The sequence below is a fragment of the Oryzias latipes genome, chromosome 23 (genome assembly GCF_002234675.1).
Source record: "Oryzias latipes chromosome 23, ASM223467v1".
In the NCBI taxonomy this organism is placed as follows: Eukaryota; Metazoa; Chordata; class Actinopteri; order Beloniformes; family Adrianichthyidae; genus Oryzias; species Oryzias latipes.
In genome coordinates, this window is record NC_019881.2 from 9515963 (window position 1) to 9586387 (window position 70425).

At 40.7% G+C, this 70425-nt stretch overlaps 5 protein-coding genes across 6 annotated transcripts; 3 read left to right on the forward strand and 2 right to left on the reverse strand.

Moving 5' to 3' along the window:
• Positions 1-464: 464 nt before the first annotated feature.
• Positions 465-23761, forward strand: slc26a5 (solute carrier family 26 member 5). 2 transcript variants are annotated; one of them, XM_020700057.2, is made up of 18 exons: positions 465-678; positions 4968-5227; positions 8931-9070; positions 9255-9365; positions 12405-12586; positions 12738-12902; positions 14660-14895; positions 15014-15161; positions 18111-18224; positions 18327-18404; positions 18481-18576; positions 20573-20679; positions 20798-20867; positions 20942-21034; positions 21819-21917; positions 22076-22282; positions 22385-22439; positions 23079-23761. In XM_020700057.2, exons 2-18 carry the CDS (start codon positions 5070-5072, stop codon positions 23222-23224), a joined length of 2205 nt encoding a protein of 734 aa, XP_020555716.1. In that variant the 5' UTR covers positions 465-678; positions 4968-5069; the 3' UTR covers positions 23225-23761. The 2 variants fall into 2 exon arrangements, with proteins under 2 accessions (XP_020555716.1, XP_004084679.1); XM_004084631.4 differs by having other exon boundaries at positions 466-678; positions 4950-5227.
• psmc2 (proteasome 26S subunit, ATPase 2) lies at positions 23729-28646 on the reverse strand. Its single transcript, XM_004084632.4, has 12 exons — positions 28463-28646; positions 28131-28168; positions 27908-27989; positions 26905-27004; positions 26666-26797; positions 26513-26585; positions 25648-25743; positions 25395-25559; positions 25235-25322; positions 24358-24560; positions 24185-24281; positions 23729-23963 (listed from the first exon to the last, which is right to left on the reverse strand). Exons 1-12 carry the CDS (start codon positions 28530-28532, stop codon positions 23806-23808), a joined length of 1302 nt encoding a protein of 433 aa, XP_004084680.1. The 5' UTR covers positions 28533-28646; the 3' UTR covers positions 23729-23805.
• A 189-nt stretch (positions 28647-28835) lies between these two features.
• Positions 28836-45316, forward strand: dnajc2 (DnaJ heat shock protein family (Hsp40) member C2). Its single transcript, XM_023952420.1, has 16 exons — positions 28836-29035; positions 31636-31826; positions 33680-33755; positions 33832-33930; positions 34011-34233; positions 34346-34411; positions 34493-34584; positions 35589-35710; positions 37158-37307; positions 37392-37480; positions 37660-37729; positions 40898-41085; positions 41196-41296; positions 41373-41483; positions 44889-45046; positions 45173-45316. Exons 1-16 carry the CDS (start codon positions 28975-28977, stop codon positions 45239-45241), a joined length of 1866 nt encoding a protein of 621 aa, XP_023808188.1. The 5' UTR covers positions 28836-28974; the 3' UTR covers positions 45242-45316.
• Positions 45256-54928, reverse strand: pmpcb (peptidase, mitochondrial processing beta subunit). Its single transcript, XM_004084633.4, has 13 exons — positions 54797-54928; positions 53409-53546; positions 53191-53277; positions 52976-53105; positions 52245-52443; positions 52089-52168; positions 51905-52017; positions 51655-51798; positions 47265-47425; positions 47110-47195; positions 46951-47039; positions 46794-46869; positions 45256-45414 (listed from the first exon to the last, which is right to left on the reverse strand). Exons 1-13 carry the CDS (start codon positions 54923-54925, stop codon positions 45350-45352), a joined length of 1497 nt encoding a protein of 498 aa, XP_004084681.2. The 5' UTR covers positions 54926-54928; the 3' UTR covers positions 45256-45349.
• Positions 54929-56411: 1483 nt separating this feature from the next.
• On the forward strand, positions 56412-58295 carry phax (phosphorylated adaptor for RNA export). The gene is made up of 2 exons (XM_023952503.1): positions 56412-58053; positions 58087-58295. The coding sequence occupies exon 1, from the start codon at positions 56794-56796 to the stop codon at positions 57985-57987; it is 1194 nt and encodes a 397-aa protein (XP_023808271.1). The 5' UTR covers positions 56412-56793; the 3' UTR covers positions 57988-58053; positions 58087-58295.
• The last annotated feature ends 12130 nt before the right edge of the window (positions 58296-70425 follow it).

Consider the following 70425-nt stretch of genomic DNA (forward strand, 5'->3'; position numbering starts at 1 on the left):
AACTCACTTTTGCTCTTTTGGATGTCTTTTTTTTGCTGCCACAGACAAAAGGAATTTCCCCATTTTGGGATTATTAAAATCAATGTAATGTCATTTAATGTAATGTAATGTAATGTAATGTAATCTAATCTGGCAAGTTGCTAAAATAACAAATGATTCATGTCAAACTTTTAGTATTTGCAATAAAATATATAATTAGAATAATTTATATTTGACTACATTTAAAGAACTTTTAATAGAAACGAAGAATTAGTTAAAAATACCTAAAAACAAAAGAAAAGCTACATTGTAAAGACAGAAAAATATCAAGAATAAAGGAAAGAAATTCAACAAACTGTATATTGAACTGAGCTGCAAACAACATCCAAAACATCAATGAAAAAAATAATCCAAGTCACTGGTTGTAAAAGTTCATTCAAGCATCAAGAGACTCCTTCACCCACGGTGTTAACTGCGCATGTGCGACTATCACGCCCATTGTTGCAGACCGGAAAAACATAATTTGGAATTGTAGTGAGAGCTCTTTCTGAAACACACGATCTGTTTCTTGTCCTAAGTCGCAGCCCGTCTACTGTGTGTGTGAAGGACGTCGTTGGTGTTAACGTTTAACCGGAGAAGTCGGGCTGTAAATCCATCCTCTTCATCCTGAGGCGACAGCATCCTCACCGTTGGACGGGGGTAAGAGGAGCGGCTCCTTCAGCGAACCCACGCACTTTTCCTCTCCGTGAGCACGGTGGCGGCTGGTTTAGCCGCGAAGCCCCCCGCTCTTATTCTATCCGGACTCAGGACGTTTCAAAGCGGCTTTGGACCGCGGTGGAGACGTTCGTCTGCTCCCAAAAACAGGAAGCGGCGCCAGTACTGACCGGGCACGAAAACCAATGAGTCAGATCGGGTTCAGCACTTTTTAGCACGTGAGACCATAGAACCGGATTTGAAGTCTTACTTTAAGCAACCAATGACAGCGCGCGATAAATAGCAACCTCCAGTCTTCTCATTAGATCTTATTCCAGGTGGACAAGCTGCCGATCAATCAACAGTTCAGGAATCCAGCTGACCTCAAACTTCTAGACAAATACAGATCACGAACAGGAACAAAGACATTTCTGTGTCTCGTTGATGCATCACTGCAGTAAATGATGTTTGAGAAAATAATACAATGTGCTGAGTCATCGTTTTTAGAACGGTCATCACAAAAGAAGAAACTGAGGTGTGTAAGCATTTGTGTAGCATAATTAAAAATAAAAGTCAAAACCAGAAATGCTTTCTCATTTTCAAAATGAAGCTGCATTTGTTGACCCAAAATTAAAAACAAAAAAAAGCAATCCTCCAAACCACTTTTTCTTCTTCTTCAACACCGATCATTTTGCCACTTAATTGAAATGATAAAGAAAATGGTATTGAACATTTCATTTTCAAAAGGTTTTCTGGTACATGTGTAGCCAAGTTCAATTAGAAATATCTAATTTGAGCATTAAAATTGAATAATTGAAATGCTTTTACATTTTCAAAATGAAGCTGCATTTTTTCACTCAAAATTAAAAGGAAAAATAAATCTGCCAAACTGCTTGTTGCATCAAAATCACTTAAAAATAAAATTAAAAAATCAATCCTCCAAAATGCTTTTTCATTTTCTTCTTTAACACTGCTTATTCTGTGACATTAAAGCAAACATTTTTTATTCGACAAATGCAGTTAAATTGTGAAAATGAAAAAGCATTTCTGTCATTTCATTTTAACGATCAAATTAGATATTTCTAATTGAATTTTGCTACACATTTATCAGAGAACCTTTTGAAAATGATATGTGAAATACTATTTTCGTTATCATTTTAATTAAATGGTAAATGGCGTATACTCATATAGTGCTTCTCTACCTACAAGGCCTAAAGCACTTTACAGACACAGACCCATTCACCCAGTCACACACACATTCACACACTGGTGGTGGCTCCGCTGCCGAACACTGGCACCAACCTACCACCAGAGGCAAGGTGGGGTTCGGTGTCTTGCCCAAGGACACTTTGACACATTGGCGGGCAAGGTGGGAATCGAACCTGCAATCTTACGATCATGGGTCGGCCGCCCTACCGCTGCTCCACGGCCGGCCCAATTAAGTGACAGAATAAGCAGTGTTGAAGAAGAACAAGAAAAAAGGCAGTTTGGCTGATTGCTTTTTGTTTTATAATTTTGAGTGAACAAATGCAGCTTCATTTTACATATTACTTCCGGTTCCGGGTTAACAAACAGACACGTATTGCCTGCCGGCCGCTCTCTCAAAAGATTTTCTAGCGACTGAAAAGTTGTTTTAACGATTGTCAAGCGACTCAAAAGCTGATTATCTCTTAGAAAGACAGCTGACCATAGTCCCGAAGAAAAACCAAGCCACAAGTAACTGTGATGACATTATAGCTGCACTCGACGAAATCCATGCTAAGCTAGCTCCTCTCATGAAGCTAGTTGAAGAGTTCCGAAGACTCCGAGCTCAAAACGAGCAACGAGATAAGTGGTTCCAGATTCTGGAGAGTGGACGACATGGAACAACAAGCAAGGAGGAATAATGTCATTCTCACTGGATTACAGATCAAACCTCGGGCAAAGCTAAATGCAGCTGGAGCTAGCATTGGTAATGCTAATAATAATAATAATAATAATAATGGATTGGATTTATCTGCGCTTTTCAAGTCACTCAAAGCGCTTACATTGTGTCCATTATTCATTCACTCCTCATTCATACTTGGTGATGATGAGCTACTGTTGTAGCCACAGCTACCCTGGGGCAGACTGACAGAGGCGTGGCTGCCAGTTCGCGCCTACGGCCCCTCTGACCATCACCGGGATCATTCATGCACATTCACACACCAGTGGAGCCACACTGGAGGCAAGGAGGGTGAAGTGTCTTGCCCAAGGACACAGCGACAGTTGGCTGGGGGGAGTGGGGATGGAACCGCCGACCCTTCGATCATTGGACGACCCGCTCAACCGCCTGAGCCACTGTCGCCCTAATAGGAATGCTAGCATTCTTAGCGGTTCTTCTGAAACTGGGAGCGATGGAGTGTCTCTGGAACACCAAGTGGAATCATTTTTCACGTCTAAAGGGATTTACCTGGATCTAAATACAATTGACACCTGCCACCAGCTTCCCAAGAGAAAGGAGACGGATAAACCAGCGATCCTAATCAGGTTTATGAATCAAAAACACAAGCTGATGAATCAAAGGAGGAATCTGAAGGGATCTGCTGCTTATCTATACGACCATCTGACCAGAAGGAATGCTAAAATCGCCAAAAATGCCAGGCTTCCCAGGAAGCGTAAGCAGATTGAAAAAGGTTAAAGGCTGCAGGATTTACGTCAAACCACTTGGTCCACCGTGTAGCATTCCAGCCCAACTTTATTCAGATGATGGACTCAATGATGATAACCGATGGACTATGATGGGGTATTCCAACCCATTTGTGTACTCCACAGTCATAGTCACACCTTAAGAGCTGAAGAAAAGCAAAACAACAAACTCACAATAATTCTTTTTTGATTTACAACCATTCTTTACCTCAGCTAGTAGCATTAGATTGTTGGATAACTTAAAACAGAAACATATTACGTTATTTTACACAAAACAAATAGAAAATAATCACAAAATGTATACAGTAAACATAACCAAAAATCATACCTGTTAGCCTTCCAGCTAGATACTAAAACAAATTACAGCTTTAGACAATTATCTGTCTGTTATTTGTCCGTTTCTCTTGTTGCCGTAGCGTCAGCTGTTAACCATTTTTATTTATTTATTTAATTATTTTTTCTGCTGGACTGACACAGGGATTTCACGGAAAAAACGGAAGTAGGTGGGACCTTCACAATAAAAGTCTTCGAAACCAAATACACATTACAAACATTAACACTGTTTTTTAGAATGTTCTTTCACATCTTAAACATACTTCTTTTGAAATGAAAGGCATCTTCAATCAAAGGAAATGTTAAACAAAAATAAGAAAACAATGAAAATTGGTCATTTACACACCGGACCGGTCCAAGGTTCTGGTTGTTAACTCGGTCCAAGGTTCTGGTTGTTAACACCATGCAGAAGTTCTTGATCACTGACATCTGAGCCAACAAATACAGTAAAAAATTTGAGAATCAAATATGATTTCAAGAAATATTGTGCCTGAATTCATCAATGTCTCTAAAAGTCTGAAGTGACCCTGATTTTCGGCAGAGTTCTGACCTGCAGACAACTTGACCTCAACTTTCAGCGCCGCTGATAACAGCCACAGACGGCTACGGACCTTAATCTAATGTCTGCAGACATAACAGCGAAGAGAACTATAAACTCTGTTTAAACCCAGAAGAACGGCTGTTAATCAGCAGATGAAGGAGTACCAACCTTGGACATTCGTCAGAATATGGACTCTTCTTTAATTCACCTTACCTTGCAGAAAAAAAAACCTTAATCAATTATTGAAGATGGTTAAAATGATTAATTTAAAAATATATTAATTCACTTGATCCAAAAAGTACTGATTTATGTTTATTTTCTGATGGTTTTATTTTTAATCATAAACATGATTTTTCTAATGAAAATAATCTGAATATATTTTAGATAACTGATTTGTATGTGATGTGTTATTATGCGAAATAGTTATATCTACTTTACATGACTATGAAGTAATTCCTCATTGTCATGTGATTTATTGATACTTAATCATACGTAATGACCTGAAATTGTGAAACAGAAATGTCATAATGACGTATGCATTCTTGCACTTATGCCCATTACTTAATGTGTGCATGTGTTAAAAACTTGAATACATTTGCTAATTCTATGACTCAAGTGTGTCGTAACAAACATAGTATGATGTGCAAGTCAAAGACTAAATACTTTCTAGAAGTCTTTCTATCCAGATGTAAATGAAGGAGCTGTTGACACCTTTCTTCTGCTGCTCTGTGGACAGCTCTGCTCTCTGTGTAAGGTTGGAAAAGCTGAAGGAATGTGGAAATACCAGTGAGAGATGAAGAGGAGTAGGAACTGATCACGCAAGAGAGACATCCACCCACTGACTCATTAAGTCTGCATGGAGGAAGAGGAGGCTGGTGCTGGTGAGGATGCCGGCTCACAGCTCATGTGCAGGATCGAGCGTCCGGTCTACGATGAAGCTTTCCTCAGGACACAGCTTCTCCACCGAAGAGAGAACACCACCACCTTTAGACAGAGACTAGCAGAAAAGTTCCAGTAAGTGTTCATTCCAACAAAACGCTGGTTCTGTAAAAGCAAGATTGCGCAAATCAAACAAAAATATTCACTTAAATATTCTAACATATGTAGAAATTTATTTTATTTAAAGGTCTCTTGGTCTGTATTAAAGATGACATTTATCACAATTTCTTTTATTATGTTGATTTTGAAAAAATACAATTTAAAATATTCTCTACATTCAATCTGATCTATTCAAATACCGATAAGTTACTGTAACTGTGACACAGTGGACTAACATGACGCCTCTCATGTTTAATCCTCTGCTTGTGGCAACAGTATTATTTCTGTGGGATTGCTTCAGATTGTTGGATGGAGGTAATCATGTGGAAACAACTCTTGACAAGATTATCATAGCAGTTGGTTCATTTAGGAGAGCGAGCCTGTTTTTTCTAAAATATACATTTAATTTCTACATAATCCTATACTATAGTTTTTTAGAGTAATATGTGCCTAAAGGAAATTCTGTCAACTGTTGACGCTGCAGAGTCTAGTGTGTTGCAACAATCATTTTCGAAGTTCAAAGACCAAATGTTTGCTAAAAAGGCCCATCTGGTCTTTGTTTTTCTTTTAATACGTTAAATTAAAAAGATTTATTATAAAACCTCCTTTAGACCTTTTTGTGCAGGGACTGTGATCTAACAGTAACACGAGAGTCTAGTGAAAAAGCCAAAGCTCTGGAGTACTGTCATTTTTTTTTGTTTTTTTCCAACTCCTGCATCATTAAAATCTTTTCATCTTCCTAATTGATAAAAATATTATTGAAAAATTACAATGAAAAACAACCAAACTAGTCAGGGTTAGCCTTCTGAAAATGTAGAATTCAGTCTATTTACCAAGTTGATTTTGTGATATTAGCCCAGTTTCTGCTTGTGATGTCATTCAGCAGAGGAAGTATGTAGATGTTAAGAAGAAGGGGGCTTGGATGTCCAATTTCAGTGACCCCAAAAGAATGTGTCCATGCCATGGACTGTATATAGAGGTGGACACAGCCGGGTGTGACTTCATCCGCAGAAGGTGCCTTGCCTCCAGCTCCAGTGAAGTAAGGCCAATTCAGTCGCCATGTCTCTGCAATACGGACGCCGGCCTTTGGAGCCAGTCTACAGTGATTGGTTCGAGTCAGTCTGAGTCAATGTTTCTATGGCAAGCACTCTCACCAATCATGAGTAAGCTTGTTTGAAGTTCACACACCTTCCACTGAAAGTGGCTCGGGAGAATCTCTCAATCAAGCATTTGAAGTGGGGGCCAGTGGGGGCCAGTGGGCTTCACGTGCGATGGGACACCACATGAGACATCTGGTTGGTCAGTTTATAACTTTAATAACTTGTAAGAAAGAAACATGATCATGAAGAAAATGTGGATTATCAAGAAAAGGTTAAAAAAAGATATCATGCATTATATGGGTTGCTCTGACCCATATAATGACTGAGTAACAGCTATTTATTTCTCCATAGAAGTCTATGGGATTTTGGCTTATTGGAGCCAGCAGGTACTTCCTGTTTGGAATGCCACAGGGGAGGAATCGGTCTGTCCAGTTCCTATTCAGTCTGGTCCATTTTTGGCTCTAGGTTTATCTCCATAAGATAGGAATTCAACCACATGAGAACAGTAACTGAGAGGCCAATTTAAGAGGATAGAGTGATCAACGGTATGAAAAGAAGATATAGTAGAACTGATACTGAGATGTGACCTGAATCCTAGGCACACCTGACATCATTTACAATCTTTAACAAGACTGTCTTTGTGCTGTGATTAATTCTAAAGCCAGCAGCTCTTTTCTTCAGAGATGTTGTTTCTCAACAAGAACAAGAATGAGTGTTTTCAAAGTTCTGCTTAAAAATAGCAAGTTAGACACTGGTCTTGCAGTTCTTAAAGGCAATTCAAGAGTTGCACAAAGGCCTTCAAGTTCCACTCCGATCATCTATTAATCTTTTTTCAAAGCAGCGGTCCCAGTGGTCTTTTAATTATAATTATGCCATTTGTAACCAAAATAAAAACGGTGTTGTTTTCTAGGTCAAAGTTTCTGCTGAGTAGCAGGAGTTATTAAAGATTCACCTCTGAGCTGTGGGTGGAACAGTTAGTCCGGAGAAAGCCTACCCCCTTCCCCTCCCCGTTGCTGAGAAATTGGAGCATGGAGCTTGTGGCCCATTAATACACACATGTATGTAAACTGCATTTTGCCGTTTGTTTTGGATGTAGAAAAATTTACATAAAGAAATACTTAATTTTCAGTCCATCATCAGAAAAATGTCACAAGAGCATATTAAAAACACTAAAAACAGGATTTTCGTCGGAGTGGGGCTTTAAGAAAAAGCAGCTGAACCTCTGGGATCTTCTTTGAAAGTTTAAACAGATTACCGTATATATATATTTTGATTTATGTTTTTGTTTTTCAGTCATAAAACACCATCTAAAAATCATCAATCCACGTAGCTGATAGCTTGCAGTTTAAAAGGGCTTCAACCATTTTGTAAACAATGTTGCGTGGACCTGGGACTTGGCCACCAAGACTCATGGGAAGTGTTGATTCCCACATCATGAGTTAAGGAGCTGTGAAGAGAAGTGACGATCATGTTACAGTTTTTTGTGTTCACAGCAAATAGGCTTTAATGTTGTAAACAACAGGAAGGAAAGTACTCTGCGCCACCCCCCCTCCCCTCCAAATCCCTGAATCTTTTTGGGGATTAGACATTTGTGTGGCACAGACAATCTTGTACTGTTGCCAATTAAATGACAGTTTCTTTCACACCACTGTTCCAAGAGCTATGCTCCAGCTGGCCAATACTTCTCTCCCCCTTTCTCACCCCGCCCGCTTCTACGCCTCACAACTACATATTAGGCGGACCGCCTCATAGGGCGCCCCCTGCAGTTTGGAGAAAATTTAAGACTATTAAGCGTGCCTTATAGTCATAAAAATACAGTAAGTATTTAAATTATTTGGCTTTCTTATCGTCAGTTTAAAGGATCTGCTTACTATAAAAACAGTGCTTTCTAAATGTCCTGATCTGTGGTGTCACCCTGCAGCAGCAGTTATTCTTATCAAGGGAAAGAAATGTCCTGAACCTCCCTTGTCCTGCATCTGCGCCTCTTCCCATTTGTTTGCTGTTTCTTTCTGAACGTTTGCCAATAGAATAGAATAAAACAGAATGTTATGGATCACACAAAGGGAAATTTACCTCGTTACCACAGCTCTATTAAAAGCAGCAGATAGTACCTTTAATATAAATAATACCAATATTTATTGTCCATTGTCAGTGAAGTGTTTTAGAGCAATAGTCCGCTTCAGACTGATTTTCTGAAAGAAATCGACTTTTACCTTTAGAATTTGAAAGTGTTGTGGTCTGGAAAAACAAGTTTTCGTTTCCTGTTCTGCAGTTTTTTACGCAAGGTCTGAAAATCAGTCAAATCTTCAGTTTTCAGCTTTTTAAAATCCTTTTTGATTATTCACTAGTATGTTGATAGCATGACTGGTAAGACTGCCAGAACAATGTGAGGGCTATGGTAAAGTCAGGCAGTGTGGAACGCGGAAGGCTACCGTCTTCATGTCCTGATGCAGCTATACTTCCATTCCTGACTCTGATCTGAACATCCTGTCAGTGTGTCTGTTTTACTGCAGCATTCTTTGTGTTTTTATGACTGCAGCCTAAAAAGCCAGGATATCCACGTTTGTTTCTTTTTGTAGGTGTACATCCAGCAAGGCCAAGGCAGTTGCTCTGACTTTTCTGCCCTTTCTGACATGGCTTCCTACCTATCCAGTCAAGAAATACTTGTTATCAGATGTGGTTTCAGGCCTGAGCACATCTGTGGTTCAGCTCCCACAAGGTCAGAACCCCACACTTCCAGCACCAGCGCTGAGCCTTTGAGCATTGCAGGTCATGTAGAAGGGTGAATGGGTTACGGCGTGCTGCCTGCTCCTCTGTGTCTGTTTCTGACTGCATGCTGGCTTTGTTTTGGTGACTTTGTAATGACATCTCTTTGCATTTGTGCCTCTGCTTTTGCACTGCAGGACTAGCATACGCTATGCTGGCTGCTGTGCCTCCAGTTTATGGCCTGTATTCCTCGTTCTACCCTGTTGTGCTGTACGCCTTCTTCGGCACGTCCAGACACGTTTCAGTAGGTGAGTCCCTTAAAGACAGTCTTTGTTTATGGGTCATAAATTTCTATTTGGAGCAAAAAATGCCAGCAGCTCCACCACGTTGACCTTGATCTCTTTTCACACCTTTCCTGGACCATCAGTTTTAAATTTTAAAAACCATTCCAACTTGCTGCATATTCAGACATGCATTCATGTGACGATTTCCAACATTCCTGATCGGGGAATAAGAGCAGTGTTGCTCCAAATAATATGGAGAAATGATCAACAAGGCAAATGTCTTGATCTGTAAAAATGTGTTTGCTCTCCTTATTAACCCTGCTCACAGCTGTCAGATTGTAAACTACTTAGAACTCAGTCAGGGCAAAACTCCTGTGGAGTCTGTTGTTATCCAGACACACAGTTGGAGAGCATTCCACACTGTGTGTGTTTGTTGTATCACAGCACGTACAGCCAAGTTAATAATGTACCCCGTGGTTTGGAAGCTCATTTCTGTGGGTATGAAGCTAACAGGAACTAATGGAGCTTCAACAGTTTGTCATTAAATCAGATCTTTAAATGTTTTTCTTGTAACTCTAAGATGATAAATTCTGGATTTGTTTTAGCTTTATCATGTTTTACTTTTGCCTTTTTCTGGTTTAAACTAGGTTATGATTTCTTCTGGTTTGATCCCTGCATTTAATAATGTTAAAGTATTTTGCATTGAGTTTTTGTCCTGACATTTAATGCTGTTCTTGGTCTACAAATGGATTTATGTTACACCTCGGTCAAGAGGGAAATAAGGCGAACAAAGAAAAAAAATTTAAAACCCTCTTTCCAGATTCTTTGCTTGTATAAAATTACACCAATCATCCTCAAATCAATAAAAAAGGTTTATTACAAATCATTTATAACAAAAAATGAAGCAATAAGTTTCAAGGTGAGCAGAGGCCAATGCATCAGAAAACAACCCATCCTATCTCCAAAATGAGTTTTCTTATAAAAAAAAATCATTTTATTGCCAAAGCTGTTTGATTAAGAGGTCAAAGACCTTAAATGACCCCAAACGATGGCACATTTTTTTATCTGTCCACATATAACTTTTGCAGCAGGATTGTAAATGAGAAGCCTTCCCTCCATGTGTTTGCTTTAAACTCTCCTCAAATGTCATCTGATAAATGACTGGAACTGAACAAATGCACAACAGGAACCAAAACTTCCTCTGCATGGTAGCATGGTGTTGGTGACACCACTGCAATGGGAAGAACTTGGCAGCTGTTCAGATGAATGGCCTTTCCACTGAGGAACAGATACCCAGACCAGCACATTCTGTTAAAGAGCTCATAGCTCTTCACAGATGGGGGGGGGGGGGGGGGGGGGGGGGAGGAGAGGGGGGGGGGTAAACCTGTCCTTAGTTGCTCAAGACAACAGCTCCCCGAAAGTTCAGGAGGAGCTATTTAATGCACCCTTGCATTTCTGTGAAGGCCACTAGCATAAAACCTTTTCTAGCCTTTTAGTTTTAGAAACTCTTTGCTTTAGGACAGATAACAGACGCATTTTCATGTTTACCAGTTCAAAGTAAGCCTTGTGTCACATGTCTGTTGTTGAACCAGCTCTGAAATCATGTTTGAATCTGCAAACATAGATTTGCTGTTGCTTGCAAAACCAACTTATCAAGATGTGCAAATATTGAATATTTTACAAAAAGCATGCTCAAGGGTTATGACCTTTCTAGATGTCGGCGTTAAATGTTTTTCAGTGAATTAAATAAGAGACTTTCAGGAGGGACGTAAAGAGTTTTCAGAAAGCCTCTGAACTGTAGACAAACTTTATGAAACTCAACAAAAAAGAAAAATCTTGGATGCATTTATCTACAGGTTTTTGAGATTGAAGCAGAATGTTAACTATTATAACTATGCTGAATGGTGTCCAGGACATGTGACATTGTGATTGTCTGGACTGCTCGGCTCAGACCCAGATCAGTGTGTCTCCTGGTTTTTAGTTGCTTCCTAGATCCCGTTAAAGCTCAGTCCAAATCTGGCTGGTAGTAGTGGGATGGGTGGGTGGGGTATCATTTTTACAGATGCATAGAGAGGGAAAGATGGATTTCACTGTTCAGTTAAAACCTAAAAGTCAGTTGTTAAAACTAAAGCCTTGACATTGCTGAGGTTCTTGGAGTTTAGCAAGTCAGGTTTATGTGTGGATCACTTTTAAAACTTCAAAAATTCACCTCAAAGTTTTAGGTGGGACTATTGGCATGGAGTAGGTCTGCACTCATTTTCCATCATCCCTTTGTTTACACTCTCTCCCGATAGCTTACAGCCCCCACCCCCAGCCTAACATTAGTGGTGCAACAAAAATTTTGAGCCGTACCAGCCGTACAGTTTGGAACCAGATACCAGCTCAGACGAGGAAACCAAAGACGTTCATGGATTTATTTGTCTGCAAGTGTATGGATCAGAATGGAGCGGAGCAGGGAGACTTTAGTCCGTCGATTGTTGCTTCCACGTTAAAACTACAAGCATTTTCCAAGTGCATTTTTTCATCTGCTCCTGATTCATAATAATTTAAATAAAATAATACTCAGAAATGCATTTTTAACATGTTCTTGTGGCATTTTTCTGATGATGGACTATGTCCTCCATAGTTTTAATCAATTCGCCATCCATCCATCCATCCATCCATCCATCCCTTAATGACTGACTACATCACCTTAAAGTAAAGTTTTATGTCTATGTTACTCAAGAACTACAGATCTTCTTTTGTTAGCCACCACGGACCCCACTGCTGTTGATTATATTGATCACCCGCTTCCAGGTTCCCATTGACTGAAAATAAGTCATAAGGGGTTCACCAGCAACTAGAGTAAAGTAGCTGGAAAGCAAGCAGGGCGGTGGCCCATAGTGGCGATGTTTGAAGACCCTCGTGATCAGCTTTTTAAGCGCCTGTAGACTTATATGTACAGCAAAACAGTAATGAGATCCTAAAAAAGAGGCTCAACATTGGAGCCCTGTGGTACCTCATGTAGGTCAAGAGCATTATGTTTACTTGTCTTAATTGTTTTTTTGTCTGTTTGACCTACAGGCACTTTTGCGGTCATAAGTTTGATGATTGGGGGCGTTGCCGTGAGGGAAGCCCCCGACCACATGTTTCCGGTCTTCTCTGGCAACGCCACAAACAATTCCTCTGTGTTTGATAAAGAAGCTTGTGAGAACAGGAGGGTGCAGGTGGCTGTGGTGCTCACCACCCTGGTGGGAATCATCCAGGTCAGTCTGGAATTTCTGTTTTTGTCAGATTCATGCCTGTGCAATGAAACTTGATTGTTTATCCAACACAGCCAGTGTTGAAGGCAGTGTTGACATGAAGCTTCAGTGTGTTTGTTCTTTCAACAAAGTGGACTCTTGCAACTTCTTTCAGTTCGTCTTCGGCCTTCTCAGGTTTGGTTTTGTGGCGATCTATCTCACAGAGCCTCTGGTGCGAGGCTTCACCACAGCGGCAGCTGTGCACGTTGTTGTCTCCCAGCTGAAGTATCTGCTTGGAGTGAAAACAAAGCGCTTCTCTGGACCGTTTTCTGTCCCTTATGTGAGTGTAGCTTTTCATTCCTATGGAGTGATATTTCTGCCACCACGTTGCACACAAAACTTTCTAAGTTGCAATTGAAAATATCAAATATTTGCTTTTCAATATGCTTACAAAAATTTGTTTTTTGGTTCAAAGAACTTTTTTTTGCTTTCAAAAACTTTTTATTGCGTTTGCAAAACACGTTTTTGCATGCGTTGTCAAAACTCGCTTTTGTCATATCTTTGATTTTGCTGACTACTTTGAGCGTGACTTAGCGTGATAAAACTGCCACTATTGCCACCGCCAAAAAGAAATTTGCATGCGTTGTGTGTCATCGCACTTTTTGCCTATCTTTGATTTTTCTGAGTTAAGTTTCAGTTTGACTGACAAAGCTACCATCAAACAGCTGCTGATTGGTCCAGATTCTAACCAATCAGGTGTCTCTGTCTCATATTGACGGTGCTTGGAGACAGACATGAACTTTTGGACTTTGTATTGGTTTTGTTCTAACTGGATTCTGCCGTTTTCAACCATTCTGGTCCGTTTCTCTCAGAGTAAAACCCAGAAGGAGCAGCAAAGCAGCTAAAATCAAACCAAGTTTTGTGTTGATTAATGTCAGTGTAGTGACCGTGTTTAAAATGTCTGCAGCAGAAAAAACGTCTGAGCTCCGACTCCATCCCGCCGGAAGTAACACTTCAAAGATTTGTATCTAAACTATTGTTTTTTTTTAAGCGATAAATGTGGAAATATTAAGAGAAAATAGCATTTTTTCATGAGTATTTTTTTTTTAAGTTTGGACAAACGTTTACAAGTTCTAAAACACAAGACACTTTAAAAACGAACATAAAGTTAAAAATGCTTCTTCTGCTAAATACATTGAGGTTCCTTTGGTGAGCCATCATGATTTTGCTTATTATTGCTGTTAATCAATTCCAAAACACCTGTGCAGCATGAAATATGTGCTTTAAATCTTTTATTGTTTTGTTTTAAAAAAACAGATCTTAAAGAAAGTCCTACTTTTTACCAATAATTTGCTCTGCAGGATTCACAGATCCCACATAGACATGTTGATTTAATGTCAGCAGATAAACTTTACAGTTTCAGGAGATTCTCAGCCATAAATTCACAAAATTACCCAATGCTAAAAAAAGAAAGAAAGAAAGTATGAATTATTGTTAAAATGATAAAAAATGAAAACGTCTTTATCCAAACAGACAAAATCGAGGGTAAAAGGAGATGGTTTGGTTTCTGAGCCTTGGTGGCAGACACCATGTTTAATAAATGTGGCGATTTAATTGGTTAGAATCTGGACCAATCAACAGCTGTTTGATGGCAGCTTTGTCATGTCAAACTGAAACTTAACCCAGCAAAATCAAAGATAAGTAAAAAGTGAGATGACACACAACGCATGCAAATTTCCTTTTGGCCGAGGCAATAGTGGCAGTTTTATCACGGTCAAAGTAGTCAGCAAAATCAAAGATGGGACAAAAGCGAGATTTGACACAACGCATGCAAAAACGTGTTTTGCAAACGCAAAAAAAGTTTTTGAAAGCAAAAAAAAAGTTCTTGAAACCAAAAAAAAAAAATTTGCAAGCAAAAAAAAAAATCAAAGCAGAATAACAATTATTGTAGAGCAAATATTTAATATTTTTACTTGCAACTTAAAAAGTTTTATGTGCAACTTAAATTTTTTTTGTGTGCAACGTGGTGGCAGAAATTTCACTCCATACATTCCCTGTGTGATTTCCGCAAATGCGCTGAATGAATCCTTTCTGCAGAGTGTGGGCGCAGTATTTCAAGAAATCACAGGGACTAACATTCCCAGTCTCCTTCTGGGCCTTGTGTGCATCGTGTTCCTGTACGTGGTCAAAGTTCTTAATGAGCGCTACAAGAAAAAGCTACCTGTTCCCCTTCCTGGAGAGATTATTGTTGTCATTGTCTCAACTGGAGTCTCATATGGCATGTCCTTAAACAAAAACTACCAGGTGGACGTGGTGAATACCATACCTACCGGGTAAGCTGCAGACTTTGATTCTTGTAATCTCAGCCTCTGTTATGAAAGCAGCTCTTATGGCACTTCTGCTGAATAATATTGACAAACGGAGATGTTTTTCTTTCTCCTGGGTTCTCAGGCTTCGCCCCCCTGCCATCCCAGACTTCTCTCTGTTACCTAACATGATTCCAGACGCCTTTGCTGTGGCAATTGTAGGATTTTCCATGGACATCTCACTCGCCAAGACATTTGCCCTGAAGCATGGGTACAGCGTGGATGGAAACCAGGTAAGGAGTCAAACCCTTCGTTTTCACTTTACAAAGGTTTCAATTGATGCTCTATAAGGGCCTCAAAGCTTCTGAAATGATTTTTCTGGTTTGAACAAAGCACACTCACTTCAAAAGTCTGCATTCAGGGTGCTTAAATCTGAGCATTCACTGTTGTTGTTGTAAAGATGTTCATCACTTTCTGACGAGGTTGAGGTTTAAGAACGCAGTGCATTATGTCTGCCATGTCTGGGATGTGCCGTAGGCTCGTGTTTTACAGAATTGAAACAAATCCAAAAGCAGAGTGTGAACAGCAGGACAGTTATTACCTTGACTGTTCCTGGGGGGTATTCCAAAAAGCAGGTTGAGGCTAAGGAGGCGTATAACCTCAGCTTTCGGTTCCAAAAACAGAGGTACGTTTCAGGGTATGCTTAAGTTGCCATAGAAAGTCATGCTCTGAACATAACCTGGTCTGGAGCAGGTTTAGTTGAAGCTTAGTTTGTTTTCAGAGAGGTGAAGCAGCATGGCGTGTCCATTTGAAGATGATTTAGTGGATGAAGAAGCTCAGATAATTTTTTTCCACCATGAGAGGGTGACAAGACCACGTATGGATGTTGGAAAGATTAACTTTTTTACATTAATCTAACTTAATTATTTGCTTCACTTAAGATAAATAATTTTTTTAGTTCAGTCCACTTAATAACACATAGTTATCAGACATTTATTTTACTTTCATTCAAATTAATTCAATTAAGTAGGTGTAACTTTGGTGCTGCTGTTAGATCAGCAGCGCAAGGAATTGTGGGATACCATTCCCTTTGCCTGTCTGGATGGATTTGGGTACCAGTGTAGGTTTTTGTTTAAATATGTTTAGTTGTAGCTGTTTTACTGTTTTGCAGAGTTATTTTACCCTGTATGTTTAATTCTTTCTGCATGGTATATATTGCAAATCCAAACTGTATCATTAGCCATTAGACATTAGATTCAGGTCCATATCCTTCTTCAGCTGATATCAGGGACGGTGAAAGTTGAGGTCAAGTTGTCTGCAGGTCAGAACTCTGCTGTTATTCAGGTTACGTCAGACATACAGAGAAAGTGATGAATCCACGTGTCATATTTCTTGAAATTATTTGGCTCTTTGGTTTATTACTCCATGTTGTTTCAGACGACCGTGACCAAACACTTCTCAAAGTCCTTCATGGTGCTCACAACCAAAACCTTGGACCGGTCCTCTGGACCGAGCGGTTTGACGTAAATCCTGCAGCCTTTAACCCAAGTGTTCTCAATCTGCTTACGCTTCCTGAGAAGCCGTGCATGTTTTGAGATTTCAGCATTCCTTCTGGTCAGATGGTCGTTCAGATAAGCAGCCGAACCTTTCAGGTGTTTCCTTTGGGTCATCAAAGCTAGCTTGTGTTTGCGATTCACAAACCTGATGAGGATCGCTGGTTTATCCGTCTCCTTTCTCCTGGGGAGCAGGTGGCAGGTCTCGATGGTATTGAGATCCAGGGAAATCCCTTTAGATGTGAAAAATGAATGTATTTGCTGCTCCAAAGACACTGCACCGATCTCCGTATTAGCACTGCCAGCTACGCTAGCGCTAGCATTAGCAGTTTTGCTCCTGCTGCATTCAGCTTCGCTTGAGGCTTGATTGGTACTCGAGTGAGAATGACATTATTCATCCTTACTTGCTGATCCACATCGTCCAGTCTTTTCTCCGGAATCTCGACCCGGTTTTCTCGCTGCTCGTTTTGAGCCCGAAATCTTCGGAACTCTTCCATCGTTTCCCAAAGTGGCGTTAGCTTAGCCGACACTTGTTCCATAAAACTTTTCAGCGTTTCTTGAATAATGTCAAGAGTCTTTTTGAGGTCTTCGTATTCCTGGGGTTTCTTCGAGGGCATGGTCAGGTCTCTTTTTTGGGGAAAATCAACCTTTTAAGTAATTTGAAGATAGTTGTATTCGCAGAGAGGCACGCCACGCGTCCTACTGTGTAACCCGGAACCGGAAATGTTGAAAAGTTGAATATATATATACATCACAATGTAATTGGAAATAAGATCAGAAACTGTGCGTTTACTTTGTCCGTTATTTTTCTCCAAGCAGAAACTCTTTCTTTTGCTGATGCAGCCGTATTACTTTTTTGATGGACATATACTCTTCATATGCCATCATTAAATCTCCGACTCAGTCTCACTGAAGTATGGCGCCCTCTTTTGTTAACCATGGTGACTTCTTTCCATGGTGACTTGGGATATCGGAGATCCATTGAGAATGTCTTTATGTACTTGACATGCACGTGCATTAACTCAGGGTTACCAAGTCGAGCGTAATCACGCTAACTCATATCCGGTCTTTTGGAACAAACATACCCAGAGTAAGCAAGTTCAGGCGGATTTCAGCCAGAGTTCAGGGTTAAAGTCAGGGTAGTTTAAACATGCTTCCTGGAATACCCCCCAGGTCACTGTCTTTTTTTAGGACAACATGGCTTTGTTGGAATGATCAGGAATCACATTAGGATCATGATTACAGTTCTAAAAAGCCTGGATTTAAACAACTCACATTCATACAACTTGATTGTTTGAATTTGTGTAGCTCCTTGACGAAGCCTCTGTTGTGAATGATGCTTCATAAAGAAACCAAAGCAACAGAAGGAAAATATACGTCTGCACTATTTATTTGCAGAAAATAAACAGTCCAAATACCATTAAGAAACTGTGTTTTTAGACTTTAGCTAAAGAAAAAAAACATTAATTTTCATAAAACTAAAAAATTTAAGGTTTTGAAGAAAAACCTTGTTCTGTTTTCTCTTTTCAATTTATACTGATGTTTCTTGACCTAATGCCTCCCTTAATGCAAAAATTCTCGCTGTATTTGATGGTTTGTGACACATTCTTGTTGTGACCACCTTTTTTCAGAGAAGTAATTTGTGTTGAGGTATGTTCTCAAACCCATTTTTTGGTGTCTATTATTCAGGAGCTGATCGCCCTCGGCCTCTCCAACGTCTTTGGCTCCTTCTTTCAAACCTTTGCCATAACGTCCTCCATGTCGAGGAGCCTGGTGCAGGAAAGTACAGGAGGGAAAACTCAGGTAAGTGGGAGCAGCACTTCCTTACTCCCTGATTACTAACACAAACCATCACTGTAAGGATGAGAGTGATGCAGCTGACCACCATCTTTTCTGTGAGTTCAGATCGCGGGGCTGGTGGCGTCTCTCATAGTGCTGCTGGTGATTGTGGCCATTGGCTTTGTCTTTGAGCCGCTCCCTCAGGTGGGTGGAGCTTAAACCTGGATTGGCCCTTGTGCTGAGTAATGTCTTCTTACTTGTGCATGCTGCTCTTATCCAGACTGTGCTGGCAGCCATCATCATGGTCAACCTGCTGGGGATGTTCAGGCAGTTCAGAGACATCCCCGTGTTGTGGAGAACCAGTAAGATCGAACTGGTACGTTTTTTTCTATTTTATTCCAACGTGTTTCTATTTTTAAGAAAGATTTGATGATTTTGGCCTTGATGCTTTCTCTTGCTGATTTCTGACTCATTTCTTGGTCAGGTTAAAATCTACATGCGTTCAGTCATAAATGTCTTTCCACTTCTTAAAAATTGTGTTTTAGGGAGCTGAGTCTGTCACACGACTCATTCTTCCCCTTCCCGGGGTGATTTAAAAAAAAAAAACACTTTTGTTTTTGCTGTCATGCTAATTTTAAGCAGGTTTGGGGCTGAAGTGGTTTGGTGTGTTTTTGCACCAGTAGGCATCAATCGTTCTTACAGCTTTGCTTTTTCACGAGCAGCAAGCACATTAAACCCACAAGAGTGGTTTACTTTAATAGTTAGACTACTGGTATTTTAATAATTAAGGCTTTATGTGGAATCACCGATGAATGTCTGTAATGGAGTTTTGATTATTTGTTGTGAATTGTAGATAAAATATGATTGATTATCTGGGATGTTTAGGTGTACTTTGTTGTAGGCGGAGCCTATTAAACTATTAACTCTGGTTTTAATTCAGTTTCTGTATCCCTCCAAACAAACATTAGGTGTTCATCTTGGTCACAGATGTGCACACCCTGCAGGTTTTGGTCCGTCTCCAATTTATTGTCAGTTTGTAGTTTGCTTGTGTTTGTAGATTTAAAATAATATTTCCAGGAAAAAAACATCTTGAAAAACAACAGATTTTTGTATCCCTGTCTGTCACACAGCCACTACATACATTTTACGGATTGTCCGTGGATGAAAATTGGTCATATGTGGAAAAAGGGAAAAAAGTTGTGGTTTTATATTCAATTTTCACAAATGTATTACGAATTAACCACATTAAAACCACAAAAGAAGTACGACTAAACTACGCAAGGAACATGTAAACCAACATAAAACATGAACTGTGCGTGATTATAATTTATATATATATTATTCATTCATTCATTCATTTTCTGTACCGCTTTGTCCCTTTCGGGGCTGCCGGAGCCTATCCCGGCTACTTGGGCGTAGGCAGGGGATGCCCTGGACAGGTCGCCAGTCTGTCGCAGGGTAGAACGTCCAAATCACACACCCATGCACTCTCACACTCAAACCTATGGACAATTTAGAGTTGCCAATTAACCTATGAAGCATGTTTTTGGACAGTGGGAGGAAGCCGGAGATCCCGGAGAGAACCCACGCATACACGGGGAGAACATGCAAACTCCACACAGAAAGGTCCCCAATTGATGTATTTTTCATGTCCCCCAGCCGGGACTTGAACCAGGGGCCTTCTTGCTGTGAGGCAAGAGCGCTAACCACTGCGCCACGGTTATCATTATATATTTAATATTATAATTGTGTGAATGCATCTGGCAAAAATTGCGCACTATTGTGTAAGATTTACGTAATAAATGTGCATAAACTATGTAAAATGTGCATAATCTGCATAAATTTTCTCTGACCAAAAATTTTGAACAGCTCAAAACTGAATTCACGTAAAAACCAGTCGACGGACATCTGCGCACATCAAAAACTGAAGAAGCAATGACGTATATCATACATGTATCATGAAAGACCGAAATTTCACAAGTGGAAAATGTGCAAAATATACGTAGTGGCTTTGTGACACGACCTTAGAAGGCTTCTATAAAAAACATAAACTCCAGAAAACTACTGAAGGCATTCGGGCAGTTTGGGCTCCAGTCTGCTATTCCTTGGGGTGACGGGCATAATGCAGTATTTAAAGTGATAAAGTTTAGATTTTTTGAAAGCTGAATTTAAAATAGTGTTTTTTGTGGTGAAGATTAAACCCCCTACAAAAAAAAGCCTCCAAGCTCTTTGCCTTTAGCTGGCGGTAAATGAAGCCTCAGTAGCAGGACCAGCAGAGACCACTCTCCTTTCACTCCGTTTAGTATTCTGAGGTAGAATTGTTGGTTTTGTTGGGTTGCCGCAGCATTTAATGGTAACATGACTATCCTCAGGTCATTTGGTTGGCGACGTTTGTGGCTTCTGTGCTGTTGGGTCTGGATAACGGTCTGCTGGCAGCCATTGCCTTGGCTCTGCTCACAGTCATCTACAGGACGCAGAGGTACTGTTTCACGACAGTTCTGTCACCAGACTTTAGGGGGAAGATGGACTTCAGTGCTGCAAAACCTTCAGTTTGTGAGATGGAGAAAATATTTCAACGCTGACTTTTTTCCTTTCAGCCCCAAAACTTCCATTCTGGGCCATGTTCCCAACACTGGCCTGTATTATGACGTGGATGAATATGAAGAAGTGAGTCTGTGAGAAAAACACAGACATGCAAACCATAATTTGCCCCATAATGATTATTTGTGTGTTCTTGTCAGGCATCTGAATATGAGGGGATCAAGATTTTCTCTTCCAACTTCTCCATCTACTTTGCAAACAGTGACCTATATGTGAACACCCTGAAGGAGAAGGTAATCCCTAGTAAATACGCACAGCCGGAGTGAACATTTATTTATTCATACATGTTTACCAACAGGAAAGGATTTTCATCTAAAATATACTAAATAAATATACTAAAACAGTAAATATAATAAAATAAGATAAAATACAATGAAAGATTTCACATCAGTGCACAATGTTACCAGAGTTCAAATATCTGAAGTTTGGTGAAGGATTTGCGTCAACCAATCAGTAGCTCAGCTTTGGCCCATGACATGTTGGATGGTGTGAACAGATGGTGAAGCTCACCGTACTGGGAAAGTCTCTAATGATGTCATGAACCCAAACATGGAGACGAGTTAGTAGAATAAACTCAAACTACTGCCTGAAGATTAATCGATGGTGTGAATATAGAAGAGGCATCATCCTCAAAAATGTTTAATGGTATGACAGTTGTAATTCTTTTTTTTATCAGGGTTAGTGGTGAAATAACAATTCTCACCGTAAAAAAAACTAAAATACCCGCCCACACAAACAAAGGCTTTGATGGCTTTTGAGAGTCGTTGTTCATACTCATCTGTGTACAAAAGCCCGTTTTTACTTCGCTTCTTGAAATGACTCAACAGCTGAACTTGATAAAGCAATATAATGTTTAAATGTTTAAAAATATTTAAACATTGAAGAATGAAAAGTGTTTGCAACAAATGTTCCAGGATGAATTTCTGTATATGTTCCTCCGCATGTGGTTACCTGTAGAGCCTTTGAAGAAGAAGGTCCTGCGGATGGTAAACCCACCTTTTGACCATGTCTTCACAGACCGGGGTCAACCCTGAGAAGTTAAAGGCAGCCCAGAAGGCCAGAGAAAAGCAAAAGAAGAAGAGTAAAGAGAGCTCTCCACTCACAGTTGCTGCTACGGTGGGTCCTTCAGGCTCAGCGTGTCATCTATGTCTGAGGAAATATCCGCTGTTTCTCAAAATAAAAGAATGAACTCTTTCAATGACACATCGGGAAGCATTTGACTCCATGTTTGTAGCGGAAGCTCCTCTCCATGTCATGTCTGTGGTTGGTTCCAGTACAAGGATGAGGCTGTGATCCATGAGGTTCTGCCTCAGAGCAGCCAGGTGGAGGAGGGTGTCAATGGCCATCTGGAAGACGAGCACAGCGAGACAACTTCGGAGGTGGTGGTCTTCCTGGAGCCGCTCAGCGCCGTCCACTCCATCATCCTGGACTGGACCACCAACAGCTTCATAGACTCTGTGGGGGCTAAAGCCATCAAACAGGTTCTTCTCTTTTCTTTGAAAGGGGGCGGGGTATCATGATGACTTGCACTTTGGTACTTCATGTTTGGTCGATTTCACTCCAAAGACTCGCCCTGTCTGCAGGTCATTAGGGAGTATGCAGCTGTGGACGTTCGGGTGGTCATTGCCAGCTGTAACAGTAAGTGGTCATGAAGACTCGTTTTTTTAAGACGTAGAACTTGTTGAAAGTCGTACACGTTAAAATTAGCGGCTCTGGGCTACAAACTCGGTTCTTAGAGCAGATGTGTGTTATAAAAATAATCATAAAGATCTCAAGCTGTGGTTTCAGTGCAGTTCAGGAAATGTTGAAAACCACTTTCTTGATAACAGAAAAGTGAAGTCTGTGGTGACCAAATTTACCAGATAATAACGTTTTATCAATTTAAGTGTGAGGAGGCGGGTTTAACCCTCTGGTGCATAGTGGTCACTACACTGCACAGATCTTTAACCCTTGTGCTATCTTAAGATGACCCCACCCTTACATTGACGTGTTCTCCCTACCATGACAAAGGTGGAAAGATTTCATGTAATTCATGGACACCAGTGACGATCACAAATCATTGAAGAAAAAAGGTTCAGAGCACTGTCTAGTGGGTCTAGATGACCCAACTCCCAATGGTAAAGTGCCTAGGATAGCACAAGAGTTACTGCAAAGGTTCCTGTGGATGAAGCCTGTACCAATCACTAGAGTGCTCTCTGCTGCCTTAGTCCCATGAGTTTATTGCAGTGGTCAGTCAGTGTAACTGCAAGTAAATGTACTGGTTTTCTGTTCCTGAAGGGAGCACGCTGGCTGACCTGGACATGCTGCAGTTCTTCTCAGAGGATCTGACCCCTCACCTGTTCTTCCCCACCATCCATGATGCTGTTCTGCACTGCCAGCACTCAAGGTCCAGCACAGATGGTGCTGCAAAGAAACTCACTTAAGAGCAGACTCCCCCATCACCACCTCAGTCACCTCAACCAGGACAGTGATTGGGCTCGCTGACAGCAGAAAAACTCAACTGTGTTCATATTGAACAGCGAGCATCAGTAGCCCATTAAAGATTATGCTTCTTCCAAAGTCAGCAGCCTTATCAGACTGGAAATATGGGGACCAGCATGCTGAAAGAGGAATCTGAAGACTTGGAAATGCATCTGAAGCTCCAGGTTCTCACTGCCCTGCAGAAACTTCAAGCTGCTTTTGAAAGAGCCATTCCTGGAAGAAATGTATCTGCTCATTGCTATGGTCAATTATGTCTTCATCTAGGTTCTATGCAGTGGTGTTCTGAGGCTGGACAATTAAAACAGCTCTGTTTGTAATCTTGGTTACATGAAGTGAAACTTTATTTTTGTCAAAACATTTGTCTGAAAAACTAATTTTAGTTTTGTTAAAAATGCTGCTGGAGAACACAAGATGCCTTTTGAGAAAATGTTATTCAGGAACTCAGATCTAAATGTGGAATAAACTTTATTTTTCGGTGACAACAAAAGCATTGACTGTTTCTTTAGCAGTAGACCAGGAGTCCTCAGTTGTATGTCATGTATCTGGGGGTGGCGCTGAACTTTGCGTAGGATTTGATGACCTTGTTTACAGCCTCCAGGAAGTCCTTCTCTGTAGCGATCTTCCTGCGAGCTCTGATGGCAAACATGCCGGCCTCTGTGCACACACTGCGGATCTCAGCACCTGATTGAAAAGATTGTTTTAAACAGAGAATGTTATTTGCTTTTTAAAGTAGTTTTCCCAACAACACAGGCCTATTGTGTTGAATACACTGTAATCTTGTGACCACAATTCAGCTTTGGTGAACAAAGTAGAAAAAAAAAACTTTTTTATGTTTATAACCTACAACAGAAACAGCCATGAGTAAGTGGGGAACAATGAAGGTAAAGGAGCTTTGGTCTTACCAGTGCTGTTGGGGCACAGACGGGCCAGAAGCTCAAAGCGGATGTCTCTTTCCACACTCATGGAGCGGGCGTGGATCTTGAAAATATGAGTGCGACCCTAAAAGATGCACAAAACAGACCGTGATTACACTTTACCAACAACTTTTCTGAGTATCCCTGTAAGGAAAACTCACTTCCAGGTCAGGAAGGCTGAACTCGATCTTCCTATCCAGGCGCCCAGGTCTCATCAGAGCCGGGTCCAAAGTGTCCGGTCTATTGGTGGCCATGAGCACTTTGATGTTGCCTCGTGGGTCGAAACCATCCAGCTGGTTGATAAGCTCAAGCATGGTCCTCTGGACCTCATTGTCCCCCCCAGCCCCATCATCAAAACGAGCACCTGGGAGAAAGATTTCATATTTTCTTTTTTTGCTAAAAGGCCAGTAAGAAACAAAGCTCTTCTCCTTTCAGGACGACTGATGACAAAAACTTCCTTCACCTCTGACCTGCACAGAAGCAATGTTTCTAAAATAACATCTAGTTTGGTAAACAACACTTTAGGTAATTTGAAAGATTCTGTTCTTCCAGAAAGATTTCTCACTCTGAGGAATGTGGTTGTTTTTGGACATAAATACAGTAAAATTATGGATCTATAAAAAAGTTTTTGATCAATTGAGCAATAAAACATGAAACAAAAAAGAAATTTGGGAAGGACTACTATTTTGATAAAAAAATCTTATTTTCAAACCCTGAATAATGTGGATCCTTTTTAAAATGTTTCCTTTGAATGAAATTTTCTGGACACTGCATTTCTGCACATAACATTTCCTTTTAGCTACAACATTGCATTACATCAGCTGGTTAACACACAGGGTAAACATGTTAAAATATATACATTTTGTTTCATTTCCTTGAAGTTTAAACATGTGCCGTCAAACAAAACATGTCACGTTTCTCCATCTGTGCTCAAGTAAAGGTTTTAACCAATCAGCATCCTTAAGAAGCGTGAACCATCGACCACATGACTACATGGCATGAGGCCTCTCAGTGAGGTCATAAACGCATCAATCTCACCTCCAATGGCATCAATCTCATCAAAAAAGATCAGGCAAGCTTTTTTGGTTCTTGCCATCTCAAACAGCTCCCGAACCATCCTGGCTCCCTGCGGTTACAGACGACACGGCGTGAACGTTGATGGAAGCAAAATATACTCTTTCGTCACAAGCGAGCTCACCTCTCCCACATATTTTTGAACCAACTCAGAACCGATGACTCGAATGAAGCAGGCATCAGTTCTGTTGGCCACGGCTCGGGCACACAGGGTCTTCCCCGTGCCAGGTGGCCCGAACAGAAGCACACCTTTAGGAGGCTCGATGCCCAGGCTGACAAACCTTTCAGGCTGATGAAAAAAAAAAGAGAGAACAAAGGACTGAAGCTGTGTTCATTTTCCCCAAACAGTGCAGGTGATCTGGATGCTGAAAACTCACATGGAGCAGTGGAGTTTCAACCACTTCTCTCAGCTTCTCAATCTGCTCCTTGCAGCCACCAACATCACTGTAGGTTACATCAGGCTTCTCTTCCACCTGCACCACAGAGTTAGCACAAACTAAGAAATGAGTCATTTTGCTTTGATCTTTAAGAAAAACCATGAATCTGTACACTTTTATCTGAAGACTAGCCTTGTTTACCAACAAAACACTTTTAAATCACTTTTTTTTAGGCTTTTGGAATTTCTTTCACACTTTTTATTTTGATTCGTTTTGACAAGGACAAAATCTTTACAAATAAGAAGAGCTTAGAATGTACCTATATATCAAGTCTATCTTATTTATGAAACAAACCACCTTGACAACAAAAATAAATTACATTTTGGATCAAACCATTTTTGTCACTCCGGTGGCTAGATTGAACATCTAGTGATTCATATTTTATTGATATAATTCTCATATGTAAATTTAACTAGTCCAACTGTTAGCTTTACGATAGCTGCAACAAGTGGCAAATGTGTTTAAAAAAAGATAGCTAACTGGCTTCTAATTTGCCATAACAAAAAGGATAGGTCACATGAGGGTGTGTCCAACTCTGGTGTTTATGCACTTTATGGCTTTGACCTAAGAACTTTTTCCTCTACTAAAGAACAGGTCATGAATTTTGAATATGATGTTAATTTTTCCAGAGGAGTGTTGGGAACAAGTTCATCAAAATATTTAGAAAAATATGTATAATATGGCCCAATGTTCTTTGCATTTTGTTCCATGTTTTGCATGCATTTCTGTTCAGCCACTCTGGGAACATGAATAAAACAACAATCAAGCGCACACATGTTTTTATCCAAACTCTGCCACTGCGTACCTGCATCATAGTTACAGTGGGGTCAATCTTGGGAGGTAAAGGAATATGGATCTGATACTTGTTCCTGTCAACCCTGCAACAACAAGTACAAATGTGTGCTAGAGACATATAAATCGGCTTGTGATTGACATGTCATGATCATATGAGACTCACCCAACTCTCATGCCTTCCTCAATGTCAGTTGGAGCCACCTGATCACTCAAATCCACCACAAACTTAGCAAACTGTTTGACATTGATGATATATTTAGGGTCTTCAGAGTCTGCGTTGATGATCTTAGTGCATCTAAAACACATTTATCATAAAGATTTTTAGAAGAGGAAGAAAGACTAAATGAAATTTTAAAAAAAGTGACACAGGGTCTTTAAAACTAAAAAGGCAGGCTGTTTTACCTTGCCACTTGTAAAGGCTGCTCACTCTGCAGAGTCTGTTTGTCAGCAGCCAGATCCCAAAGTGCCGGTGGAGCCAAGCCTGTGTCAGACTCTTTGATGCCTGACAAATTCAAAATCACAAATAAACTGCATGTTATGTTGCAAATATCATACAATGTTTTTATTGAGAGATCGTTCTCTTTCTTATTTTATTCCTCTAAATATTCTATCATTTTTATCTTAACTACTAGTTGAACATTTTGTGCGTCTATTAAACTTGTTTAATGTGTTTTAATATTATTGTTGGTATAAAGTTGACAAAGTCCATTTTTTGTCTAGGACTGGTGGAAACCTGTATCTACTGTTGTTTTTTATTAAATGAGACTTTAAAGTACAATAAACACAACAAATAAATAAACAAAATGATGTTCACAAATAAAGAACGAAATAAATGTTCATTTAAAAATTACAATGATTAATTAAACCATTAACAAATATTAATTATACACAGATAAGGCCCTGTGTAATTAACAGCACATGTTAGATGTTTTGGAGTTTAAGTCAGAGAGGTCAGACTGAGATGATTGGGACATGTCCAGAGGAGAGACAGTGAATTTGTTGGGAGAAGGATCCTGAGTCTAGAGATGACAGGCAAAAGGTTAAGAAGAAGATCAAAGAGAGGGTTTCAGGATGCAGGGAAGGAAGACATGAATGTAGCTGGTGTTAGAGGAGAGGATGCAGAAGACAGGGATGGACAGAGGAAGTTGGTTGGCTGTGGTCGAAAGGAAAAGAAGAAGAGGATATATCTTAACTGGATCATAAAATAAATCAAATGTAATCACTGGGTATATCTAATGAAATCGATGTAGTTTATTTCCTGTCCTAAATACCTTTTTATTTATTATGCCCTTTTTATTCTACTGAAAAATTGCACTGTAATTTTGTTGAACATGTACAATGACAATAAAGATATTTCAATATTTGGTAAAACACCTGGGAATGACCAGGTTCCATGTTCACCCACCTGTAAGCTCGTTGATCTTCTTGAGAAGCTGCTGAATGTCATCCTCTACCTGTTTGATCTGTCTGGAGTAGGTGCTTTGACCCTGGCAAAGCCACGACAAACTTTGGTCAATATTTGACGTTTAGAATAAAACTAAAAATAAATGAATAAAATTAAAATAAAATAATTTAAGAAAGAAAAAAAAAAACAACTCTGAAATTTGACCACTTTGAGAAAAACTTACGTATGTTTTGAGCAGTGCGATGTCGCCTTCATCCAAAGCTACCAGAAAAAAATAAAAAACAGGAATATGACTTCGCTATTTCAGCCGGCAGTTAGCATTGATTGCTACAACACTGGTCATCATGTTAAAAATAAGAAACATTTTTATCTGTTCACTATAAACACATTGTTTTTGATTAAAAATAAAAAATGGGCCATCATTGGAACAACCTAAAACTATTGCGTTGTTTTAAAATAGAGGAAAAAACGAGAGCTAAGAGACAATTAGCTTGTTTGTCGACATGACATCCGACAGTATTGTTGTTGAGATTATAATATTGGTTTTGTATAAACCTCGAATGGGTGCGTCATCTTTTTCTTCTTCCTTGGTTTTCCGTTGATCTTCTCCCAAATAATCAGGCATGTTTAAAGTTGATACAAACGAACGCTTTTGTCACGTATGCTGGGCTATTTCTACTGCCAGACCGAGCGATTACACAGCAACTTTACACTTCCGCCGCTACCCGGAAGTCCAGAAGGGACTCGAATTGATGGGACACTCTCTCTAAAAACAGTTTTCTCAAAAAGTCCTCGGTGTTTCGATCAATGTATATACTGCTAAAAAATAATTCCGCTATATAACGTTATTATTTGTATGTATGTATGAAAAAAGGGGCTACTCAAAGAAGTTGTGGCGGAACCAAAAAGGCGGAACTATAATAGCGACTCAGAAGTCACTGAGCTCCTTCGATTTGCGTGCACACCGGGAGGAGGCCCATGTGGTCCGTCAATGAGCGACCCTTAAACTTTAGCACTTCGGACTACTTTACCAACGCTGGGAAGTGTATGTTTGAGACGGTTATGTTATGAAGATGCTGCTAGAAGCAAAGAATACCGAGGAGACCGCGGTGCTAAAGGCGGTTGCCGGTAAGTAGTGGAGGCCGCCGGGTCGCAGCTAATATCATATCGGTCTTTATGGACCTACTCTTACGCAGTTGTTCAAAAAAGCTTAAGAAATCAAACAAATGTTTAAATTCTTAAACGTTGTGAGTTATAACGTTGGGATTATTATTTAGATGACTTGTTGGTGGCATGATCTGACAGTGCCACACAAATTCACGGGCTCTAAACATTGAAGGGGTAAGGGTAGAATTCCTAATCCAAGTTTCCATTCTCCTCTGAAGTAACACATTTTTAGCTAACCCAAAAATTTAAATGATTTTTAAAAAATTACAAATTCTAAAATGGTAAAGTCCCATATGGTATTAAAATGCTTATTATGTAAAGTACATCCTCTGTAAACCAGACTGCTGTGACCATATTAGCTGTAATAATATTAGCAAACCTTACTGATTCTGGAATAACACTTTTCACTAATGAACCACAGTTGGACTTGATACTGTAATCAGAATAACTTTTTTGACCTTGTTGTCACAATCGAATTGAAATATTTTACAACTAACTTTTTGGGAAAATAATAAGTTTGAAGTTAGAGATTAATCTCCAGTAAAAAGAGGCATTAGTGCACTTTTTTGAAGGACTGATGATGTAGTGTTTGATTACATTCTAATCTTTGTTATGCAGGATCACTAAATTACTATAAAAATTGCATGGTGGTGTAGTGGTTGGGGCTCTTTCCTCACAGCATGAATTTTCATGTCCTGAAACAGAACATCAATGGGGACCTTTCTGTGTTGAGTTTGCATGTTTTCCCCATGCATGCATGGGTTTTCTCCGGAGACCCTGGCTTCCTCCGACCGTCCAAAACATGGTTGATAGGTTAATTGAGGCAAGGGACTCTAAATTGTCCTTAGGTAGGAATGTGCATGGGTGCGTGATTTGTGGCCCTGCGACAGACGGGCAAACTTTCCAGGATGTCCCCTGCCCTCGCCCACGAGTGGCTGGGATAGGTTCCGGCAGCCACGTGACACCGTAAGGGACAAAACGGGTTCAGAAGATGAATGAAAGAATGGTATAGCCAAAATCTTGACCATTTGTCAACATGAAATGTAGAAAAACAGATCTGACATCAATGGGATTCAGGTGAGAACAGAGAAAACTAGGTGGTACCATATCACAAAAAAGTGATGCAATCACATGAACAAGGATTAGGAGAAGCATTTTATGGGAGTACTTCATTAGTTTTATGTCTGTCCATCAAAAAGCTAGGTACAAATCCAGCAGAAATTTTTTTCCGAATACCCCTTGTGTGGGACATATTTTATTTTAACAACAATGGTTATAAATCTTTTGACAAACTAGAGGTATGTCCCCTATTGTGATCTAGGCCAAACCTTATTCATTTCAATCATATTTTAAAAAACATTTTTAATTTGTGTTGGACCGGATGGAAAAGAAAAGGAGGGAGGAAGGGAGAAGGATGTTGGGGGGTGGGGGTGGGGGGGTCATGAAACAGCATAGAGCAACTACTTGCTGGATTGTGATAATCATTATGGTCAGGTTCAAATATAATACAAATCTAGAAGGGCCGGGGCCTGTCCACACCCAATTGTTATAAACATATCTGCTGGCTCCAAAAATGTCCACATGTCAACATGTACACAGTACAAACCACCTAGTGTGAAATATTCATTTAATCACGCAAACTATTTGTGCAAAAATGAGCTAACACCTGTGCTCGAGTGAGTGTTTATGTTCATCTAAAGTGGATAATGCAATGTAAAAAGAAGGGGGAATGCCCAACAATTCCCACACCAAGGCTCCTGCCACAGGGGTCCCCTCCCCAAAGCCCAAGAGCAGGGAGGCATGAGGGGACAGAGAGTGCAAGCTCCAGCCCAACCAGAAGAGACTGCCCCAGACGAGCACCCCACCACCACCCAGGAGTTCCCCCTGCCCCAACCCCAGGGACGAGCCAGGGTCCGCCAAGGAAGACCCGGCCCACGCTCCAGGCAGCCATCCACCTCGCCCACGGTTGGACGCCCTAGAGAAGTGGGGGTCCACAAGGAGTGTTGTAAACATGGCCCGACCAGGCTCACCTGCAGTTGGAATTTTTGCGATCCCCGGCTTTAGGTCTTGCCAGAGAACTCAGGGATCCCTCTCCCTGCGTGGAGAGAGGGTTGCCGGGCCCAGGAAGCCAGCACCCAAGGGACACGGCTGCCGTCACTGAGGGCCTCGTACCCCCCTCCAGGGATGGGGTAGGGGTCAGATAGTCCAAGGTCCCACCTTCCTTGTGAAATGTATGTGTGTGTGTTTGTGAGGGTGTGTGTGCATGTATGTGTGTGTGTTGGAGTGTATAGTTTGAGGGGTAAAAGGTGTGTAGGATAAGTCGGGGAGAGCTAGTAGACTGTCCGCTGGTAGTCAAACAGCCCCGGGGTCCCATTCCCCGAAGCGCCGACCCCCCCAGGCCCCACACCACCCACCCCCAGAGCAAGCCGGGGGGGAGGGGGGGGTGCTCACTTCTCTTATACAATGTGTGGTTTTTCTGTAGGCTGGAAATTATTTAAAAAAAAAAAAGCAGTTTTCACTCATGTGATGCGGAGCATTAACAGCTGTCTTTCGACCCACAGCTTCTGTCCTTGTTCAGGTGGAGCCGGTGGGTCGATGGTTTGAAGCGTATCTAAGGAGAAGAAACAGGAATGTGTCGGCTTCCTTCCAGGAGTTGGAGGATGAAGAGGAGTCTTCAGAGGAGTCGGAAGATGAGGAGCTTCTGCTGGAGGAGCATCCCATGCTGCGAACGCTCGACCCCAAAGACTGGAAGGTATCAGTGATGTGTTTATAAATAAATTTACATTTTCTCACAGTTTATTTTATTAGATGAAGCACCACTCGGTTTGGCCCAGCTTCATAACATGAAAAAAAAAACGCCCTGCCAGCCAGCTCCAAACAAGTTTGTAAACATGTTTTTATGTGGTTAAAAATCTTAACAGTTAAACCAAAGCCCTTTTGTAACAGGTGGAGTATATATTGGTTAGAAGAATGTGGAATATTGTCAGCGAAGATCTGGGGCTACGTTCACACTGCAGGCTGAAACGACCCAATTCCAATTTTTTTGCCCCTATGCAACACAATTCCGATCTTTTCAAGACAGTCTGAACGACACAGATCCGATCTTTTCAATTGCGACCCAGGCCACTTGGGTATGCCGTCCTGATTCCGAAACGTATCCGATCTTTTCAATTGCGACCGCCGTCTGACCGGCCAGGCGGCTTGATGAGAGCAGGCCCAAAAGGTCATTTCAGACTTGTGCTTGTTTCCCTGTGGTGACATAACCTAGGAGATTTTTAGGCTCATTCAAAACAGTTTTTTCTGAGATAAGATGATAGATCCCTAAAAAATTACCTTTTCTGACTTTGTCAAATAGATCAAAAGAAAAACACCTTTCATGCAGTTGGAAATGCCCAATTTAACAGCACTCAACTCACCTGTCCATGACGAAACCATTTAACAGCATTTTGATCCCAAAAAAGAAGTTCAGGAAAAATTATTGCCAGAACTGTTCACCAAGTAAACAAGCTTTTGGAGACACAGTTGAACTTTTAAATGTTTTGGAGAAGCTGTCTCATTTCACACTGTCGTTAATGCAGATTTTCTTTTTTTTGTCACAAACCACCCAGTGGTAATTTGGTGAACTGACTTGGCTCTAGTTTTAGTACAGAGTGAAAGGGCCAGCCTGTATTTTAAACTGGATTTGTTTGATCTTAGTACCAGTTTGCAGTTTTCTAATTGACCTCAAAACATTTTTGGTCCCAGCTAATCTGAAGCACTTCTGTATTTACTTTTTAATAAGCCGTCTTCATCTCATGAAATTCTGCAGCCTTTTGTTGCTTAAACCTAAACATTTTGATGTGACTTTTTTTTTAGTTTAAAATGAATATGCAGTATTTATTACATGAGCCTCTAAAATGTTTCATTCTAGCTTTTTATTTTTTGTTTGCAGAAAAGGTGTGATCTACAAATTATTGCACTTAGTTTTTATTTGTGAACCATCCTTACTTTTTTACTTCTTAGTTTGTAGCCTAATAAGACTAATGGCTGCGGTACATTAGCTCAGTTTTCTTTCAGCACATCTACAATTATTACATTATTCTTCAGACACATGAGGAGTATAAACCCCTTTTGGATTTAAGGCTAAACTTCATTTATATTAATTATGTTGGTATGCATTTCTTGAAGGACCGGATTGGGGGGAGGGAGGGGGGTAGAAAAGGGCTAGGGGGATATCAGAGGGAGGGGGGCTACAAAAGAAAGAGAAGAAAAAAAGGGGGGTTAAGGAAGGAGGAAGGGTTAGAAACACAAAGCAACAAGTTGCTGGAGGTTCATCATCATTATTACTGTCAGATGTAGATGTTAGTCAAAAGGATTGGGTGATTTATTTTTTTAAGTTACTTTATAACATAATTTATTGTTTATGATGCACTTGAAGTCAACACAACTAAAGTTCATGGAATCAGCATATGAGACTTAAAGCCAAATATTTAAACATTACAAACAACCATTAGTCTTTATTTGGTCCGCATTAATGCATAAAGTCATGGTAATTATCCATTTGATTTGAACTGTCGCTCTCGTTGCTCAACACGAACCCTGAGTTTTGGTCTTTCTGTCTGTCAGAACCAGGATCACTATGCCGTCCTTGGCCTCCCACACCTGCGGTACAAAGCCACACAAAGACAGATCAAAGCTGCGCGTAAGTAACCCTCCTGGCTTTTGAAGGCCCGTCCCGCGCAAATGGAACAAAGTGTTTTCTTCTCAAAATTTTTCAGACAAAGCAATCGTGTTGAAACACCATCCTGACAAAAGGAAAGCTGCAGGAGAGCAGATCCAAGAGGGAGACAATGACTACTTCACTTGTATAACTAAAGGTATGGAACAGAGCTGGCGGCCCACATGAGTGCCGTCATGGACTGTGGTGACCCCAGTGTTGCTACCATCTCTGTTTTAGCTATTGAAACCCTGTCTGACCCAATGAAGAGGAGAGCCTTTGACAGCGTGGATCCCACCTTCGACAACAGTGTGCCTTCCAAAGGTGAAGGCAAAGAGAACTTTTTTGAGGTCTTCTCTTCTGTTTTTGAGAGAAATGAACGATGGTCTACCAAAAAGTCTGTGCCCAAACTTGGAAGCCCAGACTCATCTTTTGAAGAGGTCGACAATTTTTACTCTTTTTGGTAAGAAAGTATTTTAAGATAGTTTTGACAACTCAAAGAAGTTGGAAAAACTACTTGGAAGAGAAGATAAAACAGTGAAACTTGTATCATCTTTTCAAACTTGTGTTTAAAGGTATAACTTTGACTCGTGGAGGGAATTTTCATACTTGGATGAAGAAGAAAAGGAAAAGGCTGAATGGTAAGATTTGGATCACATCTGTGATTTTCCAGAGTACAGCATGGCTAACTGATGGGAAAAACATTTGTCTGTCCTCTGTAGTCGGGATGAGAGGAGGTGGATTGAAAAGCAGAACCGAGCTTCCAGAGCTCAAAGAAAGAAGGAGGAGATGAACAGAATCAGAACACTAGTTGGTATGGACTCATTTTTTCATAACAGAACCAATGAAAGTTCTATAATGCCAATAAATGGTGTTGATTAGTGATGCACGATATTGACTTTTTACTACCAATACCGATACCAGATATTTTCCTGCCTCTTGTAGCCGATACCGATATTAAACCGATATTTTTTGTAAATACCCTATGAAAAAAGTATTAGTAAGTACAAAGTAACAGCGAATGGCTCTTATGAATTCAACAAATTCGCAGAACTAGTTTTACCTGCAAATAAATTAAACAACAGATTATATAAACATTTTCTTAACCTTTTCAGTCTGCCATACATCCGTGAACAGAGTGCATTTCCATGGTCAGAACAAATACTAAGACTTTAACTTAAACAGGAAAGTAACAAGTAACTTTTTCAATACAAATAATGCCCAATATAGTAATGTGCAAAAGAAATAGTTTAATTTTAAAGTTGTCACCTATTTCCATGCATGCCCTGCAGTTTTTTTCTTTTCTTTTGAGAAGACGGCAGCAAAGATGGCAGCTTCATATCCTTTCCACACATAGCGGTGGTGAATTTTTAAATAGCTTGTGAGATTTGTGGTGCTGAAGCTTGACCTTTTTCCCTCTTTGTGACGCTTCTGTCGAACAGATTTTGCAAACAGCGAGTGAGTCATTGGTCTTATGTAATCTTTGACTCACAGACGTGAATCTTATAAGTAAAAAAAAAAAGTTCTGCACAGGTTTAGATCGGTTTTTCCTGGAGGAACACTACTCTGCATTCTTTTCAGTCCTACCCTGCTCAAACATACCTGCTTAATGATGATGAGCTGAGTCAGGTATGCTTAAGCAGAGCGACATGGAAAACCTGCAGGACAGAATATCCATAGGACCAGTGCCGGGAACCACGGGGTTGGATGAATCGCTGAGGAACAGCAAGAAGCTCAGCTGTATATGTTCAGCAGAACGACTGGTAGAAAACATTAATGATGCTGAAAAAAGAGGAATCGGATGGTTTGTTTCTGCAGACATGGCCTACAGCTGTGACCCAAGAATAAAGAAGTTTAAGGAAGAGGAGAAGGCAAGGAAAGAATCCGAGAAGAAAGCAAAGGCCGAAGCCAAGAAGAGAGAGCAGGAAGAGAAGGAGAAAGTAAGTGCTGGATCATCTGTTCACTGTGATTGGGACACGAGCTAAGAGCATCAAATATAGTGTTTTTAGTCTGAAAGCAGGGGGCTCCACATTTTTTTGGTATGTGAGCTACTTTTGAGATAGACCAGTCATGGCCTGGAATTCTGCACCTAAGTCACCTTATTCAACTTCAAAGTTGACAACTTCTACTATATCCTCAGTCAAAAATACTACTTTTATGTGTTAATAATTCAAAAACTACACAGTAATAGTACACAAATCTTTGCGAGCTAGCTTTGTTGTGTTATTAATATTATTATTATTTTGTAGCAATACATAATTAGAACAGATGAGACGTTTTATAATGAAAACAGAAACCTGGACGATCGCATTTAAATCTCTGTAAACGGTGGGGAGCATGACATTTCTAAAGCCCAGCTGGTTTAACCACGGCTGAGCAAACAACAGCTCCTGGCCCATGGACAGAACTCAAGAAGCACGTGCTGGTGGACACTGGGCCTTGATCCCTCGGTTGGGAACAGTGGCCCCAGCAGCAGGCGCCATGGCAAGACGGCTGGGTTTCTGTCTCGCTTCGGATTTAGGATGAACACGAGCCAGCCCAGGCTTCAATAAAAGCTCCGGTGGGACGGAGTGGTCCTCTGTCTGAGACTTAGCACGCATCGAGCCAACAGAATACCCACTGGTGAAAGAAAGAAAGAAAGAAAGAAAGAAAGAAAGACAAAGGTGCACTCAGTGTACGTAGTTAAACACAGTGATGTGTGTTCCAGAGGATGTTTGATTGGCTGTTCTGTATGTCAATCAAGTGACATATGACACGGTGAGGGTGATGATTCACAGACCTCAAAAAACTTTTTTTTTTTTTAAATATGACTTTGAAGGCTCGCGATATACCGTCACATCCCTCGTTTTCGATGTAATGAGCACAAAGCAAACAGAATGCTATGCTTGGTTTGACAGTTGCAGCTACTTTTGCTCACTTGAGCATAACTGTTACTGCTTTTAAAATAATAATTTACTGAATAAAGGCAACTAACGCAATGCGACACACCTTTATTTAAAAGCGGTTGGTAAATGTTTATTACACAGTGTAGGTTAGGAAGTTTCATTCATCTGTTCATCTTCAAAACCGCTGCTGGAACCAACCCAGCTAGTATTTGGTGAAGGTGGCGTTCCCCCTGAACAGGTCACCAGTCTGTTACACAAACACACACTCTTATTACACCCAGGGACAACTTAGTCATCAATTAACCTATGTAGCATGTTTTTGGACTGAGTGTCAACCACTACTCCACCATGCAGCCCTGTGTCCTGCACTGTCTTGGTTAAAAAAGTGCACCAGAAATGGATCTGAAAGGAGCAGAGCGCCCCCTACTGTCAGGACTGTAATATGTGAAACTTGCAGTCTGTCTGTTTATATGTCTGGTCCCTTTCTCTGTTCTGGTACCAGGCCCGGCAGGCAGAGCTGGAAGCAACCCGCTTAGCAAAGGAGAAAGAGGATGAGGAGGCCAGGCAGGCAGCTGTGCAGGCAAAGAAGGAAAAGGAGATCCAGAAAAAGGCCATCAAGAAGGAAAGGCAGAAGCTCAGGACCTTCTGTAAGGTAAACCCAAAGGCTTTTCTGTAAGCGCCACATGTTTAAAGGATGTGTGTGAGTGTCAGATTCAGTTGGTTGCCTCTATTGCAGAACTGGAGCTACTTTGCTGACAATGAAGCTGATGGAGTGAAAATGATGGAGGAAGTGGAGAAACTGTGTGAGCGTCTGGAGCTGATGAGGTACAGATCCAGTAGGATTTAGACATCAGGATCACAAACATTTCCATGAATATTTACACCAACACTCTTATTTTCTTTTTATCTATTTTCTTTCACATGTCTCAGTTTGAGCAAAAAATCAAGCTAAAATCTTCACTTTGTTAACAATCAAACCTCTGAAAAGGCCTGATTTTTCTTAGTTTACAGACATTGAATGAAACTTTGGCCTCGGGCTCTAAAGAGGAATGCAAGGCAGCCGTGGAGAGACAGGTACTTTGTCTTTTTTTCTGAATTATTTGTTATTTTTATGTCCTGAGACTGCAGACATCACCTGTCTATTTGAAAGAGTTCATCCTGTAAAATATTCTGATCTAAAATGATGACCAACTCTAATCCTCTTGGCATAAAGCATCTGTCATTTACAATCGGAAGGTGTTCTGTTTCATCCAAAGAAAGCAGGAAAGCAGTTGTTTAAGTCATCCCTGCTTTTCTGAACAGAAAATGTAAGAACATATGTCTTTGGTAGTTTGTTACTTTGGCTTTTAAAAAGGCTTCTTGACATTGAATATTGAATTCTTTTGCAAACCCTGTTTTAGCTGGTGACACATTTTCAAAAGAAATGTGTTTCTGTGGCATAAGTGGCAAAGCTGAGTTTTTGTCAAACTGTTGTTTCTACTGACATTTTTGAGCTGAGCCGAATCGCTCTAGTGTCTGCTCCATGAATGTGCATACAGTACCTCTTTGGACTGGGAGTGCAACCTAAAGCTGGGGTTCCATAAAACCAAGCAACCTGATAGTTTGGAGCATTTTCAAACTGGAAGAAAATGCAGTGAAGTGGATTTACCAAGATATCCTAGAGTTTCCTCACCCTGACAGGTTGTCTTTTTGATTTGTAATCAATATTTCCAAGACTACACTGACCAGCCACGGTATTGGACACACCTGTCTAACTGTTCTTTAATACCCATTTCTAATCAGCCAATCACATGGCAGCAACTCAATGCATTGAGGCCTGTAGACATTGTCCAGACGACCTGCTGCAGTTCACACCGAGCATCAGAATGAGCAAAAAGGGTGATTGAAGTGACTTTGAACGTGACATGGTTGTTGGATTTAATGAGGATTGAGGATTTAATAAAATAATAAAATGCTAATCTGCTGGGATTTTCAACTACAACCATCTCTAGGGTTTACAGAAAATTGTCCTAAAAAGAAAAAGTATACAGTAAGCAGCAGTTCTGTGGGCAGAAATGCCTTGATGATGACAGAGGTCAGAGGAGAATGGCCAGACTCGTTCAAGCTTATAGAAAAGCAACAGGAACTCAAAGAACCACTGGTTCCAACTGAGGTCTGCAGAAGAAGAGCATCTCTGAATGCACAACACGTCCGAACTTGAGGCAGATGGACTACAGCGGCAGAAGACCACACCGACCCCTGTCAGCTAAGAACAGGAAATTGAGACTATAATTCACACAGACTCGCCAAAACTGGACAATAGAAGATTGGAAAAATATTGTCTGGTCTGATGAGTCTCCATTTCTGCTGCAACATTTGGAGGCAGAGAAATCCAGATAAGATCTTGAAACTACAAACTATTCTCCATCTCCATAGTGTCTGGCCAAAATTTGTGGAGCAATAACAGAGCTTAGCTACTAGCACCCCTTTTTGCTTTCCTCTTCTGTTATTTATTGCTGGTCTCTATTGTCAGGTTTAAATATGTTTTTGCTTTAGGAACAACGACAAACACTCTTTGGAAAAAATGCATTCGATCCAACAAAGCAAGGGAAACGTGTTTTAAGCACATCAGTTTTCAAAGGTTTCTATCATGTTGAATTTGTTGTTATGCTTTCCTATTTCATAATTGTCTTGGTGGTGTTGCAGCTGTGTAGAATAACAGCAAAAAACAGTTTGGATACATCATTAGTTGAAATGGACAGGCATGTCCAAAACCCTCTCTGGCGTATCTGTCATTGAATGTCAGTTATTCTTGCCTCACTTTACTGGAGTGATGCATTTAATATTCTTACAAAAAACTGTTTTTCAATAACTATATTACTGTAAAGTAATTTGGAAAAATCATAAAATTTTTCCAAAATTAAAACAGCCAGATATAGGATGAAAATCTAAAACCTTTTCAAAGTTTGATAGTTTAGAGCAGGGGTCTCAAACTCAATTTACCTGAAGGCAGGGTCTAGCTGAGGCTGGGCCGGAACTTCTGCGCACACACACAAATGCGCAACTTGTGAGTGTCTGAGAGCTAATGCCAGTTTGAATCAGAAATTAAAAAAAAATCTAATCTTCTCAGACTTTTTACTCTATTTTGTAACACAAAATAAGATGAACAAGGACCCTGGTGTAAACAAGTTTTGTGTAACTTCCTCAGGTACATGGCTTCTTTGGTAGTAAATTTGTATGGAGCATGTACTATACTATTAACTCTATTTTTTTTCTTTGCAAAATTTACTTATAAACTCAATCAAATAAAATCAAATACCTAAATAAAAAATCAATAGGTAAATAAATCAGTAATAAATTTCTGTTCATTTAGTCTTCTATATCTATTGTTTAGAGATTTAAACATTCAGTTAATACTTTTAAATTAGAACTGTTAAACACAAAAGAAGACTTAAATTTATAGTTCTTTAACCTCCATCAATGGGTCCTCGCACTTACTTAATGTTAAAATCCCATTAGCTGTCACGCATGTAGGTGTGTGACATTTATTCTCTGCAGTTGACCCATCCCCTGGGGGAGTGGTGAGCTGCAGTCACAGCCGCGCTCAAGAACCGTTTGGTTGGGGTAATACACCGCTGCGCGTGACGGTAATCAAAACCTTAACCTTTCTCCGGGTCCCTGCGGCCCACATAAATGTTCAGCACTGGCTGCATGTATTTAGAAAGTTACATGCGAATAGACACTTTCTAAAAAGGAAAGTAAGGAACTCCTCCTGTTCCTTTCCTCCAGGAAACTTGACAGCGCGCTCCTCCTCTGTCAAGTTTCCTGCTCTAAATGTTTTCTTGATTCAAGCCCGGTCATTGTCACGCCCCAAAGAGTCATAAACCCCACTGTGATTAGTTGGTTCGTCAGCTCCGCACACGACACTGAAAAGGTGCCACTCATAAAAAAATTGGCGGGACGCACTAACATTAAACTTTCATAATAAGGCGGTGGCCGCAAAGTATCGTCTTGTATCGTCTTTTTAAGCTAAAAAAATTTAGCTTAAAAAGATAGATTTCTGAGCAGTTTCTTCGTACCTGGATGGAAAATGTAAGATTCCTTTAGTTTAAAAGTCGCTTTACTTTCTTTCTTTTTAAACTTCTGATGTGGTTGTGCTAGAAAACAGTCAGCTGGTTTAGTTTCCATCATCAGACTTTTGCTCGTCAGCTACTCAAAGCTCTGGTAACCTCAGTGCTCGCAACCACCCGGAAATTTCTGCAGGTGGAGGAGGTGAATGTTCAACTGCAAAGGGAGAGGGAGGCGGAGGTGCAGGCGATGCAGGCGGCTCGCAGTGCTGAGCAGGGCAGCGGAGGAGGAGGAGGAGGAGGTGGTGGGAAGGGCTGGAATGAAGACGACCTGCAGCTGCTGATCAAAGCTGTCAACCTTTTCCCTGCTGGAACCAACGCCAGGTTTAAGATCCATGAATGCTTGGCAAGATGGAGAATGTTTGCAATATGTGAAGATGGTTTTACATAGTTATGTCAGTGAGCTGTGTTTCAGAGAAATGCTTTTCTTTCAGATGGGAAGTTATTGCCAATTACATGAACTTGCACTCCAGCAGCGGCTTGAAGAGGACGGCCAAAGATGTAATTAACAAAGCCAAGAACCTGCAGAGATTAGGTGAGGAGAGGTCACAGCATCACAGTGATGGTTGGAAACAATTCGTAATGTGTCTACATGCACATTCCTCCCGTAGATCCACTGCAGAAAGGCGAGGTCAACAGGAAAGCCTTTGAAAAGTTCAAGAAGGAGCACACGTCAGTGGCGCCCTCCATAGACAACGCTGCACCCTCGGAGCGCTTCGATGGTAGGCCTTCGCTTTACAACACGTTAGGAGGATGAGGGGGCTTGCTGAGAACATCCCAGACAAAATGCCAGGTTCTGGTGATACTTTTGAGGCAGCTACTACTACTGCTAGCCTCCCTGAGTTGGTTGATAAGGAAGTGAATGACAAAATACTTGGTTTGACAAATTCATCAATTAATTGAAAGTTATTAAAGTTATTTAAAGTTGGATCAAAGTAGGGGGCGCTAGAGAGCAGGCAAAGGCGTAGGCATCATAGAAGACAAGCTCTGTTAAAAACAAATTAAAGAAATTTTTTTCAGACACTTTATGCCAGAAAAAACATCAGAACTCTACTTTTCGTCATCTTAATCTCTAAGAATACTGTAGATTGAAATCGAAAAAATGGCCAATAATCTTCGAAAATTCAAATACTCCGGTGCGGCGCCAACTACGGGACCCAAAACATCGACTTGTGAGGGTTCACCATCCAAAGCTACCACCTCAAAACCTGGAGACCCAAATGGACTCGTCGGCTCTGAAGGCTGAAAGCGGACATTGCCGCAATGTTCAAGCTGGAACTAAAGGCAGCGCTCACAGAGGACTTTGAAGCCATCAAGGCGGAGCTGTTCGCCTTGAAGACCGAGCTGGCCAGAAGCACTGCAGCAGTCCGCTCTGAGGTGTAAACGAGGAAAGCAACGACAACACACATGGAACACGCGCTTTCCTCTCAGTCAGATGATGTATTGTCCCTTCAAACCAAGGTTGAAAAACTCGAATCAGATGTGAACAACCTGCGAGGGAAATGTCTGGACATGAGGGGCGAATGAGGCGCACCGACAGCCACATACTGAATGTTCCAGAGACCTCCGGCTCCAGCTCGCCGACAGCAGTGTCCAAACTTCTTAAAGAAGTCCTAAATATGGATGAAGATATACTGATAGACCGATCTCACAATGGATTAGAATCAAGAAGCCAAAACGGCAAACCCAAAGTCATCGTTGCAAAAGTTCACCACCATCAGGACTGTGATGACCGCCAGAGAGTCCAGACCCGTCCGCTGGAAAGGAAAAGACATCCTCATCTTCCCCGATTAACTCAGAGGAAGCCGTGGTTTATGTGAAAACCAAGATCCTACCTGGAACAATAAATGACTGTTGCTCTGAGTAAGTAAGAGCTGGAGAAAAGATGCGAATGAGGCTAAATTTGATGCTGACGCATTCCTATCAGTAGTTACTGTTTTGTGAACAGTTAAAAACTTCCCACTCTTTTATTTAACCTTTGACTGGAAAATCTTTTTCAAAAAGCTGTTTTATGTTATCCCAGGGTCAGATTTGTTAACCAGTTACAATCTGGGATGGGAGTGATATGTTCTTATTAATACTTTACTCTCTTTCGAAATGGCATAAGGTGCCTGATAATTAATAATTTAATGATATAGCAGATCTGTCAGTAGGAGTTACATTGCCCTGTTTTTAAGCACTTAGATGTGCATTTTTTTGGGGGTTTGTGTTCTGATCAGTTAAGATTTGGATTTCACTGTACAACGTTTTTATATTGTATTTTCCGATGTTTTTGTTTTCAATCTCAATTTGCATTTAATTTTTACTTTTCTTTTTGATGGTCATTCTAATTTCCAATTGAGCGTTTATATAAGTGACAAACCAGTAACTCAACTTCCAATTAAATATCACCACAACTAAAGCAGATTTCTTAAACAAACCAGCTGGGTGTGACCTAAATTTTACAAGTTGGAATGTAAAATCTTTAAACACCCCAGTCAAACGTAAAAAAGTAATGAACCATTTAAACAAATTAAAAGCAGGAATTGTTTTTCTTAAAGAGACTCGTCTCCGAAACTCTGATCACTTTCGACTTAGGGGAGGGTGGATTGGACAAACATTTCACTCTAACTTCCACTCTAAATGTAGAGGTGTGGCTATTCTTATCAATAGAAACATCCCATTTGTAATGTCCAAAGTTGAAACAGACACCTCTGGGCGCTACCTGATAATCACAGGCAGACTATACAATACACCAGTTATCCTAGTTAATGTCAATGCACCACACTGGGACGACAGATCTTATTACATTTTCTCCCAAACATGAACACTCATCACTTGATATTTGGAGGAGATATGAACTGTGTACTGTGGCCTAGTTTAGATCGCAGTTCATCACGATCTGCATCCCTATCCGGTTCAGCTCTTCAATTACAACGCTTTTTTAATACAAACGGCGTTGTTGACACTTGGCGATTCTTAAACGCCCATCTGTTTTTGTGCCATAAGGCATTTTAATGTCAGACAATAACACGCATTCTATTTTTTAAGATAAAGTGGTTGGTACATTATGAACTCCAATTTAAAAATGTTTGTAGACAATTTCCAGAAGATATTTGTTAACTTAGTAAAAGTTTAGTAAAAGATGATCAAAGACAAAATTAGTTAAATTACTTTATTTGTTCACTAAATTTCATGTTGGGAGTGTTTAAAATGTGATCCAGATTTTTCCCTAAAAAATCATACAGAACCTTCAGCCTCATTCGACTAGTGTGCTGCAGATAAGCACAACTAGACAAAATGTCAGTTATTTTATAATTATTAATTGTCAATTCACTGTCTGCAATTTTATTAGTAGCGTCCTCTTAAGATTAGTCGGTTGCTGAATTTTCTGCAGAACAGATATGCTATGTGGTACAGACTCCAGTTTTGCTTTAATGTCAAACGCTCTTCGTCTGTTTCCGCCTTTTCTCCACTAAGAGACTTGTTACCATGGAAGTTTCAGTTTGAACTGCTGCTTTAACCCTTGTTCTAGCTTAGATGACCCCACCCTTACATTGACGTGTTCTCCCTACCATGACAAAGGTGGGTAAAGGTGGAAAGATTTCATGTAATCCATGGACACCAGTGAAGATCACAAATTAATGAAGAAAAAAGTTTTAACGCACTGGGTAGTGGGTCTAGATTACCCAACTCCCAATGTAAAAGTGCCTAGGATAGCACAAGGGTTACAAACACATCATATGACTAATGTGGTGGAGAGAATCTGGTGATTTTTCAAAATAAAACTTCTGAGCCTAAATTTGAAAACTTTCTGCATTCAGTAAATCAATTTTATTTATAAACAAGTTACAACAAAAAAGGCAATTGGAACATATTTAAATTCTGAAATTCTTTTTAAATAACTTCTGTAGCTTCATTTTCTTTTTTTGATGTTCCTGTTACCTCAGCAAACATTTACATTTTTTTGGAGGTTGTTTTGTTTTCAATGAAGCAAATTGAGCTAAAGTATTTAAGGATTTTTAAGCAGCAAAATAAATGTTTTCATCTATTTTAGAAGAAGTTAAGCTTCCATATTTCCTGCATGAAGCACTATCAGCTCCTGGTTTTTTCCTTCGTCCTTCCTGAAGTCTTTTTGTGGTCCTCAGCCTCTGGCGAGGGGAATCTGGCGCCCTGGACCACAGAGGAACAGAAGCTCCTGGAACAGGCGCTGAAAACGTACCCGGTCAGCACGCCTGAACGCTGGGAGAAGATCGCTGCTGCAGTTCCTGGTCGAACCAAGAAGGACTGCATGAAGAGGTACAAGGTACGAGATCTAAGCCCACGTACAGGTCTACCACTCCGCAGCCGCTGTGGCCACAGGAAACTGCAAACTATTTTATGGTTCAGTTCGGTCCATCTCCAGCTAACCGATCCTCTGCTTCTTCCTCAGGAACTGGTGGAGATGGTTAAAGCAAAGAAAGCTGCTCAGGAACAAGTGGCAGCCAAGAGTAAAAAATGACCAGAACCACAATCCCTTATTTTAATGTTATTGTGTTGTTCTTTATTTTATAATAAAAAAACCTAGAAACATAAATGTCTTTCTTTGGTGGATGCTGGGTGGTTGTGTTCAGCCTTTCATCCAGAACATTACACTACGGAGCTGGTTGTAGTCGGGTAGCTGCTCGATTGGACCTGGCGTTAACAGAGAAAACAGTCAGTTCTGCCACAGCTTAGAACCCAGCCTTTGGTGGTGCCAGAACTTTCTTCAAATCGACAAATAAAACTCACATCCATAAAAGACTGAAGCTGTAGCTCTAATGTGGGAAGTTACACACAGAATCAAAGCAGCCCCACCTCCTGCTTCAGCTGACACTGTTTACAAGAGGTGGAGCTATAGCTTCAACCAACACTGTTTGACAGGAGGCAGAGCTGCTTAACCCTTGTGCTATCTTAGATGACCCCACCCTTACTTTGACGTGTTCTCCCTACCATGATAAAGGTGGAAAGATTTCATGTAATCCATGGACACCAGTGAAGATCACAAATCATTGAAGAAAAACGGTTTAGCGCACTGTCTAGTTGGTGTAGAACTCCCAACTCCCAGTGGTGTTAACCCTTGTGCTATGTTAGGCACTTTAACATTGGGAGTTGGGTCATCTAGACCCACTAGACAGTGCTCTGAACCTTTTTTCTTCAATGATTTGTGATCTTCACTGGTGTCCATGGATTACATGAAATCTTTCCACCTTTGTCATGGTAGGGAGAACACGTCAAAGTAAGGGTGGGGTCATCTAAGATAGCACAAGGGTTAAATATCCTCCTCATCCTCTCCCTCCCTTTCACTTATGGTGCAGAAAGAATTAAACCTCACAAGATAAAATAACTCGGCAAAACACAGTAAAACAGCTAAACAACTAAACACATTTAGTCAAAACCCACAATTAAACCCAAATCTGTCCAGACAGGCAAAGGGAATGGTATCCCACAATCCCTTGTGGTGCTGATCTAACAGCAGCACCAAAGTTACACCTACTCAATTGAATTAATTTGAATGAAGGTAAAATAAATGTCTGATTACTACCTGTTACTTTTAAGCTGACTTAACTAAAAAGAATTGATTTATATTAACTAAAGCAAATAATTAGGTTAGAAAAGTTCATCTTTCCAACATCCATATGTGGTCTTATCACCCTTTCATGGTGGAAAAAGTATTATCTGAGCTTCTTCATCCACTAAATCATCTTCAAATGGACACGCCATGCTGCTTCACCTCTCTGAAAACAAACTAACCTTCAACTAAACCTGCTCCAGACCAGGTTATGTTCAGAGCATGAGTTGCCAGGGAAACTAAGCATACCCTGGAACATACCTCTGTTTTTGGAACTGAAAGCGGTGGTTGTACACTTCTTTAGCCTCAAACTTACCATGGGAGCTAGCATAACCTGCTTTCTGGAATACCCCCCAGATCATTTTGGGGGAGGACTGGATGTAAATTGTGAAGTTAGATGTTTTTCTAAAATCCTGAACTGATTTCATCCTCTGCACGACAATGGTGATGATAGAAGACGTACCAACAGCTGCTATGGCGGGAGCTCTGTTGTAAATGTATTTAGTGCACACTTCCTTAATGGTCTCAGCATCAATGGCCTGTGAATGGATAAAAACATTATGTTTGCATGAAAGATACTTTATCCTGATCATTTATCCAGCTCTTAACGGTACACTCACATCAATCCGGGCCTCCAGTTCATGCAGAGGAATCCTGCGACTGTAGCAAAGCATCTGTCGGCCGATGTCTTCGCAGATCGGGGTGGATCCTGGAGAAATAAGTGGTTGATGTGGACGTTTGTCTTTCTGATGGGGCAGCTCCATGCTGGTAGATCTTACCGTCCAGGTGCAGCAGCATGTTGGTCTTTAGTAGGTTTTTGGCGCGAGCCACCTCAGATTCTGTCACGCTGGTGCATAGAGACATCCTGAGAGGAACAGGCTTTTTAAGCCAGAGGTCATTCTGACAGCAGCTTGTGGGATTGGGACAAACTCACCATTCCCTTTGGGTGAAGTGCATCATATCCTCCACTGTGCCAGGCTCACACACCATGTAGAGCCCCCACAGCCCTGTGTCTGTGTAGCAGGTGTTGAAGGACTGAAAGCTGTGGCAGAGGTTCCCCTGACAGGCCATCTGAGCCAGTTTACTGGACAGGTTCTGGGTTCAGAAATTACATGCAGATGGACATCACTTCAAGAAAACATCCAGATCCACCGGCAGTATTTCAGTCGGGCCACATAGGGTTCTAAAATTAGATAGAAGGGCCGGACCAGGAGCAAATGCATGGAGTGAGAAAAAAATAACATGGAATCTGGATGAAAACATTTGGATTGAAAATGACCGTATATTTTAAAACAGAACATTTGAGAGTTTTTAGTTTAAAACGTTTGTTCTCATTTTAAAGCCAATTGCACCAACGGCTTGATGTACCTCGTGTAAAACTTATAGACATGAGACATGTGGTGTCTGAATTATTGGAAGAATGAAAAACAACAAATCTTCCAACATCACATGAATGCTAGAGTTGGGGTCCCCAAACTTTTTCTTGTCAGGACCACAATAACTCTTTTTCTTTAAAACTTTAAAGTTCTCTTGTCTTTCTTTTATTGTGAACCCCTTCAGGGAGTTGTAAAGTGCTATATGAATAAAGTTTCATTCATTCATGATCCTTTTAATAAACACTATTTATGAAATAAAAAATGATCAAATAACTCTGTGTTTTTCAAAGAGACAAAGACCTCTCCCGTTATAGTCCCATTGAGATTTTGAGGGCTGCAGCTCCTCACACATCTCACAGTTTGCACTAAAACCGAGCAGCTGTGCTGTGTCCTGCACGTCTGTTTCTCATCCAGTAATAATGGAAAAAAAGCAAATTTCTATGTCTTCTGCGCAGGTAAGCATATATCTGCGTTACCTTTTCACCAGTACAGAGTTCCCTCGTTTATTGCAGGAGTTATAAGTTATGTTCTAAAAATAACCCGTAATCGGTGAAATCCGCAAAGGAAACTCCTCACTAGTGTTGTGGGATCTGTGCGTGTGTGTGTGCTGAAGCTGATGTGTGTGCACTCGCGCGTGTGCAGGAAGAAGGGGGGCAGGAGCGAGAGTGAGTATGTGGAGCGCGCATTCAGTTTTTGTGACTAAGTTACGGAAAATCAGTGATAAAGAAAATTACATCAAAAAGAACGGAGATTGGTTCTTTTCAGGGAAGTGAACCCCGAAGGAAGATCCGCCTTTGGCCCAGGATAAGATCTCCCCTACATCTTCTGCCCATGGTCAGGGAACAAAATCTTGGATCGCGATCAGAACTTTCATTTCATTCTAAGATCCTGGACTTAATTACAATGAAGGTTTGATCGCGATCCAAGATTTATGTAGATCTGAAGAGCTCTGCATTTCTGTACAGGAGACACATTGTTTCAGCCAATCAGGACATAGGACAGTGTGCACTGTTAGAAAAAAAAAGCAGCATAATCGCTCTAAAACAATGAGTGACACCGTAAAAGATGAACTGCGACATTATAGAAAGGTAGGAAAGCCTTATGTTCTGTTTGAAAAAAAAAAAGAAAAAAGAAATCATGCGTCTCTGATATTGTTCAGTGGGCCGGACCAAACATGGAGGCAGGCCGCATCCAGCCCGCAGGGTCGTAGATTGTCTACCCCTGTTCTGTATCCTCTCCTTCCTCACTGAGTCCTTGTAAAATGCAGGTTTTGGGTCATACATTTTGTATTGCCAAAATTAAACTTGGCGGTGTTATCTGTGATGTTTACGTCTGTTATTGCGTGGCCATGTCACCTTCGAAAGAAAAATATTTGATAGTTTTATTCTGAAAATACGAAGAAGGTTTTAATTTTGAAATCCAGACCCCTTTCCGTTTCCCCAGCTTTTTGCGGCAACATGACGCATCACAGGACTTTGTCCTCGTTAGTGGATTTTGCAATAATGAATGTCTTCAATGGCATCAATGCCTATTGATGCTAATATCCTTCAAACGACTTTTCCAAAATTAGCTTAATTTAGCATCTTTGAAGTGCAGCTTTAAGGCAACTTTTCAAAAACACAGCATTGTAATTGGTCCAAGGATCCCACTGACTCCAGCTTTCTCAGAGCTGGAAATAAATTCAGATGCCAAGGAGGAATCAGGAAGAAATTCTCTGAAATCTGAATACTGTTCCATTTTTTAAAAGAAAAACTACTTGAGTGCATACAATTCACACATACAGCAAAAACAAGGCCATTAGAAGTAAGTTAAAAATTCTTACCAAATCTGCAGGAAAAAATGGGGTTTAAAAAATTTGTTTTACCAAGAACTTTTACTTTAAGAAAAAAATTAACCAGTCACTAGGACATGTTTTCTCAAAACTGAGATTGTTTTGCTACCGAAAAACTTCAACCACTGAAAAAAAAAAGAAAAAATCAGATAAATTTTCTTGCAACCCAGAAAATAAGACTTTTTTTAAAAAATAAGCATCTTTTGATGAGTGATTGATAATAATTTGTCCTGTGACAGACAGGAATACAAGATTAAACATTCAGAAAATGTGAATAAATATTTTAAAATACGAGCGAAAAAGAAAAACTTCAGAATGTTCAAACTCAAAATCTGTTTTTCTGTCTTTCAGAGGATCTCTGGACCAATCACAATGCTGTCGCTTTGAAAAGTGGCCTTAAAGCTGCACTTCAGCGCTCGCTGGGACCAGCTTACAGTTTTACTCAGTCGCTTTAGCACAATTCTCAGATCAGAATGAAATTCCCAAAACTATTTGTTCAATCTTCACATCATGATGTCACTTGTGCACATCATATAAGCAGTTTCTCACTTCTTTGAACAAGTTGCAATTGATTTGGTACATCCATGCAAATGATTATGTACAATTCTCTGCTCTTTGCTACATTATCAATTGTTTATGTCATGTTGAACAAAATGTATTCTATAGTTCACTGTGCAATAGTCTTACTCCTCAAAACACCTGGTCATTAGTTCATCGTATAAGTCATTAACAGCAAAATGGTTGACCAAGTTGTCAATGTGTCAAACATATTTCGCTGCATGTCAAGAGAGGACATTCGCTGTGATGTGGATGAGAATTTGTGGCCTAACATACAGGAACGACAAAAGGTGTAGGAAGACCACACCAATTCCTACTGCACTGCCTGGACTGTTGTACAGAATATTGTCCTATCTTTTTTTTCCCTTTGTGTTACTGTTTGCAGTGGGTTTTTTCCATGTTGGTATGACATACAAATTACAATATGAACAATAAAAGTGTAAATGTGAATCTTGTCCAGTCTCTTGCAATCAAACAAAAAAGCTGTAACTTACATTTTACAATAATTGTCATCAAAACTTTAGCCATAGTTTACATCAGAACCTCCCTCTAAAGTACACAGTTATATTGACAACATGACTAAGTAAGGACTTGACATTCTGATGGCACTGACATGTTCAATGACATAAAGACATAGTTTTGAGAGATGAACTAAAGATTTTGAGCAAGTTACAGGCTTTTGCAAGATATCCATAGTGTTTTGCTGTTTGTACAAATTGTTTTGAGAAATGCACACACGTATTTGCAAACTTCAATTCTGATTTGAGAATTGTACTAAAGCGACTGAGAAAAAACCTTAAACTTCCTTGCCATTAGGGATGGGTGCTGAGCACCGGTATTGAACAAGCCCCGGGGCAACATTTTTCAAGACGGCAGTATCGTTAAGATCTGACCTCAACGGTTCTGCTTTCGGTACTGGGGAAGTCGAATCTTTTGTGTCCAACAAGATATAAACGTTATCTGCCATATTTAAAAACCAAGTCAGTCAATTTTCCATTAACTAATGATGATATTATTATTATATTATTCTTGCTGAAGAGGATAGGTCCGTCTGGCTATTTGTGTGCATGCGGGGCAGGGCTGTTGTTCAGACAGCACCCGGCGCGCGTAAAATTAATTAAATCTTCGCTAGAGCTCCCTGACAATCGTGTCAACCTGCTGCTATGATGACCGTATTTGGCGCTCTTCTGATCTTTGATCTTTTGAACTCAAACATTTATTTAATTTGTTTTATATTTACATCATGACAACAATATGTCAAAACATTGCTGTTTATTTATTTTTCTTCTTTCTTATTTTTTCATGTATTTTACTTTTGAAGTTGGAAAATGTATAAAGTAAAATGTTTTATTAAAAAAAACATTGTTGCATAATGAGGAAATAAAACACTTTATGTTCCTAATTTCTTATTTATTAATTAATTTTTCGTCCTCAAAAAGTATCGATAAGAGTATCGTTAAAATACCGGATCGATAAGCATTATCAATAAGGGTAGTAGTACTGTTAAAACGTCAACGATACCCATCCCTTCTTGCCATCAGCATCGACTCAGTACTCACCACTCCTCCACCAAATGAGCGGTCCCAGTTTCCAACAAGTGTGTTTGCCACCATGAGTGGGATGGTGTCCGGGTGGGACCAGCCAACCGCCTCTACAGCAATTGCAATGTGAGCTAGGGGCATCTTGTCATCACGCACACGCATCTAAAACCAAAGAACACAATCTCTAACTAAAAATAGCACAGATACAAGTGTGTTTTGTTCCAATACAGCAGGTTTTCATTGGATTGGAGAGTGGCTCTCAGCATACCTCACTTCCTGTGAAGTGACAGGGAGGGAGCGCCGGGGCTTCACCCTCATATCTGCCAGGAAGTTTTCCAAAGTGATACCGGGCCAAACTGATGAGCTCATTGTGGCAGACCCCTGATCAAAAACATCACACTCACAGTAATGTGGACCTCATTAGCACAGAGCAGGGTATCACATGTTCTCACCTCCAGCAGCAGCCAGCACGATTCTGGGTCCTTTGTAGTGAGTGGTGATGTACTCCACCAGGTCCCCCTTGTTGATTGTCCTGAAACACAAACACAAAACTGAGTCCCGGAGAACAGAGGAGATCTGGAAAAAGAAGAAACCCTTTACTCGCTCACTTGATGTTCTCAGTGGGGCCCAGAATGGTCCGGCCCAGCGCTGTGGACTGGTACGCTGTGGCGTGAAGGTAATCAAAAACCACTTCCTGTAGGTTGGTCTCCACTTCCTGCATCTCTCGAAGGATCACCCCTCGCTCTCTCTCAATCTCCGCCTCTCCCAGAGTGCTGTTCTGGATGATGTCAGCCAGGATCTCCACAGCTAACAAACACAAACATCATCATCGTGGTGCCAGACCAAAAAAAGGGATCTAAAGAATACTAAGGCGTTGATACAAAAAAGAAGTGTTCCCTTGTTCGTCTCAGGAGTTCTGTTCTAAAGATAATCAGAAGTAGATGAAATCTGCAAAAACTTTTTTTATTTTACAATTATTATAGAGGTTTTAAGGCTGTAAAACCCCTCACTTTCTACCCTTTCCTCTGACAGACAGGAACAGTTTTACGCTTTTCTCTCATTTAAATTCTCAAAGTTTAAACCTTCATAGAAAAATAAGTCCAGTTTTATAGAATGAAAACAGAGATCTGTTTAGAACAATTTCTATAGAGACACAGCACAGAGGGAGTGATTACAATAGTCTACAGCCAATCAGAATGCAGAACACAATGTGTTGTATTAATATTGCACTGGAAAAAAATCAGTGAAACAGTGAAAGATGAACCATGATACAACTCGGAAAGCACTGTAGTGATGTGTTTTCCTTAGTGGAATCATTGTGTCCATGATTTGGATGTACCTCGAGGCAGATCTTTGGAGAAGGCTTTGGCGTAGTACACTGTCTGCTCCCGTGACGTGTACGCGTTCAGATGAGCCCCCATGTTTTCGATCTCCAACTCCAGATCCAGCTGGGAGCGTTTTCTGGTGCCCTGCAATCACCAAAAAGCCTTTGTTTTTCCTAAAGATGGTCAGAGATGGACTTGGGACAGACTAACTTTGTCCTCGTCCCCTCACCTTGAATGCCATGTGCTCCAGGAAGTGTGCAGTGCCGTTGTTCCTCTTGTTCTCATAGCGACTGCCAGCATCTATCCAGAGTCCCACCTGGAAGAAGACACACACACCACAATGATAAATTAATCAGAAATGGACAAATATTTCCTTTGAAAAAACTAGCAGACAAAAAAGGAAGAAAAAACCCAAACTCTGTCTGGTTTTTTTGATTACAAACTTACGGTGCAGGTTGTGAGGCCTGAGTCCTCTGAAGCCACTCGGAGGCCGTTTTCTAACGTGGTCACTTTAGTTTCTGGAACGTTCAGCTGCACCTGCTGAGCCGCCCGGCTCGCCAACCATCTCTGGGGTCCAGGAAGGATCTGCACAGAGAGGACTGAAGATTCAGAGTTGCTGTTCTCTAACCTCCAATAATCTGTTCTAATGTTTCTAAGACACATAGTGTGTGTTGTATGTCTGATCTATTTGTTATATGTCTGATCTTGTTTGGGTTGTACTGGAACAATTTTGCATGTCAGTGTAAAAGCTGTACATATAACAATAAAAGGATTCTGATTCTGCTGGGATATGAAGTTCATAAATGTGCTTTATATGTCAATCCAAAAACCAATCTACAGATGACCGGAATCAACCACTACAGTCAATTTTTTTCCTCCACATTTAACGTCGCATTACTTTCATTTTATTTTTACTTTTAAATGAGCTCTTAACAGCCAAAAACATGATAGTATTTAAATAAACATCAATAGTAGAAAAACAGACCTATGGATAACTATATTGAGAATAATGGCAGGTCAAATTGACCTAAATAAAAATTAAATTAAATTTGACCTTTGAGACGTATCATGATTCCTGGAACTGTGTAATATATTTAACTAGAGAGTACAAATAGGAACATAAGAACTATGTGAAAGGAAAAAAAGGAAAGGAAAAAAAACTAAAAAAGTACAGAATAATAGGGATGGGATTATATAAATTGGCTTCCTTCCGCTCCTTTATAGGCAAATAATTCAACTCTTTTTGACATACTTGTCATTTTATGGATAAGTAAAAGGAAGGATGGATGGATGGATGGATGGATGGATGGATGGATGGATGGATGGATGGATGGATGGATGGATGGATAGATATGTACTATCTTTTTGTTTGTGTCTTCTCTACTATTTGTTTTGATTGCTTGATATAAACCAAATCAAAATTTTAGATGACAACATTTCTTCCCTGTGACAAACTGTAATCATATCTTTCTAAAGACGATGGGATTTTTTTCTCTCCTTCAAATAGAATTATTATATAATTGATCCCATTCTTTATTGATATTCTTGGGTTGTCCTGTGATAAAGTGACCCACGTAGATCAATATCGTGATCGAACTCAACAGGGATGGATCTCGTATTTAACACTGTTAAACTCAGTTTAAACTGCGTTCATTAAAATAACGGGAATCATTTTTCATTGAACGCTCCTGCTGATAAATGTCGGCATCAGGGAGTCGCTAAGTTTAAGCTAGCACGAAGCTGTGGCGCGTGGCGATCATGTTGCGGTTCCTCTTTACCGCAGCGACACTAAAGAGCCGCAATAGTTCCACTCGGCATTGAACACACCGTCCTACCCTAGGTACGTTATATGACGTCCGCAGTAGATGTTCCTGTAGCTTTTTCCCCGCAGATGTAAGGCGGCGTAGGGACACTGCCATATTTGTTTTTTCTTTCTGGTCTAAGACGCAACTTCCGCTAAACATGTGACGTCATAATGTCAAATAAAATTAAAAAAATACGAGGCTACTAAAACACAAACCGCTGTTACATTATTTTGTAGTTACTTTTAACCTGATTGGTAAATTTGATAATATTGAAGACTGTGGCAGAGGAGACAGAAACAAGAGAATGTAAGAAAGAGGCGATGAGACATACTGGAGGAATTGAATTATTTAGACAGTGAACAAAATGTTTCTTCATTATCTGGACAAAAACAAGTACTAAATAATTGGTTAACTATCCCTCTGTAATAATGCTTTTCTTCACTTAACGAGACATTTAGTGAATATACCACTGTCCTCTACTGTGATAGAGTGAAGAAAGGCAGGATCTGCAGCTGTTACCATGACAACATGTCACACCAAGTATTAGACAGTCCCCTTCTTGTGAAAAACAATTTAAACATAACAAATAACACGATAAAGTACTAACAATTAATAACTGATTTAATATTTCTTTCGTAAGTGACCATGGTATAAGCAGGATAATGGTCGAGGTGTATTATCAGAAATTAAGAACGTCTTATGTAGGGGATAATGCCAAACAAAGTGTGCATTATCAAAAATGAATGGACGAGGAGGAGGACGGTTGCTTCCATAAGGTTCATTAAACAGTTTCCTTCTTTGATTTATTTGTTGATTTATTGTGCTGTACGTTAAATATTGCACTGGAATGTTTGATTCAGCTGGGAATTCTCACCACCTCTCTACATGTTATTTATTGAAAGGTAAAAAATAAGCCAAAACAGACAGAGCTGGAGATAGCAGAAATGAAGATGCTCTCTTTAGGAATGACAAGAACAGAAAAGCAGATTGTGACAGTTTGGACACGTTGAGAGGAAGAACAGTGATTATTGTTGTGGCAACCCTGATACAGGAAAGGGTCTAAAGCAGGGGTGTCAAACTCATTATCACCGAGGGCCACATCCGCATAGTGGTTGTTCTTGAAGGGCCAGATTTAACTTATAAATGTAACTAAATGGATTGAAGAATAAATGTAACTACTCCTTTATGTTAAATAACTCATTATTTATTTATTCTAACTTTTTAAAGTGACAATTACAGTTGCATAGAAAACATGTGTTTGCTTGTTACTCTGACATAAATTCTTTTAAATTTGATTCTGTTAGGTTAGGTTATATGGACAGTGTTTAAGTTCTGATGTCAATCCAATATTTCAAGTCCGATTCAACCTAGATATGAACTTTTATGCTCTCGGGGGCCACATAAAATGACATGGAGGGCCACATTTGGCCCACAGGCCTTGAGTTTGACACGTGTGGTCTAAAACCAAAGAAGAATTACAAAAGTGAAACAAGTTTGAAAGAAGTTAATGGAAAACACCTCAACAGCCTGTAGAACTCGTGATTTAGAACATTGTATTTGCCACAAAATCATGCTATTTTTAGTTCAAGACCGAAATTTTGCAACGATGACAATAATTAATGATGGAGCTCGCTTTATTTGTTTGTTTATTTATCTATTATGCCGGCAAACAAACACATTGAAATACACCATCCAAAGCAGCAGGGGCAGTAAGGCCCAAGAGCAAACACTTAGCAGCTTTCTCATGAGGTTTATTTTGAAAGTCTAGCATTTGTAAAGCGGAAGTAGTTGCAAAGTACCGCTAATTTCCCTCTCGAACTTGTCAATTGCATGACTAAAACCCTTTGGGAAACGAGCATTCCAACCGTGTGAAGGGTTACTGAATGAGACAAATCTTAAAGCTATCGTCTAGAACGTCATCGTGATTGTTTTCTCAGTGGCTTCGTTTTGTTTGAAGTATAAAAACACCCTTATCGATTGGAGTCTGAAGCCGCGGGCTGTGCTGGAAGTGGAACTTCAGCAAAACAATGGCAGATCTCATGGACAGCGAGCTGGAAGACGGAGAGCTCTCCGGGTCCGGTTCAGATGCAGAGATGGGGACGTCTTCAGCGGAACCGCCGCCGATCCCCGCAGCCTTCAGCGGGCGGGTTCTCCAGAGCAGAGCCGCCGCCTCACAGCCTCCCGCGACCGCCTACCGCAGCTCCAGCAGGGACGTGGACTCGAGCGACACCGGCCAGGAATCCTCCGACGAAGAGGCGGCTGTTTGGCGCCGGAAGCGCCAGAAAGTGTCTGATGCTCCGCAGCCACCCCCGGTCCCCGCCACGGCCACCCCCGGCGGCGCGGGAAGCCGCAGAGTGAACAACATCTGGGGCTCGGTGGTTCAGGAGCAGTGCCAGGACGCCGTCACCGCGGAGCTCGGTGTCTTCGGCATGGAGGGCGTCAGCACGTCCAGCAGGAGCGTGGAAACCTACAACTTTGTTCTGGCGCGGAAAATGATGGAGAAAGATCGGGAGGTGGAGAAGCTGATAACGCAGGAGGGGAAAGTGAACACGTTGGACGCCGAACTGGAGGCCTACATGAACGGTCAGGGATCAAACGAGGGCGCAGGCGGGGATGCAAAGAGGAAAAGGCCAATTAAAGAGAGGCTGGGTCCAATAGCTGAGATGGACATAAAGGGTCGTTATGAGATCTCGGAGGATGACCCCGATGACAGCGTGGTGGATGAGATTGCCTACAGACTGCAGGAGCCCAAAAAGGATCTGATTGAGCGCGTTGTTAAAGTTGTAGGGAAGAAGAAGGCAATTGAGCTGCTGGGGGAAACCGCCACGCTGGAGGAAAGCGGCGGGGTGTACACCATGGATGGCAGCAGGCGCCGGACACCGGGAGGAGTTTATCTAAACTTACTCAAGAACACGCCCAGCATCTCCAAGTCCCAGATCCGAAAGATTTTCTTTGAAGAACAGCAGAAGGACCACAAGAGCAAGAAAGCAGCCCAGAAGAGGAGGCGGCATGTGCTGGCGAAGAGGATGAAACAGGCCATTGGCTCTCTAAACCTGCAGGAACATGATGATGTCTCCAGAGAAACCTTTGCCAGTGATACCAATGAGGCCTTGGAGTCTTTGGAAGAGGCTGTAGAAGAGGAGGAAGAGGGTCTGGAGGAGGCTTCAGTGGGAACTGAGATGCCGGTTGTTTACAACTCTGCAGACCTGGAGGTTTTCTGAGCATGGTCAGGACAAAGACGCTAATATACTCTTTAAAAAATCATTTTTGTTTCTGGAGGGAAAAACAAAAATGATTGTTTCATAAAGTAGCTATGACAAGCTGCTTGCTTGTCTGTTTCATAAAGTAGCTGTAGATTTTGATGACCCTTCATTCTGATCAAAACGTGTCTTTTGATTCTCAAATACAGTAAAGCTCTTCTTGTTTTTTCCCATTATTGCTGATGTTGAGCTTAACGTAAGGCATTTTGTTGTTTATGGCAAATCAATAAAAAACCTGCTGGAACATTTATTAAACAGGAAAAAAAAATGCTGCGTTGGTCGTCATTTACAGTTCCATTAGAGTCCTTAAAGACCCACTCCAGTGGAAATAGTGTTTTTGTGTTTTTAACATCTTGTAGAATTTTTCTAATGATAAAAAAATAAAGAAAACTAAGATTTTTTAATTAAAATCATTAATTAATTAATAATTTAAATAAATGATTAGTAAATAAATAATAAATATTTATTATTAAATAACACATATTTATTCATAAATAATTTAAACAATAAATGACCATAAATATTTATTAATAAATAAATAATTTAATAATAAATTAAAAAAAATTGTACATGCTTTTTAAAGTTGATCACGTTTGCAGTTGATCACATGTTTTTTGCACTTTCGCAGCTTAATATTAATATGTATTTTCTTATGTAACCCTTGTGCTATCCTAGGCACTTTACGTTGGGAGTTGGGTCATCTAGACCCACTAGACAGTGCGCTGAACCTTTTTTCTTTAATGATTTGTGATCTTCATTGGTGTCCATGGATTACATGTAATCTTTCCACCTTTATCCACCTTTGTTATGGTAGGGAGAACAAGTCAATGTAAGGGTGGGGTCATCTAAGATAGCACAAGGGTTAATACGAATGTCATTTTTAATAATTATTTTAATATTTTTGATAATTTTAGTCCCATAGTTCTAATAATATTTTATTAATTAGTTTTAATAATACATTTTAATAATTTGATATGAACGTCATTTTTGATGTTATATATATTATTTCTGAATGTCGTTGCTGCCGCAGATAAATAAAATTTCCCCATCGTGGGATTAATAAAGTCATCTATATCTATCTATCTAATATCAATATATTGCTAAATTGCACTGCTCCTGCACAATTAATCGCAAATTTATCGTTATCGCGATTTCAAGATGTGCAATACCCATATCGCAAAACTCAGTGAAAATCGCAATAAATTATAAACTTTAAATTTGCGAAAACATTCTTATGGCAACTTGAACTATTTAATGAATTCAATGAATCCCTTTATACGTTTGACCAATCAGATGGAGCCCTTCACGTTATTGACCAATCGGATGGAGCTTTTATGTTAGAGGTTGCTCTCCTAATTAGACGAGGGTCATTTGGAGAATAATTTAAGGTGTTTTGACTCTTATTTAAATTAAACTTTTGTAGTGAAATAGAAATGATGTGTTTAGGTGTTTTGCTATTTGTTCATTTATCGCAAGTTATATCGTCATCGCAATATTGATCACTAAGATCACATATCGCGAGTTTTCCTCATATCGTGCAGCCCTAATATGAATGTTTTGTAAAATGCAACGGCACGCCTTTAACATATTGCAAATAAATAAAAGGTAAACCTGTTCTGGAAGGATTAGTGTAGTGCAGAGGTTTGTCCACTAGGTGTCACACTTGTGACATTTCCTGCTGAATGACGCTCTGCAGCAAAGTGCTGATGAAATTTATAAGATGCCAACAGTCAGCTCTTGCAAAAATAAGTCAAATATATAAACAAAACCCCTAAGATTTTTTCAAGCCAGGCTTGTTTCTATTTTTGTGGTCCTTCCTCGGCATTGAACTTGTCTAAATTGTGCTGCCACCTCTCATTCTCTGTCAATTATCTTGTTAGCAGCAACAAGTACAAAAAAAAAACACATAAACACTTTACTTCCATTCTGTTGCCTCCATATGTTCACCTTTAACCTCAATCTAGCTTTCACTCCTCTATCCTATAATTTTATTGTGACTAATCTGTTTTATTCCTCTGTAGTTTCTTCTTCAAAACCAGAACTCTACACCTTTATTCCTCCTCATCCTCTCATTCTCCAAGATCTTGTTCAACAGTCAGAAACTCTTCTGCCTTCTATTCTAAACTCTTCCAGACCTCCACATGCATGTTGTCAGAACCTGTCTTTCCCCTCTTCTTCTTCAGTGTCTTCCTTATTACATCCTTATTTTTTTTTTGTCTTGAAGTTGAGTCATCCAGACTTCAAATTTTCTCATAAATCTCTCTCATAAATCCCTTGTCTTCTCCACTTCCACCTTGTGCTGCATCTTACAGTGTTTAACTTTTTCTTAGAAAAAGTAGTTGCTAGCCCTCTCGGCTCACCAGGTCCTGGTTCCAATCCCAGCTTGGTTCTTTCTGTGTGGAGTTTGCGTGTTCACCTCGTGCATGCAAGGGTTTTCTGCAGAAACAGCTTCATAGGTTAATTGGTGATTCTCCCCTAGGTGTGCATGTGAGCAAGAAAGTGTGTGTGCCCTGCAGCATACTGGTGACCTGTTCATGGTGTGTTCTGTTTTACATTAATTAAAAAGGGAATACAGTTCAGTACTAATATCTAAGGTGGATGCAACATCAGAGGAAGCTATTCAAATATTGTTGCATTCTTTGCCTGTTAGTAGGTTCTTAGTCATGGAAAATACACAATACATAGTTTCAATCCTAAAATATTTCTAGACTCTGACTAAAGAGCAAATATTTTTTTGTATAGTCGCAGAAAATTACTGAGCCCGTGTCCTGACATTAAGATATGAAAATATATCTTGTTCCCACAGATTAATATCTTGTTCCCACAGATTATTATCTCGTTCGCACGAAATACTATTCCGTTCCCACAAGATACTGTTGCGTTCCCTCGAAATACTATCCCGTTCCCTCGAAATGATTAACTCGTGCGAACGCAATAATTATGTCGTTCGAACGCAATAATTAATCCGTTCGAACGCAATAATTATTCACGTCATAAGTCATTCACGCGGATATGCTCTCTGTACGCCGGCAAAAGCCGCTTTCAGCGGTAACTTCCGTGTCTCTGTGACCCAAATTCGTTCAAAAAAGGAGCATGAAAAACAAAAATGATCACTTTATTACTGTCTCAATGAATATAAGAAAAATATCAAAAGATTTATGATAACTAGGCTGCTTTGTCATACGATAGCTCCTGCTAGGCTACTACTAGCTCCGCCGCAGAGCTCTTTGATGTATGCCGGCATTTGGGCAACTGGCTGGTCGGTTGACAGACAGCTGATATTGTAGTTTAGGGTCGAATATGAATAATAATATTCAGGACTTGTCTTTTATTAACTTTAGCAGTCAGTTGCTTTACATTCGAAGGCTATAAGGGTACATGCTAACTGACAAGCCGATCATTGATCCTGTTATTAATTTACGTCATAGATTTACAGCAGATACCTTCACATTTCTGTCTGTGTGTGTCTCATTACATTGCATTGAAGACACGCAGGATGTTTAGAGAACAGATTTATTTATTTCAAAAAGCACAAAGCATTCATCGTATTCACGTTCATTCACATGATGATGATCTCTGGTACGCCCTCAGTCATCTTGCTGCAAAAGCCGCTTCCTGGCGATCTGACAGTTTGCATATCGCCCTGATGAAAATCACCTGTGCAGGTCAGAGAGGAGAGGCGTGCCCTCTAATCAGAGTGCCATCAGCTGTGGAAAAAGGGGACATAAAAAGACAGACGCAGAGGATCTGGGGGGGGAGAAGCCAGAGAGAGAGGAGGAAGCTGGAAGAGGTTCTAACGCCAACCCTGCGTGCTTCCACAACCTGAAGACTGACATCTTCTTCTCAGACGAACCCTGATCCAATGAAGCAGAACTTTTTCCCGACAGTTTACTGCACAAGGCCTCATCTTGCACCATTATACGGAGCCCGTGTCCTGACATTAAGATATAAAAATATATCTTGTTCCCACAGATTAATATCTTGTTCCCACAGGTTATTATGTCGTTCGCACGAAATACTATTCCGTTTCCACAAGATACTATTCCGTTCCCACAAGATACTATTCCGTTCCCTCAAAATACTATTCCGTTCCCTCGAAATGATTAACTCGTGCGAACGCAATAATTATGTCGTTCGAACGCAATAATTAATCCGTTCGAACGCAGTAATTATTCACGTCATAAGTCATTCACGCGGATATGCTCTTTGTACGCCGGCAAAAGCCGCTTTCAGCTGTAACTTCCGTGTCTCTGTGACCCATATTCGTTCAAAAAAGGAACATGAAAAACAAAATTGATCACTTTATTACCGTCTCAATGAATATAAGAAAAATATCAAAAGATTTATGATAACTAGGCTGCTTTGTCAAACGATAGCTCCTGCTAGGCTAGCTCCGCCGCAGAGCTCTCTGTTTGATCATGTATGCCGGCATTTGGGCAACTGGCTGGTCTGTTGTCAGACAGCTGATATTGTAGTTTAGGGTCGAATAGGAATAATAATATTCAGGACTTGTCTTTTATTAACTTTAGCAGTCAGTATCTTTACATTCGAAGGCTATTAGGCTACATGCTAACTGACTAGCCGATCATTTCCTGTTATTAATTTACGTCATAGATTTACAGCAGATACCTTCACATTTCTGTCTGTGTGTGTCTCATTACATTGCATTGAAGACACGGAGGATGTTTAGAGAAAAGATTTATTTATTTTAAAAAGCACAAAAGCATCCATCGTATTCACGTTCACATCATCTGGTACGCCCTCAGTCATCTTGCTGCAAAAGCCGCTTCCTGCCGCTACTTCCGTGTCTCTGTGAGCATTCAATAGGGGTAAAAATAAAAGCAAGAATGGTCGATCTGTTATTTTCTCGATGACAATCTGAAAAATATCATATTAAGCTGGCTGCTTCGCCGAAAGCACTTACCTTTAGCTTGTAGCATAACAACAATGGCAGTACGTCACGTTTCCCAGAATGCTTTCCTGCCAATCATTGGCCAATCACCGTGTCCCTGTGACCAAGGTCTAACAACAAGACCAATGGTTGGCCGCAAAGCATTCTGGGAAACGTGACGTACTGCCATTGTTGTTATGCTACAAGCTAAAGGTAAGTGCTTTCGGCGAAGCAGCCAGCTTAATATGATATTTTTCAGATTGTCATCGAGAAAATAACAGATCGACCATTCTTGCTTTTATTTTTACCCCTATTAAATGCTCACAGAGACACGGAAGTAGCGGCAGGAAGCGGCTTTTGCAGCAAGATGACTGAGGGCGTACCAGAGATCATCATCATGTGAATGAACGTGAATACGATGGATGCTTTTGTGCTTTTTAAAATAAATAAATCTTTTCTCTAAACATCCTCCGTGTCTTCAATGCAATGTAATGAGACACACACAGACAGAAATGTGAAGGTATCTGCTGTAAATCTATGACGTAAATTAATAACAGGATCAATGATCTGCTAGTCAGTTAGCATGATGTATCCTTATAGCCTTCGAATGTAAAGCGACTGACTGCTAAAGTTAATAAAAGACAAGTCCTGAATATTATTATTCCTATTCAACCCTAAACTACAATATCAGCTGTCTGACAACAGACCAGCCAGTTGCCCAAATGCCGACATACATCAAAGAGCTCTGCGGCGGCGCTAGTAGTAGCCTAGCAGGAGCTATCTTATGACAAAGCAGCCTAGTTATCATAAATCTATTGATATTTTTCTTATATTCATTGAGACGGTAATAAAGTGATCATTTTTGTTTTTCATGTTCCTTTTTTGAACGAATATGGGTCACAGAGACACGGAAGTTACCGCTGAAAGCGGCTTTTGCCGGCGTACAGAGAGCATATCCGCGTGTATGACTTATGACGTGAATAATTACTGCGTTCGAACGGATTAATTATTGCGTTCGAACGACATAATTATTGCGTTCGCACGAGTTAATCATTTCGAGGGAACGGAATAGTATTTTGAGGGAACGGAATAGTATCTTGTGGGAACGGAATAGTATTTCGTGCGAACGACATAATAACCTGTGGGAACAAGATATTAATCTGTGGGAACAAGATATATTTTTATATCTTAATGTCAGGACACGGGCTCAGTACCATTATCCACAAGACATCTGTTTAAAACCTGGAATAAAGCTGCAACACAACAAACCGTACCAAGAAGCGCTAACTCTTCAAAGAAAACACGGAACGGCTCCTGTAAAATAAAGAGGGTTGGAAAACCTGGATCGGATCCCCTCCACAAAGGACTGGATACAAGAAACAACGTCCCAGGAACCCGGAACGGAGTTCTAAGGAGGACTGGACTGAACAAGAAAACTAAAGGTACTCAGAAGACCTAGACTGTGTGGCCTGCTTTCTCTTTTCATTTCAGCCATACCCTCCTAAAGTAACAGAGACAATAAAAGGATTTAAACGAACTTTGGACTTCTGTGTGTGTAAAGAGCAGAGGGTGTGGATAGCATCCTTTGTGACAGTGGATTTTTTTTGCATCTTATATGTCAGGAGAGAGACCTGACTGGCACCTCAGAGAAAAGTCATCCACAAACTGTCACACATCCATCGTATTCACGTTCATTCACATGATGATCATCTGTGGTACGCCCTCAGTCATCTTGCTGCAAAAGCCGCTTCCTGCCGCTACTTCCGTGTCTCTGTGAGCATTCAATAGGGGTAAAAATAAAAGCAAGAATGGTCGATCTGTTATTGTCTCGATGAAAATCTGAAAAATATCATATTAAGCTGGCTGCTTCGCCTAAAGCACTTACCTTTAGCTTGTAGAATAACAACAATAGCAGGACGTCACGTTTCCCAGAATGCTTTGCGGCCAATCATTGGTCTTGTTGTTAGACCTTGGTCACAGGGACACGGTGATTGGCGTATCGTTATCGAGCAGCCAAACCACATGTCATCTGGCTCCAAAACTACACACATTCAGACAGATAGACTTCTTATACCCCAAAGCATCAGCTGATGGGCTATAGCATCTAACATCAGAATACATTTTTAAATTTTAACAAAACAAAAGTTATTTATCAAACAGACTCACCTTATCATACTCCACAGTATTTCTTAACCCTTGTGCTATCCTAGGAACGCTAAAATTGGGAGTGAGGTCATCTGGACCCCACATGACAGTGCGCTGACCCTTTTTCTTCAATGATGGGACAGCCAGAGACTGGTGGGATGTGGCTCGTCACAAGGTCCATACATGGAGAGACTTCAGTAATCAGTTTCGTACAGCATTCCTCTCTGAAGATTATGAAGATGAACTAGCAGAAAGGATCAGGAATAGAGTACAGGGTGAAGAGGAAAGCATTCTGGATTTTGTTTACATGTATCAATCTCTGTGTAAACGATGGAAACCAACGATTCAGGAACAGGAAATTATAAAACTAATTTTGAAGAACATTAACCCACAACTGGCCAGCCAGCTGAGAAGTAGCCAAGTAACATCTGTGGACGCACTCGTTAGGCTTGGACAGCAACTAGAGAAAGATAAAGAAAACCAACAACAATATGAGCAAAGAAAAAGCTTAACAAAGAAACCAACCAAAATTATGACCGTTGAACCTCCAAAATTATCTCCTAACAGAGAGATTCCAGCACAATTGCAACCAACCTATAGGCAATCTCCAGCTTTTTGTTGGCGCTGTAAGGGAAACCATCCTCCATCCTCTTGCCCCCAGATGGATGCCATCAGGAATAACAAAAATCCTGTTCCTCCACAACGCCCTCCACCCTCTCAGCCTTCTGCCAGTGGTCAAGGTAGGCCTTCTATACTGAATTCTCTTTCCTGTGGCTTTCCCTCTCTAACTGAAAATAATCCATCCCCCAGTCAGTTATTCCTGCCACTTCATACTGGGGCATGGAAAGGGGTTGCCATATTAGATACAGGATCTTCCTACACATTAGTAAATGAAAATGTATGGACAAAGGTTAAGCAGCCACATGACCAGTTAAAGGCCTGGATTCGTGGACCTTTATTCCTGGCAGATGGAGAAAGCAGAGAGCCATTAGGTTGGAGCCAGATGACTCTCACTTTACAGAACCAATGTGTGGTGTTGCCTTGTGTCGTCATGCCCGCCAGCCATCTTACCTTCCCTGCTGTCATTGGATTGGATTTCCTCTGGTTGTTTGGTTTACAGTTTGATGTTTCAGAGAACTGCTACTGGTTCAAACATAACAAAAAGCAGAAGTATCAGTTTTTGCCTGAGCCTGCTGAAACCTCAGCTGTTTGTACCAATACTGCTCTGGCGTTGTATTCGGCTCTTCCTCCAATACCATCAACTCATGAGTATTTTGGGGTTAATCCATTCCAGGAGGCAATAAAAGATGCTCATTTGGATGAATTCGGCAAACACCAACTTTTGTGCCAGCTTAAGGAAAATGAAACCGTCTGCACTGAGAAATTGGGTCGTACTGACATACTCACCCATAAAACATGGCTAAGTGATGATGTTCCGCTCAAACAGAAACCATACCGGATTTCCCTTGCTAAGCAACAAGTCATTAAAGAACATATAGAGGAGATGTTAGAGAAAAATATAATTGAACCTTCGAAGTCTTCATATGCTGCTCCTGTTGTTCTGGTGCCCAAGAAAAATAATCCCAAACCTCGGTTCTGTGTGGACTATAGAAAACTGAATGCCATCACACATACTGATGCATATCCCATTCCGAATATCCAGGAAATATTGGAATCTTTGGCAGGAGCTTCAGTTTTCACCACCTTGGATCTCAACTGCGGTTACTGGCAGGTAAAGATGGATGAAGACAGCAAGGAAAAGACAGCTTTCATCTGTCCAATGGGTCTTTACCAATTTACCGTCATGCCATTTGGTTTGAAAAATGCACCAGCTACTTTCCAGCGCCTGATGGAAATGGTTCTGGCTGACGTAAGAGGAAGATGTTGTTTTGTATATTTAGATGACATAATCATTTACTCACCCACATATGAGCAACATCACCTCGACATCCAAGCTGTCCTGGACAAGCTGAAAGAAGCCAATCTAACCATCAACATGAAGAAATGTCAATTCTTCAGAACCTCTCTACGATTTTTAGGTCATGTTGTTACTGCTGCTGGAGTTGAAGTGGACACAGAAAAGACCAAAGCGATCCAGGATTTCTCAGTTCCTCAAAACCTAAAGGATCTCCAGAGGTTCTTGGGAATGGCTGGATGGTACCATCGCTTCGTGCCACACTTCTCTGAACTTACGGAACCACTAAATGCCCTCAAACGTAAAGGAACCAAATTCGTTTGGACACCTTCATGCCACAATGCTTTTCAAACACTAAAAAAACATTTGATTTCTCCTCCTATATTAGGCCATCCAGACTTCTGTCTTCCATTTTTTGTCTACACTGATGCCAGTGATGTTGGATTGGGTGCTGTTTTGACTCAGCAAACAGGACTGGGTTCCGAACGAGTCCTTGCCTTTGCTAGCCGCACTTTGAACCAGGCTGAAAGAAACTATTCTACAACGGAACAAGAATGCCTCGCTGTAGTTTGGGCTCTGGAAAAGTGGAGATACTACCTTGAAGGAAGGCCTTTTACAGTGATCACTGATCACTCATCTCTTATCTGGGTTTTCAAAACACAAAAACCCAGCACCAGACTTGTCCGTTGGGCCCTCCGCCTACAAGAATTCACATTCACAGTGGAATACCGTAAAGGAAAATATAACACTGTGCCGGATGCTCTGTCAAGAGCTCCAGTGGATGACTTCCTGTACTCAACCGCCACTTGTGCAGCTGTGCTTCGTTCAAAAAGGGACACGTGCAAAGATTTTCAAATTACAGATGCAGACATTTGGAAAGCACAACAGGAGGACTTGGAAATACAGAACCTGTACAAAAGAATTATGGATGATGGAGAGATAATTGAGAATGAAAAAGTAAAATTCACAATATTGGAGGACAAGGTTTATCGAGTGGTTCATCCACCACATAAAACCCTCTACCAGATTTACCTACCTGTTTCTCTGCGACAACAAGTCATTCATCATTATCATGACAATCCATTATCTGGCCATCTGGGAAGATACAAAACATATAAAAGATTGCAAGCACTGGTATACTGGCCTAAGATGAGTTTGGATGTAAGCTCTTATGTTCAACGCTGCCATGTTTGTCAGATCCACAAACCTGAAAACCGGAAACCCCCGGGTAAGCTCCAACAGGTCACAGTACATGCTCCCTGGGAGATGCTTGGAGTTGACATTATGGGTCCTTTACCCCGAAGTTCAACCAACAACCAGTATCTTCTGGTTTTTGTGGACTATTTTACCAGATGGGTAGAGTTTTTCCCTCTTCGCCAGGCCACTGCTGAGACCATCTCTCAAGTCCTAAGTAAAGAGATATTGACTCGTTGGGGGGTGCCAACGTACATTTTGTCTGACCAAGGCCCTCAATTTATATCATCTGTGTTTGAGGGAATCTGCAAACGATGGAATATCCAACAAAAACGAACTTCCCCATATCATCCCCAAACCAACTTAACAGAAAGAATCAACCGCAATCTAAAGGCGATGATTGCTTCTTATGTGGACAACAACCACAAAAGCTGGGATAAATATCTGCCCGAATTCCGTTTTGCATTAAACACAGCAGTGCACGAGTCTACTGGTGTCACCCCTGCTGAGTTGAACTTGCAACGACCACTTAAAGGACCTTTTGATTCTGCACTTAGTCCTCAACTGTGTACACCAGATATACCTGCATATACAACAGCAAATCAGATTGCTGAACTGCAAAAGTTTGTCAAAGCCAATGTTCACAAAGCAAAATTCAAACAAAAGAGCAACTATGACCGTGGACGAAGAGATGGGGAGTTCCAGGAAAAAGACAGAGTGTGGCTGCGTGCACATCCATACAGCAGACTGGATAAGTCCTTTTCTGCAAAGTTGGCCCCACGATGGAAGGGACCGTATAGAATTACAAGACGAGTTGGACCTCTGAATTTTGAGGTGGTTCTTGAGGATACTGGTGAGGACCTGCGCATTGTCCATGTGGCCCAAATTAAACCATGTTATCCCACAGCAGCCGAACTGGACAGGGAACAACACCAGAGAATACTCACAATTTTCCAAGAAGAGAGTGATGACGAGGACTTTGTTGGCTTTGTGTGATTGATTTACTGCATAAAAAAAAAACAAAAAAAAAACAGGGGGAAGGGGGTGTGGCGATCTGACAGTTTGCATATCGCCCTGATGAAAATCACCTGTGCAGGTCAGAGAGGAGAGGCGTGCCCTCTAATCAGAGTGCCATCAGCTGTGGAAAAAGGGGACATAAAAAGACAGACGCAGAGGATCTGGGGGGGGAGAAGCCAGAGAGAGAGGAGGAAGCTGGAAGAGGTTCTAATGCCAACCCTGCGTGCTTCCACAACCTGAAGACTGACATCTTCTTCTCAGATGAACCCTGATCCAATGAAGCAGAACTTTTTCCCGACAGTTTACTGCACAAGGCCTCATCTTGCACCATTATCCACAAGACATCTGTTTAAAACCTGGAATAAAGCTGCAACACAACAAACCGTACCAAGAAGCGCTAACTCTTCAAAGAAAACACGGAACGGCTCCTGTAAAATAAAGAGGGTTGGAAAACCTGGATCGGATCCCCTCCACAAAGGACTGGATACAAGAAACAACGTCCCAGGAACCCGGAACGGAGTTCTAAGGAGGACTGGACTGAACAAGAAAACTAAAGGTACTCAGAAGACCTAGACTGTGTGGCCTGCTTTCTCTTTTCATTTCAGCCATACCCTCCTAAAGTAACAGAGACAATAAAAGGATTTAAACGAACTTTGGACTTCTGTGTGTGTAAAGAGCAGAGGGTGTGGATAGCATCCTTTGTGACAGTGGATTTTTTTTGCATCTTATATGTCAGGAGAGAGACCTGACTGGCACCTCAGAGAAAAGTCATCCACAAACTGTCACACATCCATCGTATTCACGTTCATTCACATGATGATCATCTGTGGTACGCCCTCAGTCATCTTGCTGCAAAAGCCGCTTCCTGCCGCTACTTCCGTGTCTCTGTGAGCATTCGTAGCTCCGTAGAAAATACATGCTTACTGTTGTGTCCGCATCGAGACAAGGAACACGCCGCGTTGCTGTTCAAAACTTCTTTTATTTCCCCAACCCCCCAACATCTTTATCTCAACCTTTGCAGTCAAAGAGCTTCAGCTCTTAAAGGCGCAGTAACTCACTACTTATTAACGTTGCTTTAACTGCAACCAACATGACATTAATCTGAACACTTTCAGACATAACACTTACATTCAATTTGAAAATCCTTTCTCTCTTCTGCATATTCAGAAACCCCATTCTGCTTTAAAAACTCATATTTCTTTATGTATTTTTTACACTTGGTCTGCAAAAAATATAT

Excerpts from the sequence above, each read along its gene's own strand:
- slc26a5 (XM_020700057.2), top strand. The coding sequence starts at position 5,070 with ATGGAGGAAGAGGAGGCTGGTGCTGGTGAGGATGCCGGCTCACAGCTC. Across the intron at positions 14,896-15,013 it reads GTGAATACCATACCTACCGG|GCTTCGCCCCCCTGCCATCC; the intron begins GTAAGCTGCAGA and ends CTGGGTTCTCAG. Across the intron at positions 20,868-20,941 it reads ACGTGGATGAATATGAAGAA|GCATCTGAATATGAGGGGAT; the intron begins GTGAGTCTGTGA and ends TGTTCTTGTCAG.
- psmc2 (XM_004084632.4), bottom strand. The coding sequence starts at position 28,532 with ATGCCTGATTATTTGGGAGAAGATCAACGGAAAACCAAGGAAGAAGAA. Across the intron at positions 25,560-25,647 it reads TTGAAACTCCACTGCTCCAT|CCTGAAAGGTTTGTCAGCCT; the intron begins GTGAGTTTTCAG and ends TTTTTTCATCAG. Across the intron at positions 24,561-25,234 it reads TGAGATTGATGCCATTGGAG|GTGCTCGTTTTGATGATGGG; the intron begins GTGAGATTGATG and ends TCTTTCTCCCAG.
- dnajc2 (XM_023952420.1), top strand. The coding sequence starts at position 28,975 with ATGAAGATGCTGCTAGAAGCAAAGAATACCGAGGAGACCGCGGTGCTA. Across the intron at positions 34,585-35,588 it reads CAGAATCAGAACACTAGTTG|ACATGGCCTACAGCTGTGAC; the intron begins GTATGGACTCAT and ends TTGTTTCTGCAG. Across the intron at positions 37,308-37,391 it reads AGCTCAGGACCTTCTGTAAG|AACTGGAGCTACTTTGCTGA; the intron begins GTAAACCCAAAG and ends CCTCTATTGCAG.
- pmpcb (XM_004084633.4), bottom strand. The coding sequence starts at position 54,925 with ATGTTTAGCGGAAGTTGCGTCTTAGACCAGAAAGAAAAAACAAATATG. Across the intron at positions 46,870-46,950 it reads AACTGGAGGCCCGGATTGAT|GCCATTGATGCTGAGACCAT; the intron begins GTGAGTGTACCG and ends ATCCATTCACAG. Across the intron at positions 45,415-46,793 it reads TCCCGCCATAGCAGCTGTTG|GTCCAATCGAGCAGCTACCC; the intron begins GTACGTCTTCTA and ends TGTTAACGCCAG.
- phax (XM_023952503.1), top strand. The coding sequence starts at position 56,794 with ATGGCAGATCTCATGGACAGCGAGCTGGAAGACGGAGAGCTCTCCGGG.